Below are 72,089 nucleotides of genomic sequence, written 5' to 3' on the forward strand. Positions count from 1 at the left end.
TGTACGAGCATTTAGTTGATTGTAAAACTCTTTGGATCAGTCCTAGAGGAAACAGTTAATGAATGCATGTTAGAAGGGCAGAGTAGAGGGATGTGCTACTGTGTCAACGAGAGTATTAATTCCGTACTGGAACAGAAGTGAGTGAAAGACGAGATTCTTGTGAAATAGATTTTCTTTACTATTCTATGGTTAGCGAAGCAGACAATGGAGATGTTTATATGTTGTAACTAATAGATTTTGTAGAATTTGACACGAAGTCTACTGAGAAATTTTGTAAAGGAGGGGTAGACGAGTGACAGGAGACAGGAGTAGGAGCGACTGCAGCGACTGCTGACGTCAAACAGACCGCGCTCTGATTGGATACTAGATCAGTACAGTGCTCGCGCTGTGATTCGTGCGTTGGTGTGAGCCGCGCAAGGATTGGAAGAGGTACAGAGTGACGTAAACGCTCCAGGATTGGTGCGTTGGTGTGAGTTGCGCTGTTATTGGATGAAAAATCGTATTGTACAGTTGTAATACGGAAGGGATTAGAAAGTTTTGGTAAACGTTAAAATGTATTACCAAGAAGAGAAAAAGAAAAAATCTTTGTTCGGAAAAATAAAGCGATGGTTTGACAAGGATAAAGATGTTAAAACAAGAGAAGGTGAATTGTTACCTCCAATGAAAACGCCTGCATCATTCATGGCTGCAAGATATGGGTATCATACCTGTATATGGTTGGAGAATTGGGTAAGGTATACAAAGGAAGATGATGTCCTAGCATTTCCAGAACATGGTTCATTTAATCTGGCCGTGTTGAAAAATTTACAGGAAAAGATGTTATGTCTTGACCCAAGTCCAAGGCCGACACAGTTTTAGGCTTTAGTTGAATTGGAAGAGGAAGTACATGAGCGAGAAAAACAGAGGTCTGGAGGAAATTACAGATACATGTTTGGAAGAAGGCATGATCGTGAAACTCATCGTGATCGAATGAAGAGATGGCGAGATGCTAGTATGTCAGAGGGATTATATCCTATGAGAACAGTTGACGAGAGGGAAGAAAGGAAGGGTGTGGAAAGGGTTCCTGAGGCAGAAGTGAGAAGATATGGAGTTAATGAGTATGAGGATGAGGTCTTGAATGACATGATTTACAAGAGACCACCTCCATATAGACCAGAACCAGAGGAGAGCACACCAGTTGTTTCTCCGATAAGAGATACATTGCGTATTATTGAAACAGAAAATGTGACACCTGAGTTAAGAAGTGGTAATCCTTTCAGGGAGAGAGAGAATCGATGTGGTGACGAGAATACGAGAGAATTAGCCAGAACTACATCAGAGCTGACTGAAAAGATTAGAGAGCTGACAAAGAATCTGGAAGCTGTTACGGTGCCTGTAACCATAGGTCCGGTTATGCCTGTTTTTGATAAGCAGAGGACAGGTGAGAATGGTTTGGTGATTCCATATGTTGGGAATAAGATAACAAGTTTGGCTGGTCCCTCAGGAGATTCAGGGAAAAAGACAGAAAGTAGTGATCTGAGACAATCCAGACATGATACATGTAGTGAAGGATTAGAGGTACAATCTAATTCGAGATTGGATGCTAGTGAAGCTAGTTGTACAGGGATGCCGATTTTAGAACCGCAGAAGAAAGTGGTTCCAGAGAGAAAAACTACTGAAATAACAGCTGAAGATTTGAATGATTGGATGAAAGTCCTTCAAAAGAGGGATAAAGATTCACAGGCAATTGATGTGGCTAGGTTACGTGTAGAATTAGAGGAGCTTGTTGCAGGGACAATTCCTACAGAAATTCTAAAAAATCATCATGATGGTGAATTGTTATTTATGTGCAAAAACATCACCTGGAGAGCAAGAAATACACATGACAGGTTAAGAGCAGTAGCGAATGAGCAGGGAGTTGACATTGATAAAGTGAAAGCTTTGCAGAAGTCTTACAGGATGGATTTCACAGACAAAGACATTGAAAATCTGAATGGTGCTGGTAGAACAGGACAGATTAAGGAAATGGTCGCATTGTTGCGAAGATGGGGTGATGTAGAGAAGTGGAAGGATAGGTGGTAGAAGAAAAGAGAAGAATCAGGGGACAGGACTTATTCAGCATTTCCTGTGAGAGAAAAAGAGAAAACAGTGGATGCTTATCCTATGAGAGAAATACCTGGAGGAGGATATGTACATGTTCCATGGACCAGACAGGATATTTTATCATTTACGAATGATTTCCCTCGATTGAGAGAAAAGCCCGTCGAGTGGTATAGGCAGGTAGACAGGTTTGTGAAATTGTCAAAAGTGCTGTGGATTGACCTGAATAGTCTGTTTGATATAATTGTTCCAGCAGACTTGTGGGCTGAGTGTAAAATAGTTGTAAGTTGGCCTACTGAGGAATATCCAAGAGATCAGAGAACAGGAGCACCAGATCCAGAGGTAATGAGAAAGTATGAGCAGGTGATCGTATACCTGAAAAGTAAAGTACCTCCAAAAGAGACAGACTGGGTTAAGATAGATCGAACACATCAGGAAGCAAAAGAATCAGTTCATGCTTTTTATGAGAGGCTGATACTGGCTTTTAAACAATTCAGTGGGGATGAGCACCTGGGTGACAAAGATTTGAGTCATTTTGTATACAGATTTGTATATGGCCTGAGACCTGAGATTAGTGAGAGAATTCGTGAGCATACAGTGGATTGGCAGAGTAAGAAAATAGATGAGATTCTGAGACATGCAAAGTACTTCAGTGATGAAATTGAAGCAAAAACAGAGAAAGCTGAAAGAGAAAGCAATGTGGGCACAAGTGAAGGTTGCGGAGAGACAAGAAGCACAATTGGTGGAACAGGCAAATAATTCAGGGAATAGGCCCAGATATGCAGGGAAAGGAAAGGGGAATCTTGAGGAAGCAAAGAAGAAGTTCCCTTGTCACAACTGTGGCCAACTGGGACATTGGAGATCTGCATGTACCAATCCACCATTAGCGAATAATGAGGGTAAAACTTTAAATCAACAGGTGCAGAACGAGGGGAATAATCAACAGCAGCAACAACAGAAGGTTGTGAGACAGCAGAGTCAAGAGCCAAAACCGCCCTTGCCGCAGAATAGAGGGTCACAAAAGTACAATCAGGATTCAGGATTCTACAATGATGAGCAGGTAAACAAACAAAGGCGTTCTAACCAGGTACAGCAGTACTTGTTAAAGAATGAAGGGAGTGAGTCTGAAGGTGATTATTGACGGTGCCGAAGAGAGGAGGAAGAGTGCATACTTGGTGCAACTCTAGAAATAGACCAGGCAGGACCATTTGTAGATGGGAAAATAAATGAAGAAAGTGTTACTTTTTTAGTAGACACAGGTGCGACAAGATCAACTGTCAGGTCAACAGATATTAGAAATCTTCCTCTCTCGGATGAAGCAGTCCAAGTAGTTGGTGTAGCCAATACACAAATCAAGACACGTCTTACTGAACCAGTAAGGGTACAAATAGGGAAATTTTCAGACATGCACAGATTTATTGTCTGTGACACTAGTCCAGTGAACCTGTTAGGCAGGGATCTGTTATGTAAGATGAACTGTACAATTTTTTGTACGCCGGATGGAATAGCTTTTGAGATACCAGATGAGGATGTTTTGTACCGAATGACTCTAGGAAATAGAGAGAGTGAATTGGTTGGTGCATATGCTGTGTTTGATCCGGAGGATTTGCCTCAAGAGCTGAGAGACACAGTGAAAAGGACAGTTTGGGATTTTACTGGAGAGGATGTGGGATTGATGAATAATGTAGATCCTGTGAAAATTTCAGTGAAAGAGGGAATTACTTATCCTAACATTCCTCAGTACAAAATGACACCAGAAATAATTGAAGGAATAACTCCTATAATTGAGAAAATGATTCAGCAAGGAGTTTTGAGAGAACTACTGAGTAGCCCGTGTAACTCACCGATAATGGGGCTAAAGAAACCTAATGGGAAGTTCAGGATTGTACTGGTGGCATGTTGTCCCATTGTGCCAAATCCGTCAGTGATTTTGTATCAGATTCCACATGATGCTGAGTGGTACACAGTGATTGATTTGTCTCATGCTTTCTTTTTGATTCCATTGCATCATGACAGCCAGCCGATTTTTGCATTTAGGTTTGGCCAGTGTATTTTAGCATGGTGTCGTATCCCACAGGGGTATACAGAGAGTCCTTCGATATTCAATCAGTTATTGAAAAAATCATTGGAGAGCTTGATTATGCCTGAAAACTCAGTACTAGTGCAGTATATTGATGACCTACTCGTGGCATCAAAGACACGTGAAGCTTGTGAAGTAGATACCATAGCTTTACTAAATCATCTGGCAGATGGAGGGTTAAAGGTATCTCCAGCCAAATTGCAATTTTGCAAGAAAGAGGTGCATTATCTTGGACACAATATTGAAAAAGGTCTGAGAAAGGTGACTGATGACAGGATTAGAATCATCAGGGGAATGAAGGCCCCAACGACCCAGAGGGAAGTGAGAATGTTCCTGGGGATGGTGGGTTATTGTCGTCAGTGGATTAGTAACTTTTCTCTGATAGCAAGACCACTGATTAAGCTGACAAAAAGTGAGGAAAAAGACCCATTGGAACTAGATGGAGAACAAATGGCAGCATTTGAGGAGCTGAAGAGCAGAATGTGTGAAGCCCCTGCTTTGGGTATGCCAGATTATGAAAAGGAGTTTGAATTGTACTGCAGTGAGAGAAATGGATGTGCACTTTCAGTGTTAATTCAGAAGCATGGATTACTGAGAAGGCCTATTGCGTACTTCTCATCGACACTTGACCCTGTAGCTGTGGGTTTACCAGGTTGTCTGAAATCTGTGGCTGCAACATGCAGAAGCCTGGAACAAAGTGAGGGAATCATAATGAGATATCCTGTAAGGGTATTCGTACCTCATAATGTGGCAATTCTTTTGACAAGAAGCAGAACTCAGTATATGTCACATAGTCGGCTGACTAAATATGAGAAAGTCATTCTGGGAGCATCAAATGTGACTCTTGAGAGATGTGTGAATGCAAATCCAGCGACATTGTTGCCAGATATTGAAAATGTGGGTGTGAAGACAGAAGATGATCACAATTGTTTGGATGTGCTGGATTACTGTACAAAACCGAGACCAGACATAAGGGATCTTCCATTATTTGAGAGTGATCATGTGCTGTTTGTGGATGGATCATGTCTGAGGAATGATGATGGTGTGCTGAGTGCAGCATATGCAGTGTGCAAGGTTTCAGAAGTTATGGAAGCATCACCATTAAAAGGAGTGAAATCTGCACAAGTTGCTGAATTGGTGGCATTGACGAAAGCTTGTGAATTTGGGAAAGATCTGAGAGTGACTGTGATGACTGATAGTCAGTATGGATTTGGAGTTGTGCATGATTTTGGCCAACTTTGGCTGCAGAGAGGTTTCTTGACGTCGGGTGGGACTCTGATAAAGAATGCCGAAGTGATTGGAAAATTACTTGAGGCGATACAGCTGCCTAAAGAATTAGCAGTTGTGAAATGTGCTGCTCATGGACAAGGAGATGATTTTGTAACTGTTGGCAACAGATTTGCTAACGACATTGCACAATATTGCGCGAAAAACAATCATTCAATTAATAGGGAACGAGAAGGAGAAATGTCTTTTTGTTCTGTGATGTTTACTAATGCCCTAGAGACGTGGGATGAGGTGAAACAGTTGCAGGATGAGGCAGGAAAGGAAGAAAAGAAAGACTGGATCAAGGCAGGTTGTGCCCCAAGAGAAACAGACCATGTTTGGGTCTATAGAGATGGCAGACCAGTCATGCCTAACTCTATGCTGTCGACAATGGCAAGGATGTGTCATGGCCAGGGACATTTGGGAAGGGATGCGATGATTAGGTCTTTTAAACAAACTTGGTACAATGCAAAGTTCAGGACGATTGCAGAGAGCATCTGTCAGAGATGTTTGATTTGCCAGCAATTTAACACTGGGAAAAAGACAGTGGTGAGTCTGGGAACGATAGGCAGAGAAGGTGGTCCTTTCAAGAGAATGCAGATAGATTTTATTGAAATGCCCCAAGTGAACAGACTGAGGTATGTTCTAGTGGTAGTCTGTTTGTTCTCAAGATGGGTGGAGGCCTATCCGACTAGGAGAAATGATGGAATAACAGTGGCAAAGTTACTGTTAAGAGAGTTGATTCCTAGGTACGGGTTTCCAGTAACGATTGAGTCTGATAGAGGTGGACACTTCTATAATGAGCTCATGAGTTTGATTTGTGAAGCATTGGGCATACAGCAGAAGCTACATTGTGCATACAGGCCAGAGGCTTCTGGTGTTGTTGAGCAGATAAATGGCACGATCAAGAATAGGATTGGTAAGATGTGTTTAGCCACTGGAATGAAATGGCCTGATGTCTTGCCTCTAGTGCTAATGACTATTAGATCTACTCCAGATAGAACTACTGGTTTGAGTCCACATGAGATTTTGATGGGACGTGCAATGCGTCATGCATTTGTACCTGTCAATAAATTGATGACAATAACTGATGACATGATTTTGGATTACTGTAAAGGCCTGGCTGACGCAGTTCATTCTGTGTTTCACCAGGTTGGAGAAGAAGCTACCACACTTGAGAAGAAGCAAGCTCATGATCTGAGTCCAGGGGACTGGGTGAGGATTAAAGTACACAGAAGAAGAAATTGCTTGGTTCCAAGGTGGGGAAGGCCAAGACAAGTCATTCTGACTACGACAACTGCAGTGAAGTGTGCTGGTGTGAAAAACTGGGTACATGCAAGTCATACTCTGAGAGTTCCAAACCCTAAGGATGGGACTGGTAAGGAGTATTTTGAAGAGTCAGATTCCAGTGATGATGAAGATACAGAACCAGTGAGAAAAAATCAAACTTCAGAGAGAGAACCATTGAGAGTCTCAGAAAGGAGATCAGATTCTGTAAGAGAGCCTGAAGTTCCAACAAGCAGTGGAGGAAAAAGAAGAGAAAAGAGCAGTTCCACAGAAACTACTCCTGAATCAGAAGAGGAGGAGATTGAAGAACCACTTGAGATTATACCTGAAGAAGTAGGGTCAGAAGAAGATAGAGAGGGACAGATTGCGAAAGACCCCTGAGGAGGTGTAGGGAACATTCCTGATAAGCTAGGTGAAGGGACAAGTAGACAGCAAGAAGATTGCGTGTCGGAGACCCGAGGAGGGACAGAAATAAGGAGGTCTCAAACAGTGGTGAAAAAGACAGTGGAGCGAAAGAAAACTGCTGAAGAGCAAGAGGCATTTGAAACAGAATCGGATGAAAGTGAGAATGAAAAATCAGAAGGTCGAGTTCTGAGAAAGAGAACTTGGATTGGAGAAAGAAATAATACAGAAACAAGACCAAAAAAGGTTGTAAGAGGAGATTTTTGGCCTAACAACAGAGTAAAGAGGCTGAGATACAGACTGATAAGAGCAAATACCTCGAAAGCTGAACAAGTGAATGAGGTGTCGAGTCAAAATGAAGTAAAAAGAAAGGAGCAAAAGGAGTCAAGAGAACCCGAGGAGATAAAGAGAATTAGAAGACCCAACCAAAAGTACAGATCACCGGAATGGTCTTATGTGGCACTGTCTGAAGGAGGAGAAGAAGAAGAAATAGTGAATCGAGACAATCCGGAGGGGATCTTGAGAAAAGTGGTTGAGGAAAAGGAAAAATCTGTTGGAATCTTAAAAGTTATCTTGACTGACATTGGAGAAGAGTCGGATGCACAGGATGTTGTTGATGATCTGATACAATTTGATGTTGCGGAAGAAGGAGTGAAAAGTGATGAATATCCAAATTGAGTGAACTGAAGAAATCACTTGGAGAAAAGTGAAAAGGAGAAAGTCTGAAATGTAGCTGTCTGAAGTAATCCAGAATAAAGAGTAGTACAGTAGTGGAGTAGTAGAGGCTAAGTCGAAAGACACGGTCAAAGTAGTAAAATGGCTAACATAGAGAATAATCAAAGTAGATGTGCCTTTTTGAAAAGATGGTGTAGAATGTGCTGTTGCTGTACTGGATTATTAATGCTACTATGGGGTGTTTTAGCTTTATTAGTTACATTTAGAGTTACAATAGGTACATTTGAAATACATACTGAGAATGAGACTAATGTAGGGAAAAGTTCACAAAAAGTAGTTCCAACTAGGATTAGTAATACTTACATACATAAAGATAGGTCAATTAATGATTTTTCTAGTAATGTTTTTTCAAAATTATTGTATGAATATGTGAAGACAATGGAAGTAAGGGATTGCTACGTATGTATGCAGTTACCTGCATTGGTTTCAGAGGGTGTTACTTATCACCATTTACCAGCTATGTATGGAATTTCTTGTAGTGTGTTAAGTAGTGTTTTTTATCTGTTAGGGAAAATAGATTATGAGATGTCTAACAAAGATAACATTTTTGGGCAATTGCCTATGAACAAAAAGCTGAATCCAGCTAAAGAAGCTAACATTTTTGGTGAGATTTTTATTGAAAAAGAAGAATTAACATTAGATTACATTTTTAAGAATAATTTAACTTGCAGTCTGAAAGAAGAGGAGAAGGCTTTCCTAAATATGGTGGAGGAAAGGAGAATGAGCATGCATGAAAAGGCAGGGAAATACAAAGTGAGTGAGACAATTTGGGACATTGAGATGGGGAAAGAGTTGAAAAATGGGGCTAGTCCAACTTTAGCTCTAGATGCACCACAGAAGGGTAAACTATGCATTACAAGGAAGAAATCCCAATATGATACATATTTTGTTGGGACTAGTGAGTGTCATGATACATACTTCATTGCGACAGGATGGGGTTTCAAGGGAGGAGAGGATCCAGTTTTCCCAGGAGTGTATTATGTTTGTGGGAACAAGGCTTATTACAAGTTGCCTGACCATTGGTATGGCAAGTGTTATGTGGGCCTGGTCTTTCCAAAGATCTTTCATATAGATAGAATAGAAGATGTAGAACATATTAATTTACTAACACGTTTTAAGAGAGAAACTTGGTCTGAAATAGTGGGTGACATTTTTGGAGCTTTAATTCCAGCAGTGGGAATTTCTTTAAATGCTTATGGAATTCGGAAACTGTCAACAGTGGTGGATCGCTTATCGACAAGTACCGCTGGAGGGTTTCTTTTGGTAAATACGGAATTGATTGCCGTACGTGCCATGTCTATGCAAAATCGACTTGCCCTTGATATTCTATTGGCCAAGGAGGGTGGAGTCTGTGGAATGCTGAAAGTTCAACATTGTTGCACTTACATTCCAGACGAAAGCAAAGACCTGAAGGTCTATATCAAAAATATTACTGATTTGCATGAAGAATTAGTACCACTAGAAGCTGAGAATATCTGGACTAAATTAGCTAATAAGGTGATAGCTGTTAAGAGTTTTATTGCAAAAATAGGTAGTACTATTATAGGTAAGATATTGTTTCCTTTGACTTGTATAATTGTTGCTTTATTGATACTGAGATTGGTGTGTTTGTGTTGTAAAAACAGGGGAGGGAAAAAGAAATTAATCAAAAGAAATATTGAAAAGAGAAATAAAAGGTTGAAAAGAGAACCACAAGAAATAGAATTAGAAGAATTGAGGGAGAGTGTTTACTTGGAAACAAAGAGGGATGATGAAAGGGTGTCTGGTGTGTAGTATTGTGTAAGGAGAAAAAGACATTTCCAATTTCTCCTAAAATGGGGACTAAATTTTACAAAATTTTTTTTTGGGTTGTTTATTTGGTGATAATATCACCAAAGGGGGGATTGCTGGAGCAGAGTTTTCTGTTGAAAATCTATTGGGTTTTTAAGCTCTGGTTTGTCTATTTGTCGATAATTAAAAATATTAATTTGTAACGTTAATCATTTGTTTTGTGTAAATGTTCTGATTAACCAATACGAATTAACACGAGAAAACTACACGTGGGGATGCATTCATGTTGCTTAATAATAATGTGCATGTTTTATTAAATAAATGTTGCTGAGTGCTGTTTGTTTTAAAGCACAAAACGCTTTTGAAATGTCGTGTACTAATGCTTTTCTGTGTTGCAAAGGCTAGATAATTACATACACATAAGGGTATTAGTGGGGTTAACACTGTTTAATCACTATGCCGTGGTAACGTTGTTTTTGTCTCTTTTAATTAAGATGGTACGTTTTGGCCTATTAAAAATGGCTGCCGTTTAAAGCCTGCATTTGAGTAGTCGAACTCTGATGAGAAGGCCTTGCTGAATATGGTCGAGAGTCATCTGACCACAGTCTTCGCCTGGTTTAAAAATTTCCGTGAGGACAGCAGCTCTGGGCGAATGTCCAAATGTCCTTGGAGGACAAGGGAGCCACAATGAACTTTGTGATTGCAGCGCTGGTTCCGAGGAAATGTGAATGAAAAAGAAACATTTATAAACCTAGAGTTTCCTTCTTCCGTTTTTTTTATTTTTGTGATTTTTCTGAGCGGAGATTTTCCAAATGTAGCGATGCTACATCCTTTCCTGCTCGCTCTGCTCAGCGGCTCAACGGAAAACAAGAACATTTTATGTTGCTATTATTTTGTAATTTTCATTATAAATATACTAGTCTAGAGAGGGTCTGTGGTCGTTGCATTCGGGATTTTGAGGCCACTTCTTTCCGAACTTGCGTTGGTGAGGATCGATGCTGTAAGGACGGCGACTTGGGAGAATTCTACTGAGAGACCTGTCCTGACCCATTTTGACATTTAGCTAGAATAGGTAATTATGAGAATAATGATTTACTCTGATTGAATTTCTTTGACTAATTTTAGATAAAGTACCATAATTTTAAATACAGTGTTGGTGGTTATTTCTTGTCAATTATTGAGTACTCTATTTTGATTATTATTGTATAGATTGTTTAGATCATGACTCAGGACAGTAACAATTAGGTCTTATCGACCTCAGTGTAGATGCAGGGTGTTTAGGAGTCTTTTCTTCCACAGGTTTAGTGCTGATAGAGTATTTGAGTGTATGTTAGTAAAATGGGCCCAAGTGTATGATGAGTGTATGTGCGTGTAACTGTGAAATTACTCTATCCGTGGAAGTAGGAAGAATTTGTACACCCCAATCTGCACCACTAGCATACTAAAATAACCTTAGGGTATATCAACTAGTCTGCATACTTGTTCCATGAAATTATATTATTATCTCAATTTCATGGGTTAGATATTTATCTCAATTTTATAGGCACAAATCTCTTTCAAGATGATCTCCTTAACAGAACCTCCGAAGACCCAGAGAGCAATTTCTTTGACGGAAATTATTTTCGAACATCACTACAGCTCCCATGGGGCTTTGAGAAACAGCATCTTGAATATCTCTAGACAACCCATCCATGTCATCTTCATTATATTTGACATCAACCACTGGAGTACTTTTTGAACCAGGCACTTTGACAATCTTTCCAAAAGTCCATCAATGTTTTCCTTCTAAGCGTACTGCACTTCCACACACTCTGTCAATCTTAACAGATTCACCATACTTGACATCCCCTTTCTTTACAAAAAACAGGTTTTTTAACCCACACTATGTCCCCAACCTGAAATAGAACACATTTCTTCTGTAATCATACTTTTCCTTTTGTTTCCTTTGGTTCTCGACCATTCTCTAGCATAAGGCACTCTGGTCATAACTCTCAATTACTTTGTGCTTAAAGGACCTGTACAACCAAGATGGATACAATATTGAGGAAGGTGCATGCCCCCCCTAACAAACTGAACAGGAACCGTGTGAGGCATTCAGCGATAAAACCACAACTTGGACTTGATGGCTTCTTCTACAATATAGTTGCTGTTTTTAGCCCACTTAATGCAATCAACCACTGTCCTTTTCATCCTTTCTACCAGCCCATTGGTTTGGGGATGATAGAGGTAACAATTCAAATGTTTGGTTCCTGAAATTCTCAAACATTCCTCCATGTCAGCATTAACAAATTGTACCCCATTATCTGAGATAAGATGTTCTGGAAACTCTTCTCTAGTAAACATATCCTTCAGGAATGTAACAGCATTATTTGCAGAAGGTGTCGATAAAAAACGTATCTCAGGCCAATTACTATAATAATCCACTAGTACAAACGTATATTGTAGATAATGTGGCAAGAAACCGAAGGGTCCGACCATATCAATGACCAATTTATCCCATGGTCTGTCAGGATATAGAATGGGCTGCAATGGGGGTAGCACTAACATAAAACTCTTTTCAGATTTGCTACACACCACACATTTTTAACTTCTACATCAATATCCTTATCCATTGAAGGCCATCAATAATAAGCTGTGGCTCTTCTTTGTCCTTCATGAGACATTTTTGCAAGCTTAGAATGCAGTGTTTTGGGTAAACACACTTCTCACCTCTCACCACCATAACATCCTCCAAGGATATCTCATCAGTAATAGTACTTAAAGGCTGAATCTCTAGGCTCAGACAACTTTTTTTGGCCAACCATTGACAATATACTTGTGGACTTTTCTCAACACTACATCCATTTCGCTTGCCTGCCTCTATTCTTTTCCTGCATGCTTCATTTACAGACATAGACACGGTCGCTATAAAACCACTCTCAGGATCATCTTTTGGGTCTAACACTTCATGGTCACTCAGAAGTAATCTGGACAACATATCCCCAGTATGTGAGATTGCAAAATCATATTGTAAAAGCTTTGCAGTAAGACCAGCTATACCGGGAGTATTATATTTGCCTCTTTCACCATTATGTGTATTCACCAAAGACTTGTGGTCTGTTTGTAGATGTAATCATCTACCCCATACATAGGACCTACATTTCTCAATGGCCCAATAACAGGCTAGTAACTCTTTTGCAATCCAGAGTAATTGAGCTCAGGTTCACGAAGAACCCTCGATGCATAACTTATAGTGACTGGCTCACATTCTGTCCCCTTCTTTAGTACAGTTCCTAGGCCATATTTGCTAGCATCAACTGTAAAGGTGCATGCGTAGTTTGGATCATAAGGGTGTTAGGCCCTTGCACCAGTCATTTCCGTTTTGACCATATTGAAAGTCTCTTGACAACAGCTATCCCACTCAAATGTGACAGTTTTTCAACATATCATCCTGGAACACTGCAACCCCCTTGATATTGCCCAACAACTGATGCATAATTTTTTGGAAGACCAGCGCAGCAGATGCCAACCAAAATGGCATTTGACAAAATTGGTATTTACCCGAACGGGAACTGAATGATGTGTAGTGTCTGTATGATTCCTCCAATTAAACCGAATGGTACGCTGAAGCTAGTTCAGTTTTTGAAAACCACTCGGCCTCACCCAACATACCTAACAAATCATTAATCTTTGGCAAAGGATGGAAATCCACCCATATCTCTCTGTTGAGACTTCTTTAAATCTATGCTGACATGTACATCTCCATTGTGTTTTCTGGATACCACCAGTGGAGACAGCCAAAGACTGAACTCTATAGGTTCTGTGATCCTTGAACTTTGTACCCTGTCTTATTCTTTGCTCAAATCCTCTTGTAAGCTAAATGGAATAGATCTGAACTCTAACCAGTATGGCTTCCTGTTTTACCATAATCCTATGTTTAAAACCTGAAATCCTTCCCAACTCACTAACACAAATATCAGGAAACACTTGTTCAATAGTGTCAGATAAAGAGATGTCTCTCACTACTAACACCGGGTCCTTTGTGCCTGGCCAAAGTATCATATGCAGCAGGCCCTGACAGTACCATCCAAAAATATTGAGTCCCTTTTTAGCGACACAGACCTTATCATATCATATATTTTGCGTCCTCTGAATTCCAAACTCTCTTCCAAAAATCCTTCTAATTCTATCTTTTTTTGCCTTCATAGGATACAGGTGATCTATCTGGCAGATTTAATTTCATTTCACCCCATAGTTTGTGGTATAACTCACAAGTGATCATCGTGATTCTCACCTTTGAGTTAACTAAGAGGTGAACCACTTTGTCTCCCGCTAGCACAACAATGTAAGGATCTATACATTCCTCCAGATCTCCATCTATCACCTTATCTTTTTTTAACAGCTAAAATCATATCCTGAACATCTCTCACAATCTGCTCGAGATCTTCCCCCTGAAACTCCTCTTCCACCACACTGTCACATTTTTTCCTCCTGTATTGTTGCTGAGATACACCATGGCAAAATGTCCCACTTTTGAACATTTAGGGCATGAAACCATTTTAGCTGCACAACATCTACCATGTGGATTCTTCCCACTTCTAAACTAGATGTTGGGCCTGCCTAAAAAACTCTTATCATTTATTTTTACATCTTTCTTTATATGCTGACCTACACAGATCATATTAACCTTTTATTTTCCAGTTGTCTGGACATTTAACTCCTTTATGGAAAGCTGAGCTAATTCTATGCTCTTCACTAATTTAATCACTTTATCTAAGCAAAGATTGTCCATAGTAAGAAACTTTTGCTGAGTATCTTTGTCCAAGCAATTACCTATAACCAGAAGGGGGATGGGAGCACACTGCTTCACCTCCCAGCACGGTTCACCCTTAGCATTATGGTAAATGCAGTTCACTTTAAATGCTTACTTGAATTTTTGCTGAAGTGTTTCACCAAAGTTGGTGCAGGTTAGTGCTGTGAATCTCTAGACACATGTGATTCTGGATATTCTCCTTCATCAGTAGATATAAAAAATAAAATATCATCTGGGGTTACTGAGAAAACTGCCACAATCCTTTCAGGTCACAATACCTCTCACAGGCACATCTCCAAAAGCTTGTCAGCTCAATAGCTCAAGGGAGCCTTTTCAAACAGAAGGGGGATGGGAGCACACTGCTTCACCTCCCGGCACAGTTCACCCCTTAGCATTATGTTAAATGCAGTTCACTTCAAATGCTTACTTGAATTTTTTCTTAAGTGTTTCACCAAAGTTGGTGCAGGTTAGTGCTGTAAATCTCTAAACACATGTGTTCTGGATATTTTCCTTCATCAGTAGACATAATAAATGAAATATCATCTGGGGTTGCTGAGAAAGCTGCCACAATCCTTTCAGGTATCAGTATCTCTCACTGGTGCACAGGTGCATCTCCAAAAGCTTGTCAGTTCAATGGCTCAAGGGAGCCTTTTCGAACAGAAGGGGGATGGGAGCACTCTGCTTCACCTCCCAGCACAGTTCACCCCTTAGCATTCTGGTAAATGCAGTTCACTTCAAATGCTTACTTGAATTTCTGCTGAAGTGTTTCACCAAGAGTGGGGCAGGTTAGTGCTGCGAATCTCTAGACACATATGTTTCTGGATATTATTCTTCATCAGTACAGATAAAAAATGAAATATCATCTGGGATTGCTGAGAAAGCTGCCACAATGTTTTCAGCTCTCAGTACCTCTCACTGGTGCACAGGTGCACTTCCAAAAGCTCGTCCGCTCAATGCCTCAAGGGAGCCTTTTCAAACAGAAGGGGGCTCTAGTCAGAAGGCCTGCCACCTAGCCCTTAGAGTCACTCTGGGGTCCCTGGCTCTACTGATGCAGGCCCAGTCTTTTTCACCCAAGCAAGAGGGAAATAGGCAGCAGGCAGGGGCGTAACACAGACCCCGCAGCCCCCGCAGCACGGGGGGGCTCCAGTCTCCAGGGGGCCCCGTCAGCACACCACTTAAGCCGGAGAGCTCCTGATAGAGTCTGGAGGGGGCCCCTCCATGTACTTTGCAGTGGGGCCCCCTCAATTATCGTTACGCCACTGGCAGCAGGGCAGCACAGCAGGTCAGCAGTCTTTCTGAGCAGCAGTCCAACAGAGTGAAAGTCCTTTCACCAGTACAGCACTCCTTCTTTCTGACAGAGCAGGTTCAGATGTGTACTGAAAATGTTATGTTTGATGGCCAATATTTACACCTGGGCCTTCCATTGAAGTGCAAGAGGCTTCCTGCCTTCCCTGCCCAGGTTTCAGACTAATTACATGGGGTAAGCATCCCTTTGTGTAGAGGCAGGACACAGCCTATTCAAGTGTAAGTAGGGCTGCACCCAGCTCCACCCTTACATCCTGCTAGTGATGGCCCACTCACATCACAGTAAATTAGTTAACCATACACCTACTCACACATCTACTCACTCACCATACAGTCACTCACACAGCCGCTAAGTCACCCATATAATTTCTCACACAGCCACTCAGTTACTTATGCATATACTAATACACATACTCACTCACCTATACAGTGACTGAGAGTACCACATACTCTCCCATACAAACTCTCTCACACTCACTCACCCATACAACCAGTCAAACACCCATTCACTCAAACATACAGCCACTCCTACACCCACCCACCCACTCACCCACCATACATGCACATACACACCTTTGATGCACCGAGACAGCCACTCATGTACCCTCTCACTCGCCAATACAGACACTTATGTATCTGCTTAAACACCCATTCAGTCACTCATGTACCCTCTCATTCACCATTTACAACCATTGATAAACCAACTCAGTCAACTATACAGATACTCATACAGCTACTCACTCATGCATGAACCGACACACCCGCTCGTTCACCTATACAAAAACTCCCACTATCTCATGTGAACAACCAGTCACTCTTCATACACTACTTACACACTCATTCACTCACCTATACAGGCACTTCCACAGCGGGTTACCTTAGTATATCTGTTTAACACTTAGTAACTTTTAGAAAATACTCGCAATCACTGGATGATGTCATCAGTGATGTCACTTGTGATGTTATCAGTGATGTCACTGATCATGTCATGAGTAATGCAATATGTGATGCCATAGCAGTGCATTGCAGGGGCCTGAGTTATAGTTAGCTCAGGTAACCATAACTGCTGAATTTCCATGGTTTTGTATGAGGGAAGTGTCAGCCTAACTAAAACATCCCTGTAACCTTTGTTTTTTTCAGTGAATTTCTACGGTTTGTTTAAATTCTATTTCATAACTATAACATTCCTGTATATATTTTCTATAAGGAGATATTGAACAATACATCAGCATGGTGCACCACTTAATGTTGTATTTGTCATCGATTTATTAGAAAAGGAAATTAATCATCTTATTTCAAGATATTTTTGATTTTCACAATGATGTCGCAGTTGCAAGGACACACCGCAATTTTGAAAATTGTGCTGGTTTTTAACTTTTTTCACTATTACTACAAAAATAAAATGGAATCAAAAGAACTAAATGAAGACCTATAACTGGTCAAAGTTCTTAAACAGTAGCAGGACTCGGCAGCACATGGACATTTTTGTGATGAAGAACCACCAATTAAAAAACAAAACATAGTTTGGGATTTTTTCACTATTCCATCTGGTAAATCAAAGACCACAACTATATTGATGAGGTGCAGCATGTGTGAGAAGACATTATTTCGGGGCACAACAAAAAAATATTAATATGGTACAACTAGCATGTTGTACCACTGGAAAACATACCAGGAGAAGCAACTTAAAATTACACAGAGAAAAAAAGGAGAGGGATCATCAGTCTCCAGATATCCAGCCCATGCTCCTGAAAACAAAGTTCCAGCTGAAGTGCTGAGAAGATACAGTGAAATGTCACCAGGACTAAAGCATTTTGCTACATTCTGCATTACCTATAACACCATTGTAACAGCTGGGAAGCAATCTCTGGATGTAATTTTGCAGGATGTGAAAAACCATACGTGTTAATATTTATTCCTCTTTTATTGCAGCAGCTCAAGCACTGTGAAAAAATGTAAACAAAGAAAAATGTTTTAAGATTTCATTTTGAACATTAGGCAACCAAAACAAGATACAATAGTGAAGTGCAGAAGAGACTTCTTAGATGCAACGTCAGGCTGCTGATATTATAGTGCCTCCATTTAGTATTTATCTGTAGTAACAGAATGTAGTCCTGTGACAACGTGCTGTAGCCAATACTCCTAATAGGCCGAATAATATCTCAGAAACTCATAATTCATATACATTTCAACACAATACCACATTTTGTTATCCTAAATTATCCATAGAACTTCGGTTCTAGAAATAGCAGGTATGTTTGTTAGCTTTTTACTGAGTCTTGATTTGAATGCCATCTCTATGTCATTGCACTCTGTCCATCCACTTTGACAATCTTAAAATATTGTGTTGTGTGTCGAGGTTATTTTAACTCCTTCATGAAATATGTTTGTTATAGTTGTGAAACTTTGTTTTGAAATGGAAATTTGTCCAGCTACAAAGTTTGTAATTTTCGTTTCTAATTTACTACCATCAACTCTTCATTATTGTAGCATGACTATGGCATATTTCCCATACATTTGTAATAACAATGTACACGCAAGTTCTAATCTGCAGTTTGGACAGGTCATATCTTGATGGGCGTTTTTGGTTACATTTTCAAAGGCCACAGCTTTACAATCTGATAATATCAAGTAGAGGAATAGTTCTGAAATAATTTCAGTGCTGGAAGTGAATTCATAATGTTCGCAATTATTGTTCCATTTATAACTTTAACCAAATAATTAATTGTTATTCACATCCTCTAATAGTCCTAGCATTACCATAAAAAATTTGGTAGCATCCTGCTGAAAATTGTGTGAAAACACTACTAATCCAGTACAGTATCTTTCTGCAGCTCTGTTGGTGGTGACGTGTCTGTCTTTGGCTCCATAAGGACTATGGCCTGAAATGGATGTATACTCTGATAAGATTTGACTCAAAAACAATTAAAACCTTGAAGTGGTTCTGGAATGGGAACCAGGACTGACTTGTTATGCACAGCTCCAGCTGGCATTTTATTATCCTCTAATTTATTTTAACAGAACTTACATATAACTTGCTGTGCAGACAAGACAAAGCATTCCTCTGCAAATAAGTACACAACCAACTTTTGCAGTTAATATTTTCTTTTTGATTTTTTAAGTACCATGCAAAGGCGCTCTATTCATTTCTCCTAAACATAAAATAAGAATTTTCACATAGTACAACCTCCTAACTAAAGTTTGAGAGGTGTACAGCTAACATCCTGAAATGATGAAAGGTGCATTGTGCTAAGTGTCCCTCCAAATGTGTATGCTTTCTAACCTTGCAAGGATCCAATCCTTGTAAAGTACTTTAGGGCAGATTTACAAGAAACTGACGCATCTATATAGATGCATCAGTTTCCCTGCGCCTGCGTGAAAAACCCTCGCACCACCATAGATGCGCCGTATTTACAATACGGCGCACTATGGCGCAAGGTTTGACAGATGGGGCAGAAATACTGATGCATCTGTTGGGGAAAAGTCACGCATTGTTGGAGTCATGCCACAAGCACAACGCAACTCCAGCAATAAGTGTTGCGGCCTATTCCCAATACACTGCGTCACTTCTTATGCCTGCTTCAAGCAGGTGTAAGGTTTTGACCCAGTGGCATCCTAAAAGTCAATCAGTGGAATCTTGTAGATTTTACTGCGTCACTTTTAAAATGCTTTCCTGTGTGATATTGCCTACCCTGCATACATTATACCTGACACAGGTATAATGTCACACAGGGCTTTACAACCTGATGCATCTCTCCCTAGATGCGTCACATTATGTGTGTGACCGCTCAGCCCTCCACAGGGCTTGGTCGCCCCACTCACTGCTGCCGCTCCTGCCTGCCTTGTCGCCTCCTGCCTGCAGATTCCTTCGCTCGCTGCCCACTGCTCCTGGGAATTTCCCGCTGCTCCTGGGAATTTCCCGCTGCTTCTTGGAATTTCCCGCCGCTGCCTCCCTGCGGCCCCGCCCCCCCTGTGATTCCATTCGCCGCCCCGCTCCCGCCACCCAGCTGCTCCTCCCTCCCGGCTCCTTACTTAAGGCGACCGTAGGGGACCACAGAGTGTGACCGCTCAGCCCTCCACAGGGCTTGGTCGCCCCACTCACTGCTGCCGCTCCTGCCTGCCTTGCCGCCTCCTGCCTGCAGATTCCTTCGCTCGCTGCCCGCTGCTCCTGGGAATTTCCCGCTGCTCCTGGGAATTTCCCACTGCCCGCTGCTTCTTGGAATTTCCCGCCGCTGCCTCCCTGCAGCCCCGCCTCCCTGTGATTCCATTCGCCGCCCCGCTCCCGCCACCCAGCTGCTCCTCCCTCCCGGCTCCTTACTTAAGGGGACCACAGAGTGTGACCACTCAGCCCTCCACAGGGCTTGGTCGCCCCACTCACTGCTGCCACTCCTGCCTGCTTTGCCGCCTCCTGCCTGCAGATTCCTTCGCTCGCTGCCCGCTGCTCCTGGGAATTTCCCGCTGCTCCTGGGAATTTCCCGCTGCCCGCTGCTTCTTGGAATTTCCTGCCGCTGCCTCCCTGCGGCCCCGCCCCCCTGTGATTCCATTCGCCACCCCGCTCCCGCCACCCAGCTGCTCCTCCCTCCCGGCTCCTTACTTATGACGCCCCCAGAGCGACCGCGCAGCGGATGCGCGCAGCGGGAGCGCCGATTGAGCGCCGAAGGTGCACCAAAGGTAAGCCCGTCTGCGCCCGTCCGCGCCTGGACCGCGGCCAGTGCCAGACCCCCTGGTCCTCGCCCTCGCCAGCACACCCTGCACATCTACGACGCCAAAACCCTCCACGCACTCAACGCCGGCCGAAACACCGCCTGCTACCGAGCCACCCCGAGACGCACCCACGGACCCTTCACCGCCCCATCTCGCTCCTCCCGTTTCCTGCCAAAGTCATCGAGAAGACCGTCAACAGACAGCTAGCCGCCTTCCTCGAGACCAACAGACCACTCGCAATCCGGCTTACAAGCCAACCACAGCACGGAGACCGCCCTCATCGCAGCCACAGACGACATCAGATCCCTAATGGACAACGGGGAAACTGCGGCCCTCATCCTCCTGGACCTCTCCGCAGTGTTCAACACTGTCTGCCACAGCACCCTGGTACAGCGCCTGAACAACACCAGCATCCAGGAGAAGGCCCTGGAGTGGATCACCTCAGTCCTCGCCGGAAGAACCCAGAGAGTCCGCCTCCCCCCGTTCCGGTCAGCGGCCATCGAAGTCATCTGCGGCGTTCCACAAGGGTCATCGCTCAGCCCCACCCTCTTCAACGTCTACATGAGCCCCCTCGCAACCATCGCACGTCAACTCAACCTCAAGATCCTCACCTACGCCGACGACACCCAGCTGATCCCCTCCCTCACCAGCGACCCGGACGCCGCCAGAGCCAGCCTACAGGAAGGGATGAAAGACGTCGCCGAATGGATGAAGAACAGCCACCTGAAACTGAACTCAGACAAGACGGAGGTCCTCATCCTGGGATCATCACCCTCCGCCTGGGACGACTCCTGGTGGCCCCCCGCCCTGGGAGCCACCCCCAAGCCAACGGACCACGCACGCAACCTAGGCTTCATCCTGTACTCCTCCCTCTCGATGACCAGACAAGTCAACGCCGTCTCGTCTTCATGCTTCAACACCCTGCGCATGCTCCGAAAGATTTTCCGGTGGATCCCCACCGAGACCAGGAAGACGGTCACCCAGGCCCTCGTCACCAGTCGGCTGGACTACGGGAACGCCCTCTACGTCGGCACCGCCGCCAAACTTCAGAAGAAACTCCAACGGATCCAGAACGCCTCAGCACGACTCATCCAGGACATCCCCCGACACAGCCACATCTCCGGACACCTGAGAGACCTGCACTGGCTCCCCGTCAACAAAAGAATCACGTTCCGACTCCTCACCCACGCACACAAGGCCCTCCACGACCTGGGCCCCAAGTTTCTCAACAGCCGACTGACCTTCCACAAGCCCACCCGCCAGCTCCGCTCCGCCAGCCTCGCTCTCGCCACCGTCCCCCGCATCCGCAGAGCCACCGCCGGAGGAAGATCCTTCTCCTACCTGGCAGCCAAGACATGGAACTCCCTCCCCATCCACCTCCGGACAATGCAAGACCATCTCGCCTTCAGGAAGCAACTCAAGACCTGGCTGTTCGAGCAGTAGCGTTCCCCCCCCCAGCGCCTTGAGACCCTCCGGGTGAGCAGTGCGCTATACAAATGCCTATGATTGATTGATTGATTATAAATTTGCCACATTTTTTACGCTGCCGTTGCATCACAAAAGTGACGCAATGGCAGCGTAAAAGTGATGCAAGGGGCTTGTAAATCTGCCCCTTTGTATTTTAAACTTTGCCTTTGAAAGATATGTAGAACTTTCTTAGTATAGCAATGGATTGCTGTCAAATACCTTCCACCACAGAAACAAACGGGTCCCTCTGTTTACTAGCCCAGCCTCTTATGGGGGCCTTTCCGCACCTTATGATATAGGTCTTCCTTCACCGAGGAAAAACTCTAGCTATTCTGTATATCCGATATTATGGACCCACACAGTTGTGCGAGAACATTTACAGGAGGGCCTCACACACCCTCCAGGTGTCATGCTCCATCATTGGCCATCCCATGTTCACCAAAGAATCTTTTAATGACAAACAAGCCCATACTAAGGCTGTGGTTCAAGCATTAGCAGGAAACTGAAGAGAAAAATAAAAATAAAAGGGAAAGGGAAAGGAGTCTAGTACTAAAAATCCCTACTGCCTACGGGTTACATTTTAGCACCTTTATTCCTTGGTGGAGGAGGTATGGTTAAAAAGCAGATGATCAATAATAGCCCTGTTATAGTGCTAATTGTCTGATTATAAACAATCAGGTCTGTTTAGTCAATCAGGTCGACATGTTTCAGCCCCCGAAAGGGCCCCTACAGGGGTCCCGGGCTTTCTTCACTACCAAATTGAACCCTATATGTCCCTACAGTGCTTCCCTATTACATGCATGCTAATTTACATGCAGACAATACCCGGTTGGCCCTTAGACCACTCTGGACCCTTCTTTGCCAATAGGAAACTATCCTGTATAGCTAAATAATGGGCCTCATGGAGGGGTGTGAGAGGGTGTCCTGTAGTCACACCTTCCTGAAGGATCTCCCTAACCGAATAACCTACAGTGTATCCCTATCCTCCTCCCGATGCTACCGTCCTGTTTGTGTTTTGCCATCCAACACAAACAGGACGGCAGCATTGGGAGGGAGATCCTTGACTCGCTCCTGTCCCTTGGGCTGAGTGGTCGCTCCCCTGTGTCTCCTGCATCACTCGGTATCGTTGCTTGGCTGCCTATCTGCTAATTTGCCTTATTATTGCTGCCTGCTGTGTGCCTGGTTGCCGCGCTAAACTTTTTGCATTTCTGTAATTTAAAAGCGCCGCTTTTACAGCATTTGCGCATTTCCGCTGGGCTCCCCCCTCCGCCTCCATTTTGCCTGTGTTGTTGTTGTTGTTGTGCTCATCTCTAGCCCGCCCCGCCTCCCAGCTGAGACGCCCTCCCACTGACCAGAACAGCGCTCCAATACCGGAAAGCGCCGTGACTCGCTCCTGTCCCTTGGGCTGAGTGGTCGCTCCCCTGTGTCTCCTGCATCACTCGGTATCGTTGCTTGGCTGCCTATCTGCTAATTTGCCTTATTATTGCTGCCTGCTGTGTGCCTGGTTGCCGCGCTAAACTTTTTGCATTTCTGTAATTTAAAAGCGCCGCTTTTACAGCATTTGCGCATTTCCGCTGGGCTCCCCCCTCCGCCTCCATTTTGCCTGTGTTGTTGTTGTTGTTGTGCTCATCTCTAGCCCGCCCCGCCTCCCAGCTGAGACGCCCTCGCCCCTCCCCCTCCACTACCCATATATGACAACAGTTCCCGCGCGCAGCGTCCACGCGCAGCGTCCGCGCCCAACCCGCGCCGAAGGTGCGCCAAAGGTAAGCCCGTCTACGCCCGTCCGCGCCTGGACCGCGCCCAGCGCCAGACCCCCTGCCCCGCGCGCTGCCCAGCCCTCCCGCATTACCTACGATGCCACCACCCTCCTAGCCCTTAACCCCGGTCGCGCCCCCAACTGCGTCCAAGCCGCTCCTGGACAGACCCATGGACCTTTCTCCTGCTACTCCTGCAAATTCACCGGCACCGACAACATCTCCGCTACTACCACACCACAGATTCCCGACCCCAACCACCTACAATGCATCCTTCTCAACACCCGATCTGTCCACAGACACGCCATTGACCTATGGAATCTACTAGACACCACCTCCCCGGACGTCGCCTTCCTAACGGAAACATGGATGAACGCTTCCTCCGCCCCAGACATCACCATTGCCATCCCTGAAGACTATAAGATCACTCGCAAAGACCGTACCAGCCACACAGGAGGAGGAATCGCTATCGTCCATAAGAAATCAATCCGCATCTCAACCAGCTCTGACGCCAACCTCGCCAACTCCGAACACCTTCACTTCCAGATCCACATCGACCCCAAGACCACACTCAGAGGCACCCTCCTCTACAGACCACCAGGACCCCGCGCAAAATTCAGTGAAGACATCACGGACTTCATCACTCCACTCGCGCTCCCCTCCAAAGAATACATCCTTCTGGGAGACCTCAACTTTCACCTTGAAAAGATCAACGACCACAACACCACCACCCTCCTGGACAACCTCGCCAACCTCGGACTTAAACAACTGGTCACTTCCCCTACCCACATCGCAGGTCACACACTCGACCCCATCTTCACATCCAGCAATCATGTCTCCTTCAGCCACACTACGGATCTCCTCTGGACTGACCACAGCTGCGTTCACTTCACCTACAACAAGCCCAAACCCACCAACCACCTCCAACCGACTCTGCAAAGAAACTGGAACAAAATCACCTCCGACCAGATCTCCTCATCGCTCCTTCTAAACACCCCAGCCCACTCCTCGGACCCAAACCTAGCCGCCGCCAACTTCACCCTATGGCTATCCAACACCGCAGACACCTTAGCACCACTGAAAAAACGTCAAAGCAAACCTGGCAACAAGAAGGCCTCATGGTTCAACGATGATCTTAAGAAGTCCAAGAAACTCTGCCGCACCCTTGAAAAAGCGTGGAAAAAAGACCCAACCACCAACACCAAGGACGCCTTCAAAAACGCCACCCGCACTCACCACCAACTAATCCGAAAGGCCAAGAAAACAGCATTCAAGGACCGACTCGACAACAACGCCCACAACAGCAAGGAACTTTTCAACATCGTCAAGGAGTTTTCCAATCCCTCGGCCAACTCCAACGACATCACCCCCTCTCAAGCCCTCTGCGACTCCCTAGCCTCATTCTTCCACAACAAGATTGCAGACATCCACAACAGCTTCGACAACCAACCCGGGGCCCAACCCACCCAACCACATGCTGAACACTCTCCCCCCGCGAACACCCTTAACGACTGGAACCCAATCTCCACTGAGGACACCATCCGCCTAATGAACTCCATCCACTCAGGATCCCCCACAGACCCATGCCCTCACCACATCTTCAACAAAGCAGACTCCGTCATAGCACCGCACCTCCGAGACGTCATCAACTGCTCCTTCAACTCCGCCACCTTTCCGGAAACCTGGAAACACGCTGAACTCACCGCCCTTCTGAAAAAACCCACAGCGGACCCCACCGAACTCAAAAATTACCGCCCCATCTCGCTCCTTCCATTCCCGGCCAAAGTAATCGAGAAAGCTGTCAACAACCAGCTCTCCGCTTTCCTCGAAGCCAACAAATCCCTCGACTCCTCACAATCTGGCTTCCGAGCAAAACACAGCACTGAGACCGCCCTTATCGCAGCAACAGACGACATTCGAACCCTACTGGACAATGGAGATACAGTCGCCCTCATCCTCCTCGACCTCTCTGCTGCCTTCGACACAGTCTGCCACAGCACCCTTTTACAACGCCTCACCAACATCGGAATACATGGAAAAGCACTTGGATGGATCACCTCGTTCCTCACCGGAAGAACCCAGAGAGTCCGTCTTCCACCATTCAAGTCCGAGGCCACCGAAGTCATCTGTGGCGTACCACAAGGATCCTCTCTCAGCCCCACCCTCTTCAACGTATACATGAGCCCCCTCGCGACCATCGCCCGCCAACACAACCTCAACATCATCTCTTACGCGGATGACACTCAACTGATCCTTTCTCTCACCAAGGATCCCAGCACCGCCAAAACTAACCTACACGAAGGAATGAAAGAAGTTGCTGAATGGATGAAACATAGCCGTCTGAAACTGAACTCGGATAAAACAGAAGTCCTCATCCTAGGTACATCCCCCTCTGCATGGGACGACTCTTGGTGGCCGGTAGCCCTTGGAAAAGCACCCATCCCGACAGACCACGCACGGAACCTAGGCGTTATCCTGGATTCTTCACTTTCAATGAACAGACAAGTCAGCGCCGTATCTTCATCTTGCTTCAACATTCTTCGCATGCTCAAAAAAACATTTCGATGGATCCCCACCGAAACCAGGAAAACAGTCACCCATGCTCTAGTCACGAGCCGACTGGACTACGGAAACACCCTCTACGCAGGCACTACCGCTAAACTCCAAAAGAAACTCCAACGAATACAAAACGCCTCAGCCAGAATCATATTAGACATCCCTCGCAACGAACACATCTCTGGTCACCTGAAAGACCTCCACTGGCTACCCGTCAATAAGAGAATCACTTTCCGACTGCTAACCCACGCACACAAATCACTCTACGACATCGGACCAGAATGCCTCAACTCAAGACTGTCCTTCTACACCCCCTCCCGCCAACTACGTTCCTCCAGCCAAGCCCTCGCCACCGTGCCTCGCATCAACAAGACCACCATGGGAGGCAGATCCTTCTCTTACCTGGCTGCTAAAACATGGAACTCACTCCCCACTCACCTTCGCCTTACCCAGAACCACCTGGCTTTCAGAAAGCAACTTAAAACGTGGATTATTGACAAGTAATCCTCCCCCCCCCCCCTCCTTAGCGCCTTGAGACCCTCTGGGTATGTAGTGCGCTTTATAAATTCTCTGACTTGACTTGACTTGACTTGACGAAGGTGTGACTACAGGACTACCTCCTCCATCCCTCCATGAGGCACATGATTTAGCTATACAAGAAATTGGTCTTTTGTCTCCTCATGTACAATTGTCTTTTGTGAAGAGCTTTCATTCTATTTATAATCAAAATGAAAAGTTTCCTCTTCAAAGCAAAAACCTTATCAACTACTCCCTTAACTTGTTCTTTCTGTTTCAGCGCCTCTCTCCTTCTTTTGTACTTCATATTTCTCAGTAGATTTACAATCACTCTACTACGAAACATCCTGGCTCTGATTTCCTTAAACTGCTTCTGTCTCCTGGTTAAAGTGTGTCCATCTTTGTTACATTCTTTCCTGTTCTTGTAATATAGATTTTGTCCACTCTTATTCCTTCTCATAGTTTTTTTTCTCATTATTTTGGAATCTTTACTGGTGGCCACATATATTTTTAAGATATGACTATGTCCTCTTAACAGTAGCAGTAGCTGTTCTTCCTTTCACCACTTTTTCTGCATTTTTCCCCTTTTGTGTCTCAGTTCTGCAGATACTGTAGTTGCTTCTGTTGTTTTTTCCTCTGAACCTTTGTAGACATTCTGTCTGTAGTTATGTAGATATTGTCCTGTAAAAAAAGTATATTTAAATTTTTACTCTAGTAAAGGAACCAACTACTTTACTACTGACTTACACATAATAGAAAAAATGTTGTTATATTATGTTGCAGCTTTAAATATACAGATTAAGCAAGCTATATAACTACATGTGCTTACTTCAATATACCAAACCCAAACAAAACTTTATTTAGTAGTTGTTTTAACATTTCAGCACCCTCTCGTACAACACAGCTGCACCATATTTCAATTCTCACTTATACATGGTGTTAGAAATGGGATCTCTGGTTGGCTAAGGCTTGCGCCAAAGCCAGGCAGAGACCACCACTCTAGTCAGGGCAAGGGAGTTACACGCCAAAGATAACCCCTGCTCACTGCTTTGGTAGCTTGGCACGAGCAGTCAGGCTTATCCCGGAGGCAATGTGTAAAGCGTTTGCGCACGCACACAGCATCAACACCCCAGGCACATCACAAAAGGAACTCCACACAAGGTTATATATAAAAATAGCCTTTGTATTATAACAAACACATTAGATCATAATCACATAATATACACTGTGCCAACTGGCACTGGGCAATTTTTATAGGGGATTATATACACATGACAGGGCCACATGGACCACTGTCAGAATCATCACTTAGTAGGAATAGTTAAAGTAAGACTTATCATGAATGTAGAGCACAACCAGTAACTACTGGCAAAATTAGGAACTTCGCATGAGATCCTGTAACAGAACCCATAGAATGCACAAATCATATTACGCAGGAATCTCATCAGGCATAAACCACATGAATCACCTTAGCATGAACACAGTGTACCCCAATCGGGGGCACACACACTAAAACTGGCCCTAGGCCAACTGGCCTCTCACAGGGCTCCAACGCCCTACTTCCAACAATGTCAGAGCTGGCTGCAAAAGCAGCGAAGTAATGTGCGTAATGAACTTGCCTAAATGTGGCAGCTGCCCACTACTTGCTGCGTAGCTGTGACAAATGAGCATGGGCACTAGCGTGCCCTCTGAGCCCCTCTCTGGGTCTCTGACACTGGAATGGCCCCAAGTGTTGTAGCTGCTGCGCGCTCGCAGAGCAGCTGAAGATGGCCCGGGCACCACTGTGCCCTGTGAGTCCCCCACTGGGACCCTAGAAACAAAGGCCAACGTTGGAGCCGCCCTCTGGTTGGCGGGGCCGCTCAAGGCAGAAGCTCTGGCACCAACTGTGCCCTAAAACCACAATTGTGGTCCCCGTCATTGGAGCAGCCTGCTTCCTTTGCGGGGCTGCTCAGGCCCTGGGTCTTCACTGGCACAAACAGGCTGAGGGTGCCCAGAGATGTCCCCAAGTCACACGGGGACTTCTTGCACCAAATGCAGCCTCACCTGGGCTTCAGTGTGGTCTCCTGCGGTGGGGTCTCGCTCCTTGGTTGCGGACTGCGCGGGGCTGGTATGCAGTGTGGGCAGGCACCGACAATGTGCCTCGGGCCCCCTCCGCCTCACTCCCAGATGGCTGCGGCACGTCTCTTCTATCAGCCGCGGGGGCAGGCACCGGCACTGTGCTTCGAGCCCCCCTCCGCTTTAATCTCAAAACTCCTGCAGGCGATTTCTGGCACCGGACCTCGGAGCAGGACTGTGCAGGTGGGGTGGGATCCCGCCTGACTTCAGCACTCGCGAGGCTCTCCACAGCCTTCGGGAGCCCTGTTTGCCCTCCGCATTTCTGCCTCTCTCCCTTCCGGCCGGACACAGCTTCCGTCTCGCGGCCCGCCCCCAGAAGGGTGCCTGACTTTCGGTTCAGCCCGGGTCGCGGCGGTGAATTCCTTTTCACAGGCAATACGGGGTAGGTTCACGTTAAGCAAATAAGTCATAAGCAGGGTGGGCACCCACCAACGAGCACCGCAATTCGGGGTGGGCACCCGCTTTAAGATAAAAGCAATCCCTGAAGGCGGCAATAACGCGGGGTGGGCACCCGCTTCCACTGGCAGCTCAGAGGATTCCCCACATAGGGATTCCCTCGATAATCACCGCAGCAGCGTGCTGCACACCGCCAGCTCCTCCTTAGGTCAATTTATAATAAAGCGCTCTTCCCAATCAGCCAGGCGCTTCTCCCAAAATAAAGGCAAGTAAAGCGCTCTTCCAGGCGCTAGGTTCTGGGGGCACAAGGCTGGGCTCAGGCAGGCCAGCACACAGGACCCTCCAGCAGGGAGGCAGTCCCTTGTGGCGGTTCCTCCTGGAGCCCAGCAGCAGCAGCCCCCAGCATAAGGACAAGCACAGCAGAGAGAACATTTTCATGGGGTCACAGCCCCTTCTTTTATACACATTTTTCCTTTGTTCACACAGCACAGGACTGGGGGAAAACCAGATGCAACTGGTTTGGGGGAGCTTTGGAGCACTTTGTTTTGCTCAGATCCTCTCTCCTTTGTTAGGTGGGGGGTAAGTGCTCAGATGCACCACAGGGGGTGGAGCCAGTCCTATTCAGGTCCTAGGTGCAACTCCTCCCTCCCATCTGCATGCAGATCTCTCTATTCACCACTGGGCTGACTCACCCTGGCTCCTGGAATTCCCCACACCATCCAGCACCTGTCAATCACAAGTCAGACATGCACTCTACATCAGGCAGGCAGGAAAAATAGCACACAGAAATGCCAACTTCTAAAAGTGGCACTTCTCCACCAGTCACAATAAATCTGTGCACACCATTGTGCAGCATTTATTCTCACGAGTTCGCACATACTAAACTCGACCCTGCACTCTTCTCACACCAGGAATTACTATGGACGCACATATCCCCCATGCATTCCTATGGGAGGGCAGGCCAATCTCCTCACACACACTCAGAGCGCGCACGCACTTTATACTGGGCCACAGTGCTAAAGTGCGCAGAGGCCAAAAACCACCAACACTACACAGGGAAAAGGCTAAGAGACAGAAAAGTTTAGGGGTGAACCTGCCGAAAGGGCAAAGTCCAACACATGGTGAAAGACCAGTTTATCCCTTCTGTAGCACATTTTAAAATGAACATCAACCAAAGTGTAGAAGTACATACAGTGTCTCAACACTGTAAATCCATAAAGACAACATGAGAGCTATTTGTTTACCTCTCTACCACGGTGTCATTGGTGTATTTAGTATCTCAGTGTTTCGCTACTTGAATATATCACATTAAAACTTTGGAAAACTGTGCATATAAAAATCTGCACGTTAATCTGTATCAGAGCATATATCTCACTAATTTGTCCAAGTACATGCAAAGAATGGGCCACAGCTTGCAAATATAATTCACCAGATGGTTCTAAAAGACTACATATTCCTCACTAAAACTTGTAAATGCATGTCTTTGAATACATGACTACTCCCTGGATGATTGCATGAGTGCATAGGTGGTGCCTAGATGATTTCCCTGAGGCTACAGGTAGTGCCTGAATTATTTTCTGACTACATGAGAACTCCATGGGTCGTTCCATAACTGTATAGTCACTGCCTGCGTGTTTGCATGAGTATATCACTACTATCTGGGTGTTTGGATGAGTGCATGAGTAGAGCCTGAATGATTAGATAAGTGTATGACTAATAGCTCAATAATTCAATACATGCATAGATAGTGGTTGGATGATCAAACAAGTGCAACTCTAGCGCCTGGACGATTGCATGAGTGCATAGATAGTATATAGGTGAGTTATAGAGTGCATGGATAGTGCATACATGATTGTGTAAGTACATGCATAGCACCTAGCAGATTGGATGAGTGCATGAGTAGTGTTTCAGTGATTGAATGACTACATGGCTGCTGCCCATGTGTTTTTGGTTCAGTGAACAGGTAGTGCTTCGGTGTTTAGATAAGTACATTGGTAGTGCCTGGAATATTGAATGGGTGCATCAGTAGTGCATGGGTGATTAGATGAGTTCATGACTAGTGTCTGAGTTATTGCATGAGTCTATTGTTAAAGCTTGAGTGATTGGATGACAAAAAGTGTACTGCTGGAGTGATTGTATCAGTGCAAGAGTATTGCCTCAGTAATTTGGGGTATAGGTGCTGTATGGCTGATAAGGTCATTGCAATGGTACTCTCTGTGTATTTAGATGAGCCCGTGAGTAGTCCTGAAGTGTTTGGATGAGTGCATTGGTTGTTCCTCAGTATTTTGATGAGTGCATGGGTTGTAAGTGGGTGTTTGAATGACTGTATAGGTGCTGCCTTGGTGATAGTATAATTGACTGGTTAGTGCCTGGGTGATTGGATGAATGCATAGATAGTGTCTGAATAGTTCAATGACTACATCATTAGAGCCTGTGTGATTGCAAGAGTGCATGTGTAGTGCTTGGGTGATTGAATAAGTGTGTGAATAGTGCGTGAGGGATTAGATGACTGCCTAAGTGTAGCTGGGTGATTGGATGAGTGCCTATCTGACTGTGAAAGTACCTCCATTGCTGTTAGATACATAACAGTTTTGACTATTTCTGTGACTTACTGTTTAAGTCATTCTGTCAGTATCAAACTAACTGTTTCTATCTTTTTCTACTAAGCTATGTGGAGTGAAGTCTACATATCACACTTGAATTATAATTGCACACATGGCTGTCTAGGAGCATACATTGATCTGTTACCCCCATGTACATGCATTAGTAACTTTCTAAAACTGAAAACAACAATTCTCACTTTTTCAAAGCACAAAACCTTTCCCTAATGGCATACCTACATCCTTTCTGAAATATTTCTTGTGTCTTTAAAACATATATTCAGCATTTGTCAAAGAAAGGTTGCACACCAAGTAAAGCTAGCAAAAGAACTCTCGAGGCATTCTGCACTATTAACCCTCCTCAATTTTAAACAGAGCATGTTTAAAGAAATGTCACCCCCTCACCATACACAAGAGATTTTCAACAGCCTTGAAGAACATAGATCATCATGTAAACATATGTGATTTCATAATAGATATACAACTTCAGGCCATATTTCCAAAAATATATAGTTCTTTACATCTTTAAGTAAACTCAAGAGTGTTTTTTCAGTGTTTATATGTTTACACTGGTGAGGGCTATTTCCTTTCTGGTGGGGTTTTATCAGTTATTATAGGTTTAAACCTAAAACCGGACAGCCTATAAATAATGTAATGCTGCACTAAATGACCCACTGTGAGTATGTTCTGTACATCAATAACACTGACTATCCTGCCACTCCACAGAACTCCTCTAAACCATCACTCCACCTCTTCAAATGCAGCACTAAGTCCAAAATCTGGACTGAATGCCAATGTGCCATGAAGAGGCCATCTTGAAAAGCAGTGAACTCTGACCTAAGACCCATGACAAACCTCCTCTTCCTCACACTTGCCTTCCACTCGTGTGAATAAATGTGAGTAATTTAATGAATAATACATCTTTGTGCAGATTACAAAACTTTTAACTGGTCAGTCAGCATGCCAACTCCTTGATCCAGTTCTCTGTAGGACTACACAAACTCTTACTTTGCCTCCTCCACAAACTATAAGTCACCAACACTGTATAAGAACAAGTAAACTATTCAAAAGTGGAGGGACTTGTGCTAGAAATGTCTGGAGAAATGAGTGTTACCATATTTATGGAATGTAAGAGGTCTCATATATGACACTACACTTAGGACATCAACTAATCCATGTGTGGCACAGAGATTCGAATTGTATGAAAGATATCCTCAGTGCAGTATCACTGTGATCCAGCAATGCAAGTAAGCCATTGGACCAGAATGAGATGACCTGTCATTACGCATCCAGTGACCATCACTTTATTTGTGGTAACTAATCTGTCATGTGTATGCCACTGGCACACTCCTCATGCCTCACTGTGACCTTCCCTGACAGTCAAACTTAAAAATACCCTTCACACTTACCCCTCACCTACCACCTTCCCTGCTCGGTACCTGGGACAATCTCCGATACAGGTGCCAATCTACTCCTACAGGTTCACTGCTCCACAATGCTACACCCTGGTGTGTACCTCCAAATCTCTGAGCCCAGGTCAAGGATGTCTGATGTAATCCAGTACTCAAGGCAATTGCTAAAGACATTTATCAAAGACCACCCCAGAAGAGGTCCTACACACATGGCCATGTGCAGCAAAAGAATTAATAGGTCTGCTCCCAGTCCTCCCTGGAACAGATATATTCTCTCATGTGGCTAACTGCACAGACTGCGTGAGCAATCCAAAGCAAATTCTACATGACCAAATGACATTACCCCAAAGTGTGCTGCATCCAGACAAATCTGGCAACACTGCCATAGATTCTCCACCAGTCACTAAGGGACCATGGTGTCAGTTTGCCTCCCAAGCATTCCCTGGCACAATCCTGACAAGTGACTGCTCAAAGATACGGGGCCATAGCACAATTGGGAACTCCAATACAGCAAATAAAAAAGCCTCCAAATTGCCTTGTATGACATGCACACAAGTAATGCACAGTACCAAATAGACACCCATCTCAATGCATTTAAAGACACACACTCCTTACACACAATCTCCTGCAATAACAACATAACACACACATGCACTTGTCTGTAGAAAGAGCCAATACAGCCCAAAGACTGCATCCCTCCCTAACAACTTCATAACCTATTCACATCCTAATTACGCGTGGGTATAGTTCGCAGAGTTTTGCTACGCGGAACTCGGCGGAGTTACAAAAGAACTATGCGAAATTCCGCAAGTGGAGGAGTGCAGTGCGAACTGCAGTTTGTGCTGGTATTTTTGCCACTCGGGTAGAATTTCTACCCGACTGGCAGCTCGTGCTCGCAAACTTACCGATCGCGAGCGGGGATAAAACTCCACTGCACATCGCAAAGCTGAGTTTTCTGCACTCCGCAAGATTGCGGAGTGCAGAAAATTTCACAAACTCCGCAAATGGAGTAAAGTTCACCGCCCAGGCCTAATCCTAATACATCCCACAGCAAACTAAGCTGGACATCAGGGAGCCTCACACTTGTCAAGGATAATGCATCAGCCACTGACAGTAGTGCATGCACAGTAAGCAGTGTGTGAACCAGTGCTTAATTGTAAAATATTAAGTACCAGGGCTCTGACCAGGAGGCCACTGGAGCTTGCACCATCTATCGCTCAAGTCAACGCTGCCAAAACAACTACTAACCATCTCCCTCTTGCATGTAAATGCAACAGTTCATATTAATCCAGGTCCCTAAAACTAAAGGAATGGCTGGGGAGACAGGTATTTTTTTATGTATATTGTTTTCCTAAACAACTGTTATACTGCTCATCTTTAATTTACATGAGCAGCGCCACCTTGTGGCAGACTGCCCTAAGTGTGGTGTTGACAATTAGGTACCGGTGCCGAGCACCGGAAACCAATTAAGTGCAGGTGCTCAGCACCGGAAAGCTCTGGCTCAAATTAAGCACTGGTGTGAACACCACCACAACCAGGGACAGACATATCTGAAATCACCATCATGAAAAAAAACCACAAATCATCACAGCTCACAGATCACTCCCCACACAAGATGAGTGACAGTACCTCAGCAAACACCTAGGCACTTTCAATATCACCTACTGCTTCACAACTCTGGTAACCACATATGCATGAGATAAGACTAGAGGACTGTGTTGTAAAATCAACTGTACAATACAGGATTACCCATGACTGCAATTGAGTGGACTCCAATAGCACATACCAAATTGGGAAACAGTGCTGAGGGGCACAATGGTTTTGGACACAAATGATTCTCCCACAGTATAGTGTAACACTATGGAGTGGTGTGGAGGGTCAACACTGGCATGGTATAGAGTGGAATACTGTTGAATGAATTGCTATATACAGGAGTATTGTACAGGTGAGGAGTGCACAGAGCAATAGGACATAGTGGAGTATCTCACATTGTGTTTGCCCAAATGGTCTTCTAGTGACTGTAGTGTCATACAGTAGTGACAGGTACACTGTAACAGCACACAGTGGAGTTCTAGAGACTGGATTTGCATACATGACTGGTATGTATTGGAATACCATGTAGTGGAGTAGATATAGTGTAATGTGACATCAATGTATGGCTAATGGCACATATTAGGTATGTTTGCCAGAGTCAGTCAGCACAGCGATCTCAAAGGTAAGCAAGACCTATGTCATATCCCCAAACTCTCACCTCACACATTGGAGTGACACACTCTGCATACTCCCAAATGATGTGACCCACAAGTAGGTGTACCCTAGGACTGCAAGGTCACGTGGACACACTGCACATTGCTCCGGCAACTTCAAAATGTGCACACAACCTTTTGCATGTGTCTGAGCTTGTAAACAAAGAGGCACTCATAAACTTGACTCTACATGCGTGAAAGGGTCATGGTCAAGAGCACATTCACAATAATACATCTGCTTTTGACATGACAATCACACTGCATGAGTAGTCAAGTGCACACATGTAAATGTACCCATGTGACTATGAAGCCATACCTATCCTAGATATCTTTACACCTGCACTGATAGATCCCTCACACATGATGCACCCTGTCCACCCCTCAAGTCCTTCTGTATATCAAAATAGCTGTTATTGATGTTGAGGATTCAAATATGGCATGTGTACAAAAGCAGAGCCCAGACAAATTAATGTAGAGGACAAGAGTAGACCATCACAGATAAGCATCCTAGCCCCATTAATCCTCTGACTCAATAGCACATTACCTGCTGCAACCTCTGGGTACACCTGCAACTTCAAATTAAGTACATTATACTGTGAATGTGCACTCAGAGCATGGAACAGATGATCATATACACATACATTGTTCTGCATCATTATCAAGGCCAGCGACAAAGCTCTAAACAAAAATATGACTTCAATATACAAACTCTGTATTTGTAAGTAAAGTGCCAAACAACTAGGACAAAATATATTATTGAACAACAAAGAGGGTCCCTGACTGTTCTGGATGGGCTTTAAGAAGAAAGCAGGGAAATAATTGTTCACCCAGTCCAAAATTGAGTCCGCACTTGTGTGCATGAAAACTTGCACTACAAACGTGCACTACAGCCCACTGCCATTGAAATATCCGCACGATAGGGGCATCAAATGGGCAGATCAGGCACCGCTCGGTGAGTCTGGTTCAAAATTGGGGAGAACTGGAACTGGGAGGGGGTGACTGGGATAATGGGAGGACTAGACCTGGGAAAGGGAGAACTGGCTGACACAGTGGGATCACTGGATGTGGGAAGGTGAGGGCTGGCTGGACCAGGTTGAGTCGTGGCACAGGGAGGTGGAGAAATGCTGGGGGGAGGGTCAGTGGTTGATGTTGCATGTGGAGGGCTGGGTTTGACTTGTTTGGGTATCTGATATCCGCTAAGTGTCTTGGGCCAAGGAAGAAGTGAGGTGGCCACAACAGCCTCCTTCTTCCCAGAAAGTTGTGCAGGTGGTGGCACTTCTTTCCTGGGATATTTCTTAGATCTGGTGATAAGCTCTGGGGGAGGCCTTTACCCCTCCCTCTCCTGTTGTGGAAGGACTTTCACCTCTTTTGTCTTATGGCCATGATTCTCAGGGGGGTGGGTGGGAGAGGAAGCTCTGGAAAACTCAGCCCTCTTCACTCGGGGGACAGTAGTGGCAGGCCACAGGTCCAAGGCAGCCAGGGTAAGGGTCTTGGAGGCTTTGGGATGAGGTGTGGGGACGGGAGGTCTCTTGGAGGGTGAGGAATCTGAGGTATGCGATGTGGATACATGTTTTTTTGGCTTTATGCTTCTGAGTGTCCTTTGATGGTGTTGTTTTTGTGGTGTCATGTGTGCTTTTTGTTCGTTTTGTGGATGGTGAGTTGTGTCTGTGTCACTTTGAGTGGTGGTGTTGTGTTCTGCGTGTGGATGTCTGGGTGCCTGAGTACTCTGGTGTATGTGTGCTCTGGTCAGATGGATGCACTGGGAGTGTGGAGGTGGAAGGGACAGGAGCTGGACTGGGAGGTTGGTACTGCGGAATGGCTGCTGTCACTGTGGAGGTCAAAGACCCGACAGTTCTCTGCAGGCCACCCATGTCCGAATGAATGCCTTCCAGGAACACAACAACCTGTGACAACTCGTTGCCATGATCTTGGAGGGCATTCAGGAGGGCAGTCTGACCCACAGACAGCTGCCGCAGGATGTCTATGGCCTCCACACTGAGGGCAGCAGGGGAGACAGGGGCAAGGGGTCTGGGGGGAAGGAGCCTCAACTCTTCTTATGGCTGTGGGCCAGGATACCAGTTTGGGGAGCAGCAGAGAGGGTAAACACAGGTCGGGGTGTGGAGGACGAAGAAGCAGATGTCGAACTTTCTGAGGCCGCCAACATCGTGGAGTCACCGCTGGAGTGTGAAGATTTTGAGGTTGCTGTTTCTGCTCCAGACTCCTCCAGTGGACTCCTGTCCCCCTCCGAGGCACTGGTTCCCTCAGTGTCGCTGTACTCCCGGGGAACAGTAACGCCAGCTGCTTCCCTAATGGTGTCAGGCCCCTCTCCTTCCCTGTCCTCGGTAGATGCTGTAAGAGACAGAGACATAGGTTCAGTACAATGGCCTGCTCACAAATATGATATGAAATACAAACAGAATTAATTTGCCTCAAGACCAAAAAAATAAACTTGTACACGTACTGGCAGCATACGCCCAATCTTTTGCCTGATTACATGATGTATTGGCACATGATTTTTGCACATTCATGCATTGACACTGCCAAATTGCTGTTCATGTGTCAACATTTCAACATCACATCCAATTGTGTGTAGCTACACCTGCATGCCTTTTGTCAAGAGAGCTATACATCGAATTGCGTTGTGTTCCTCTCCCAAGAATACGTTCGCTAAACACCTCAAATACAAACTGAAACATGAAAATTGTGAAGTGACCTTCTGTCCTTCCATCCACCTACATTGGTACTGCAGCACACCTACTTGTGATCATTGAATGAGTAGATTCAGGGAGAAGAACACTCCAATTGTAAGCCCCTCCTCTAGGCGTCTCTCTTTCTTTTATATTGTAGTACAAGTCACTTGAACGGTAATTCATTGGAGTCTGTTTATGAGGCTCATGATGTTCATTATGTATTCCTGCCCTGTTCACAACCGAAGCTCAGAGGGATGGTGTGCCTTCAGAATACTTTGTCTGTATCGAAAGACTATTAGGTTCCATTTTGTTTTCACTGGAGAAATCTGTATTAAGCTTAATCATATGCTGGAAATGATCTCCATAATGTTGTTTGAAGTGCAAAATGCAAAGAAATTGGACACAATTACACCCTACCCTAATATACCTGCGCAATTGGAAGAACAGACAGATGTTAGGCCTGTTTTACTCGTTCCCCGGGGGGAGAGCAGAGAGATGTGTCTGTGCAAGCAGGAATACTTCTTTTCCGATTGTCCCCTATTGAACCTTTGTGTAGTCTTGAAAATGAAGAGCTTTGTTTAAGTTCACTTTTTGGGGAGGCGGTAGTGGGTCCCCTATTGGGAAATGTCACAGTAAAACCTTATCCTTTGTTCATTAAGGGAAAAAAGGGGGCCAGTGGAGCCATTGAGAAAGAAGAGAACATTGGGGGTTATGTTGGGTGAAAAGGCAGGGGAGAGACAGCAGGGGAGAGACAGAGGGGGAGGTCCCAAACCCATCTGCCTTACAGGCCCAACTCCCCAATTCATCAGTGAAAAGAGGATCAAAAGCAGGGAAGAGGGGAGGTCCTGCAACAAACCTCAAAGGGGAAAATATGAAAAGAAAACATAAAAAGACCAGACGACTCCCTAAACGAAAAGTGTCAAAATTGTATTTTCCACAAATCCCAGACAGCCAGAGTGAGGTCCAGACTATAATAGAGGAGGGTGGTCCCAAACCGCTAGTTGAGGAGGGTGCACCCAGGATCCCCATTACAGCGCATATGTCTCCTGTTGGGAGAGTGGGGGCAGGGCCGTTTCTACCATTAGGCAAGCCTAGGCGACCGCCTAGGGTGACAAAAGGGCTAGGGCGGCAAAAGGGGGGAAAAATTGTAGCGCCTTCTATCATTCAACATCACCTGACGTCACGTTCGGTGCCACGGGCGGGGCCGTGCGCGCCGTGTCTGTGCGGCCGCAGCGCCAGCGCCAGCATGGCTGCTCCTGCCATCAATCATGCGTGGTCAAAAGCCAGCGCTTGTTTCTCCGTGTCCTACCAAGCCTTTGTGCGTGAGACGGTCCATCTGGAAGTGTGGATGTGAAAGGTAACAGGCCAGAACCCCCTCGGCACCGGTGCTTGCTGCGCTCCATGAGATGCGTGGCTGTTTTATCCGTGTTCGTGAGGTGCGTGTAATGCCTCACGTGCTTCAGCTACGTCAAGTAGAAACAAAACTTTTGTACTAGTGAATTGGAATTTACGCAGGTTGTAAATCTGTGTGCGCAGCAAACCTTCATCTTGTGTGGCAGGAGCTTCCGACTTTACGAGTCTTCTGTATGTATATTTTATGCTCCTATCTGGACATTGTGTGATGTGAAGGGGGGTGGGGGGCCAAGGGGGTGGGGGGGGGGGGAGGCATTTGTGTTTGCACCCCCTTATGCTGTTGAGAGTGAGACCTCCTTTCTCACCACTGGTTTGGCAAAGTTGTCATGGGCTCTAATGCAAGCAAAGATAACCGTCCTCATTCCATGGTTTGGTAGTTTAAAAAACACACAGCTATGTTTGGGGTGTATTGGGCTCCTCTCGACCCTGACCTCCACCTGCCATATTACAGATTGCTACATCCCTGGCTCTCACAGGCGTAGGCAGTCTAGACCATTTACGAACCTTGCTTTTAATGCCGCTGACGGGCCCAGGATCTTATTTTGCCTACCTAAGCACTGAAACTTCTCATCTGTGTGTACATCACACAAGGGACGGGAGGGGCATACTGACACGGACCCCTAGCTCTCAGCCAAGCATTTTTACCCAACTCTTCATCCCCCCTGCCCGCCCTCTGCCCCCCGTGGAGCGGAGTCCAATATGCGCAGATAACGCGCACCTTGCAGATGGCAAAGATCGTTCACTTGCGGACTCTCCTGGGCAGTTTCACTTCTCTGTCACTTGTTTTTCAAAGCTCTTGTGCTCCGGGTGGTGGGTGCCTGGGATGCTGTTGTTGGAGGAAGCCCTTCCTAAAACTTCAGAAATCGCCCCTCCTCAAGAAAAGGGCCTGAGTTTGTATAATGTGTGTGTCCATGCCCCCTCAAGATAAGTCACAGCCCCTAGTGTTAATATATTTACATGCATGCCGCGTGTCGACTCTGAACGGGGAAAGGCCAGGGTCCTCCTGGGATGCACAGCTGTGATTCGCAAGCTAAGCCTCTCAGCATCTATCTGGGGCTATCTGGGGCTGAACACGGTACCCTGTCTTGCAGGGTAACCAAGATCTTGCTGTAGGTGGGGGATACTTGACCTGCAGATTACATCTCAGGAATTTACAATAGCCTTAAAATGATTTTTCTTGGAGTTGAATATGTCACCAGTCTCTGCAGCACGTGCATGCTCCCTTGTACCGGTCTCACTGGCACATATCTCTGCAGCAGGTACATTTACTCGACACGCTATACAATTCCAGATTATACGTGTCTGCAGCTGGTGCATTAGCCAGACAAGCAATATAACTGATCTTGAAACATATGAAGGGCTGATTAAGATTTCCCCAGCGGGGGCCCAGCCCGATGAGGTATCCTCGTGAGACCTTTAAGTGGGTTTGAAACTTATAACCTTCATTGTATCGCCTTTAAACTACTTTTTAACCTTCATTTCTTAAACTTATAGGCAAAATGAGTTGAGACTCCATGTGTACAGCCCATTGAAAGCAGATTACATTGGTGCAGTTATTAGCATTTTGTTTAGCCTATTACTCTGTTGAGAAATGCTAATTTTGTCGATCGGAAGGATACAAATCCTAGTTGATGCCCCGAAAATTGGAAACTGAGTGTGCAGGTTAAGCTCTCCGATGTGTTAACTGGACTAACTGTGCGACCACAAAGAGGGACTCCCCTGTGCAATCTGTTATACCATTTGCATTTACGTGCACGGTGAACATATCAGAACAGACACCTGTCACTGTGTAAGATCTTCAGTACGGAAGGGTATTGCGCGAATCGAGGTTAAGTGGCTCTGTGGATGGGTCAGTTGCGTTGTAGAGACTCATCCTTGAGCTGGAGTTGGGGTGCTTTCCAAGTGCGCCGGGTGTTTTGGTTCTTGGAGAGTTGGATGAAATAATTAGCATCGGTGGTGGATCCCGGTCCCAGGCACATGTGACTCGCCCAGTCTCTGTGGTCAATGGTAACTTGATGACTATATCAATGTAATAGATTAGCTTTATACCTGTAGGACAGTACCAAATAACTAGTGCATACACAGCTAAGAAAATACCTGTAATACAATACATATGAATCTGTATAACAATACTAATTAGCTATATGTCACATAATTGTAGATCATCACCTACGGAACTGTATGAGTAGATGTAGCTACGGTAACTATGGATCTTTACTGTGTAACTATACTGTCTATGTACATTATAATTAACTGTATATTGATACTAACTATGCCACTATACTCCAACTCATTATACTCTGTGTAACTGTCGAACAACACAAACAATGTAACTATATTAGTTATGTGACAACAGTAAAAAAAAAAAAAAATCAACATTGCTAGAGTAACTGTGTAAGGTAAATTACACAGGCCAAGCTGGCTTCAGTTATGGCAGTTGATGACCACTATCATGATGAAGTGTGCTGGAATATAGTTTGCAACTGCTGATGTGGCTTTTTGGATTTTTCTTTTATTCTCGGATATAGAGTGAGCCTGGTTAGGTCTGACCAAGATCAAATGATGTTAGTGAGGCAGCGACAAACAATTGTTTTTGCATTAGTCCGCTAAGGCACCTTGTTTGTCTCATTTCTTTCTCATTGTAGTGCTCTGCAGGCCACAATTCTTCTAGCCTGGATGACAGGGGGGAGAGAGTGATGGTAGTAAAAGGGAGGGGGTGGCATTTTTCAATTCTCGCCTAGGGCAGCAAAACACCTAGAAACGGCCCTGAGTGGGGGCTATTGGAACAGCAGCAACTTCATTAAGTCTACTGCTGCAGTCTCCTCAAGTACCTCATTCTCTCCAGCTTAGTGAGGTGGGCGATCCTTCGGGAAGGGGAACGCTAATGGGAGGTGGGGCTCCGATACACCAGACATGGTCCAGAGCTTTGGGGGCCAGAGCAGATGGCAATCTCGAGGTGGGGCCTCAAACGTTGGGCAACTTACAGATGGGGTCGAATAGAACACTTACAGGGTCAATAGCATTGGATAATAAAAAGTCAGAAGTCCCATCCACCTCTAATATGTTCCATCTGAAGATTAAGTCCAACGAGGAGGTACAGGCGGTCAATCGTGGTGATAGGGTGCCTCTATAGATCCCCCAAAGAGATGCTGTAAAGAAAGACAATGTGGCACATAATGCTCCTTCGCCCATTGTGGATCTCATTTGGTTATTTGAGAACGAATCCTCGCTGATAAACAGAGGATTCATTCTCAAACGTTTTTCCCAAATAGAGTCACTGAAGTTGATAGAAAGCAGGGTTATTTTAAATGTGAATATTATTCAGCATGAGAATTTCTCCTACTCCAGAGTTACCTTCTGCTCCTTGTTTGTGGCCAATTTGGCTCTACAGAACTGTGAGCACTTTTTAAAACGAGGCCTATATATAATGCCTGTATCAGATTTTGAGGAATATTCTACCATGTGTCCTACAATTCAGTATAAACAACCGCAATGGACCGCACTCCGCTAGCTCCTCCTCCGGGTCGCCCCAAGGGAAGCTGGTACATGAAGTTCTTGAGTGGTTCACCCCAGTGGGTGCAAGTAAGTACTTGTTGAACTGATGATCTCTGATGGAGTTCTTGAGTGGTTCACCCCAGTGGGTGCAAGTAAGTACTTGTTGAACTGATGATCTCTAGACCCGATACATGTCCCGGGTTTTAAAATATCGCCCGAGACATGGCTCGGGTTTCGGGATAACTTCCCTCCTCAGTAGAGAAAATAGTTAGGGGTGGAAGAGAGGGCCGCCAAACAACCGTCAAGGGCCTCAGTGCCCGCACAGGCACGCAGGTGCATCGTCCAGGAGCTCGTCAGCCCAAAGCTCGAAGGAGCCATCTTTATAAACAACCGCAATGGACCGCACTCCGCTAGCTCCTCCTCCGGGTCGCCCCAAGGGAAGCTGGTACACTGGGGTGAACCACTCAAGAACTCCATCAGAGATCATCAGTTCAACAAGTACTTACTTGCACCCACTGGGGTGAACCACTCAAGAACTTCATGTACCAGCTTCCCTTGGGGCGACCCGGAGGAGGAGCTAGCGGAGTGCGGTCCATTGCGGTTGTTTATAAAAATGGCTCCCACGAGCTTTGAGCTGACGAGCTCCTGGACGACGCACCTGCGTGCCTGTGCGGGCACTGAGGCCCTTGACGGTTGCTTGGCGGCCCTCTCTTCCACCCCTAACTATTTTCTCTACTGAGGAGGGAAGTTATCCCGAAACCCGAGCCATGTCTCGGGCGATATTTTAAAACCCGGGACATGTATCGGGTCTAGAGATCATCAGTTCAACAAGTACTTACTTGCACCCACTGGGGTGAACCACTCAAGAACTCCATCAGAGATCATCAGTTCAACAAGTACTTACTTGCACGCACTGGGGTGAACCACTCAAGAACTTCATGTACCAGCTTCCCTTGGGGCGACCCGGAGGAGGAGCTAGCGGAGTGCGGTCCATTGCGGTTGTTTATAAAAATGGCTCCCACGAGCTTTGAGCTGACGAGCTCCTGGACGACGCACCTGCGTGCCTGTGCGGGCACTGAGGCCCTTGACGGTTGCTTGGCGGCCCTCTCTTCCACCCCTAACTATTTTCTCTACTGAGGAGGGAAGTTATCCCGAAACCCGAGCCATGTCTCGGGCGATATTTTAAAACCCGGGACATGTATCGGGTCTAGAGATCATCAGTTCAACAAGTACTTACTTGCACCCACTGGGGTGAACCACTCAAGAACTCCATCAGAGATCATCAGTTCAACAAGTACTTACTTGCACCCACTGGGGTGAACCACTCAAGAACTTCATGTACCAGCTTCCCTTGGGGCGACCCGGAGGAGGAGCTAGCGGAGTGCGGTCCATTGCGGTTGCCTACAATTCAGTGTCCAAAAGATCTGAGGGCCTGTAATTCTGTGGTGTTAGACGCAATGGGTCCCGACTTTGAGTACCCCTTTGGTAATGCCAAAAATATTATGGTCTCATTAAACAAAAGGGGTCGCTTAATAAATCTGGTGCCTGATTCCATAGTTGCCTGTCAGGCCCCTAACATAGAAGATGATTTGGCCCAGTGGAGATGGGTAGCAAAGCCCTGAATACCAACTGTCCGGAGGTAGAAAGAAGCGCTCCTCTGAGGTAGCCAGGTGGGGATACTTCTGACTTGGAGTATGGCTGGCTTGGGTCATAAAGAGGAAAAATTGAATTTCTTAAAATCCTCTGATTATATGCTTACAAGAAACCTGGTCGTGCAAAGATTTTGATTGTGATGGCTTTTTTATTTTCTTCTGTCATGCTAAGCATTCCGAAAGGAGACATGCTAGCGGGTGGGTTTACATTCTGCTCAAGAGTTCGATTAATTAGAATCAGAAAGTCTTTTACCATCCATCAAATCTCTGTATTTACCTGAAGCTGGCATGTTTGGGAGAGTCTGGCAGGCCTACCTTCTTTTTGGTGGCAAATCTTTATATCTCCCTTGGGAAAGGTTTGACCATCTGCTGAGCACACTCTTTTTATATATTAATGAGATAGCTACCATGGAAGAATGCAACTTAGTGGTACTAGTGGGAGATCTAAATGCGAAAATCTCCAATTCCGCACTGTAGATTTATGCTAATCCAGATAAAGAGGAAATCTGGCATATTTCTGATTCCTTTCTACCGGATAAAATAAAAACGGATAAACTGGGATTCCTCCTGCTTGATAGCACTAGAAGTGCAGATTTGGTCATTTTAAATGGGAGGGTGCCTGTTGATAAAATAGCACAATTTACTTTTCAATACCATCATACACAAAGCCTACTGGACTATGTGGTTTTTTCCTACCAAATGTTTGGGGCCTGTGAAAACTTTGAGGTTTCTCCGTCAGTATGGAGTGATCACAGCGTAATAGGTTTGACATTGGCCTTTAATCATAGCTGCTAGCTTAGAACATATGTTATTTACATGCCCTGGACTTACTGAATTCTGGGCGAAAGTAAAGCAGGGTTTAACCCAGATACTACATCGACCAATAATTCTTAATGTGGCATATGTATTGCTTGGTATTCAGACATTAAACCGCCCACAAGAGGATCTTATAAATATTTTAATGGCATGTGCTAGACTGACCATAGCTAGAACATGGATATCAAGCAAGCCACCACACGTTATGGAGTGGTGGACACTCGCCAAGGAAACATATATTATGGAGTCATCCCTCGCTAAGATTAGAGGTGCTAAATCTCTGCAGAAGCTAGAAAGAATTTGGGGATCATCTTTTATGTGAGAATTCTCTCCCTTTCTTTTCCTTTTTCCTGTTTTTTCTTACTGTAACATGTACCTGCTATTTGTTAATAACTATAATAAGTTTACTGTTAAATTGCGAATTCTGTATTCCCACAGCCCATGATCTAATTTAAATTATGTTATTTGCTATTTATGTTGAAAGGTATTGACCTCTTGTCCTGACAATAAAAATAAAAAATAAAAAAAGACATTGGCCTTTAATCTACCTGCACTGAAACAAGGGAACTTGGGTCAGGGCTCAGTGGTCTTTAACAAAGCAAATGGACGTTCAATTTGGACGCAAAAAAATACCACTGAGGTAGGTGTGATAGTGAAGAAAACTTTTGTAGAATAGCAGGGCCATGTTTACGCTAATATTATACAGTTCTTTGAGGCCCAAATGAGGGAGATAAAAAATGTAAGCTCTGAATCCACTGTTCCCCGTAGGGCAAACCAGGTTACCCCTTCGCTGAAGGTGCTAAATCAAGAAAAGAACCATTTAGTCAGAAAACAACATCTACAATTTTCCACGGGTAAACAACAGGAAATTAATCGCCTTAAGCGAGTAAGAAGTCGTTTTAAACTCAGAGAAAAGAGAAACGAGATTGATGCTAAAAGGATTGAGTTGAGGGAAGCTGCGAGAGCCAAAGATTCAAAAAAGTATTGGCACTTGATTGCAGAATATTGTGACTCAAGACAGAGGGCTCTCACCATTCCAATCCCAGAAAGGGAGTTGGTGGACTATATTTAACTATTATATAAATTCAATAGTTCAGTGCTTTTTCAGATGCCTGTAATAGAGGCGTCTTCCTTTATTGAATATGGTCCCCCGTCAAGGGTTGAAGTAATAGGTCACATAAAGAATGCCAGAACCTCCGGTGAACAAGGACCAGATGGTATCCCGATTATGTTAATCAAAAAGGAATCGGCTGCATGGGGAGCCTTTTTGGCGCCATTGTTTAATTTTTGTTTTCGAACGATATGTATTCCCTACTCTTGGAAGGGGAGTATTATAGTTCCTTTGTTTAAAAAGGGCCCAAAAAGTTTACCTACTAGTTTCAGACAGATTGCGCTATTGGACACATCGGGCAAAGTATTTGCAAAAAGTATACTTCATCATCTACAGCAATGGGCCCATGATCAGAACATCTTACTGCCAGAACAGGCAGGTTTCAGAAAGAACCATGGAACGCTGGACAACATTGCGGCTGTCCAGACCATCGTAGAGAAATATGTCTTCTCACGAAGCATGTCAGTTTATACGACATTATGCCATTCATTGATTTCTCCACTGCGTTTGATAAAGTGGATCGTCAGATGCTGTGGACAAAGCTCTCCCATCTTGGTATGCCACACCACCTCCTGGGCCTTATAATAGAATTACATACAAACACTTGGGGGGTGATTACGATGTCGGTCTGCCCGACATTTCCCTACGCCTGTCACCCAAAGACCGAAAGACTGTCTGCCAATTTTCCGCCGGTTGACCAGTCGACCAGGCGGAAAAGGGGCTGGATATGGTGGCGGTGTCTGCTAGACACCGCCATCCATAATAGCATGGGCAGCGGTGCAGGGCTTTCCATGGCGGAGACCCGGCCATGGAAAGCCAGGCGGATTTTGCTGTTGGGTATTGGGGGGTTGGGGGTGCACATGGGGGGGTACCATACCCTCTTACAATGTCATGGACAAGGTGGCAGGCACCGCGTGGTGCCTGTCACCTTGTGCATGACCATGCACAAAGTGCATTCCCAGCATTGTGGCGGGCGGTGCTGGGAATAGAGGATGCCACCGCCAGGGTGGCGGTGGCATCCTAATTGCCGGTGTGGGAAATGGGTGGCGGGCGGAGGGAAATGTCATTAACATATGCTACAGAAGTACTGGATAGGAACTATTTGCTCACCTTTGATAAGTGAAGGCCGGTTTTTCCACCAAATTTGTAATTTGAGCTCTTTGGCTGGCCCACATGTTCTACGCTTGGAATTCAATCTAGTCTCTTCATATACTTCATCCTTGGCAGCGGTCCTGAGGTGGGGGAACTCCCTCTTTTGGGGGGATGAGGGCACCATTAGGGCCGCTTTGAGACTGGAAATCTTTATTAAACTAAAGGATAAATCCGCTTTCTTCAGATCATTTGCTTACGCAAATGATTCATTTGGGCTCAGTTTAAATTGTGATTCACCCATGCCAAAGCCTGTATTGAAGTAATTACTAAAAAAGTCCTTAAGCTAGATTAGCACGGTAAGAGACACAGTTTTAAGTCAATCTAAAGCCCGCAATAAGGTGGTCTGTGGGAGTGCCGTGGGGAGTAGACCTCAGCCCTATCTTTCATTGAATCTCCTACATGGGATTAGAAGGTTGATACTACTTTTGTGAACCAACCTGTTGCCCCTGAGAGAAGTGACTGGCATTTGGGAAAAAATTCCAAGTGGGGAGAGAATCTGTGAATTGTGTTTTTTACAAATTTAGGATCTTAATCACGTGCTATTTGTGTGTCCGGAACTTCAAAGGGCCAGGTGCATGTTTCTAAGACCTCCATTCATCAAATTTAATATTCATTCTGCTCAGGAGGCTCGATCTTTTGTCTTGTCCCCACCAAATGAAATGGTTTGGCATAGGATATTTCAATTTTTTATAACATTTCTGGCCATTTATTAGGAAATTCTTAAAGAGTTTAGTTTGTATGTTGTATCGCTGGATGTTTGGACAATGTAGAATTTTGCACTATTTACAAAGCATGTCTTTCCCTCTTTCCTTTTTTTTTAAAAATCCTTATTTATAATTTTCAGTTTTACACAAAATAAAGCTCTGCAGAAGGATGTGGCATCAGACATGCAGGTAATAACAGTAACGTATAAAAAAAAACCAAAAGACAGACATTGAGCATACAGTGTTTGCGTCAATATGCAATTTTTGCAAAGGTTGAAGAGCGCCACACCAATAAAGCCATAGGGATACCCCCCTTACACATGTGCCAGCCTCCAGCGGTACAGATCACAAATATCATACTCCTATGCAGTATTTTAATGGGGAACAAGTGCATATCAACGGGATCAGTATATAACTTTTGTAAGATCCATTATTCACGGTGTCTCCACCGCATGGTCACGTGCTCCCCAGGGCCGGGCAAACCATATAGTGTTCCTAATCGTCCTCCCACATCCTATCCCGTAGTGTGTGGATCCCCGTCCCCCTCAATAGGGCCAGCTGCATCTGTCGGGGCATTCACTGCAAATAATCCGTAAGGGGTCCCCATATGTCGCTAGGTCGGGAAGCGCACGGGAGCATCTCCGCATAAATCGACAATTGCTCCTGACAGTAAACCATGTCATGTAACCACTCCTTGAATTTAGGGGCATGTCCCCTCCGCCACCTGCAGGCCACTCTGCGTTTTGCCAGTAAAAAATAGATGGTAATGTAGCGGCGATACGTTTTGGGGATATGTTTAGTATACCCGAGGAGCGCCAGCAAGGGATCACACTCCAGCGACATAGACGTCATACCAGACATTGCAGCAACAACCTGTGTCCAATACTCTCGTACCTGCGGACATTCCCAGGCTAGATGTAAGAACCCCGCCCCATGGGCAACACATCTATCACAGTGATCCGAGTCTCGGAGACCAAATCAAAACATCTTGGCCGGGTTATAGTACATGCGTTGCAAACATTTGTAATGGATTATGCGTAAGCGACAGCTAGCAGATATGTGTGCAGTTTGTGCGCAGCAATAGTGCCATTGTTCGTCCGTTACGTCAACACCAAGGTCAGTGGACCATTGCGTCCGGGCAGCACTCTGAGGTGGCGTGCGCTCGGTTCGAATCGTCCTATATAAGGTGGATACTAAATGTTTGGGATCGGCCATTTGTACCATCTGATGAAGTGGCTTGAAATTCGTGGGCTCTTGTGGGAAATGCGGGAGTATAGCATGCATGCCCTGTCGAAGTCATACAAACAGAAAACAGTCTAAGGCTGTGGGATTAATATCTCCAAAAAACTGTTCTGCCGTACAAAAAACACCACCACGAAACAGATCTCCCCAATTCCCAACGTGCACTCGCCTGCATAGTTGGCGAAATCCCGCCTCCTGCAGCAGGGATAGCTGTGGGTGGTACGACAAAGGTAGTAGCGAGGAGTATAAAGGTGGGTCCCCCAAAGCCCGGAATATATAGTGCCACGCATCCACCATGCCCGTGACTGTGGTAGGATCAGTGTTGCGCGAGCGAGGTGGGGCGTGTATCAATCCGTCCAGTGGGATAGGATCTGCTAGCCAGTGTTCCGCCACGACCTGCGGCATGCACTCCGGCGGGTGTACCCAGAAATATACATAGTGGGCCTGGGCACAAGCATGATATAGTTCAAAGTCCGGGATATCAAATCCACCGTGCTCATAAGGTCGAGTAAGTGTTGCCCATTGCACTCGGGGCTGCTTACCTCCCCAAAATAACCGTATCAATTCCGTCCGAAGCAGTTTGAAAAAATTACGCCCTAGGTTGTAAGGGAGGTTCAGGAAAAGATACAAGAACTGTGGAAGGATCACCATCTTGATCAAAGATGCTCTCCCCGCCATAGACAGGGGAAGGGATATCCACCTCGTTATGTGCGTGGCAAGCCGGTCCAAAGCCGTTCCGTAGTTGAGGCGGATCATTTCGTCCCTGTCCCCGGACACCTGGATCCCCAGATACCGCAGGTCAGCATCACACCACTCCAACGGATAGTCCAAGGGAAACCTGGACACTGCTGTCGTCAGCGGCAGCAGCTGCGATTTCGCCCAATTAATGTGAATTCCGGAAAGCTTGCCATATACAATAAACTCCCGCAGTATAGGATTGAGATTGTGTTGGGGGTCCCGGATATACAACGTCAGCTCGTCCGCATATAGAGAGATCAGTATTTGTCGGAGGGGGCACCGAAGCGCTCTATCCCTGTGATGTTGGCGTAATCTACACGCCAGGGACTCGATCGCGAGGGCAAACAATAAGGGGGATAGCGGGCATCCCTGTCTAGTCCCTCTAGTAATGTGAATCGGCGACGAGCGACGACCATTGATGAGTACCCTGGCAGTGGTTTGTTGATACAGCAATTGTATCCAAGACACAAATAAGTGGGGGAATCCCATACAGAGCAATATGCCAAATAGGTAATCCCACTCTACCGAATCGAACGCTTTGGTAGCATCCAAAAAAATAGCAGCCAGCGGGAGTTCCGGGGATACGTTCTGCACGATGGAGAACAGCGTTCGAAGGTTGTGAGAAGTCGCTCGTCCCGGAATGAAACCGGCTTGGTCTGGTAAGACCAACTTTCCCATCAGGAGAAGCACCCGATTAGCGACGAGCTTCGCTAGGATTTTGGTGTCACAGTTGAGGAGTGACAACGGTCTATAAGAGTCACAGGAGGAGGCTGCTTTGCCCGGCTTCAGGAGGGAGGTTATCAGAGCTTCCCTCATGGAGGGGGGAAGCACCCCACACTCCAAGGATTCCTGATATAGCTCCTTCAATATAGGGGCTAAAGTATCTATATAGGATTTATAAAATTCAGCGGGAATGCCGTCCGACCCCGGCGCCCCACCGGACTTCTGCTGCATGATCGCCTTGCGTACCTCATCTAACTCAAATGGTGCACAGAGGAACTCCCTGTGATGGTCCTCCAACCAGCCCAATGCAACCTCCCCCAGGAAAGTATCAAATTCAAGATGATCCATGCGTTGCGATGCGTACAGTGTGGAATAGTGTGATGTGAACGCTGCCAGAATCCCCTCCGTGTCCCTATGCGTCCCTCCTTGTGGGTCAACTATCTCTAAGATGTAGCCGGAGTACCGGGGCTTCCATATGACCTCCGCTAGTGCCTTCCCAGGGCGCTCCCCCTCACCATATCTCCGAGCCTTCCAATATTTTCCCATAAATTTGGATTCCCGGAGCGCCGTTTCGGTATATTCCGATAATTTAGATCTAAATTCCGAGTGTGTCTGCCCCCCCTCTCCTCCAGCCATGCGGAGTTCCAACACTCGAAGGTCTCTCTCCAACCTATGGAGAGTACCGCGAATATCTCGCAATACACCAAAGCTCTTGGACATACAGATGCCCCTAACCGTCACCTTGAACGCTTCCCATATAGTCTCCACCGAGTCAACAGACCCCTTATTCCGTGGAAAAAATTCCTGAATCTCCTCTAACAATTCAGCATGGAACACCGCGTCCAACAGGGCAGTAGGTTGCAGTCTCCAACCGACTCGAGGTGTCTCCCATCCGGGCACCATCACCGTCATCCGCACGGGTGAGTGATCTGAGTACGTACGAGGCAGGTGGGTGACTCCCAAAAGTGCAGGCCCCAGTCCCCGTGACACCCGGCAGTAGTCTATGCGGGCCCAAGATGCAGCCCGAGATACATAGTGTGTACCCTCTCTAGCGGTGGGGTGCATGTGTCGCCAAGTATCAATGAGACCCCCCTCCTCTACTATCCTCTGGAGCGCAGTCTGTGACCTGTTATAGTGATGTGGCGCTGTGTTGGATCTGTCGTGCAGGGGGTTGAGGGCCACATTGAAGTCCCCGCACCAGATCACGTGTGCGGCACCGACATCCATTATCTTCCCCCAGAGCACCGTGAAGAAATCCGGTGCGTCAATGTTCGGGCCATAGCAGCTCACCAATGCAATCGAGTCCCCACCCAATCTGCCCCACAATATAGCGCATCTACCCTGCGGGTCGACAACCTCCCCCTGAGGGACAAACGGGGTGCGCCTCTTGATAAGGATAGCTACACCCCATGCGTAGGAGGAATAGGAGGAAAACAGCCTGTGCTCCGCCCACTTACCCGCAAAGAGTATGCGGCCCTGAAGGTTAAAGTGTGTTTCTTGTAGGAATGCTATATGAACATTATGGCGATCCAGATAGGTGAGTATCTGCCTACGCTTCCTGGGGTCTCCCAGCCCTCTCACATTCCAGGATAGAACACTTAAACTAGCTTTAGGGGTCGAATCCACCATGAACCCTGTCAATATCAACCTGTGAGATCTGCAATGTCATGTCACGCACGATAATCATTAATACAACACTACACTGCATGTCTGTGAAGAAACAATGCCATACTAAACTCTGAACTTTACCCTCCCCGACCTCCCCCACCCACTGCAGCATCCCAATCATGCCATAAAGAAGTTCCCTACCCCCCTCCCCAACCCAACTGCCCAACATTACTAGGGCCATGAAACCCCTGTCAGGGTAAATTCAAAACCAATAGAGAGGGTTCTCCCAAGTGGTAACGTTATCTAGGTGGCCCACGAGTAGCACCCACTCCCCCTGGGACCAGAAGAAGAACACCGCCGGCCCCATCAGGGAAGCAAGGGTGCCCAGTGAAACAGTACCTTTCCTCTCCGCCGCCAGTCCTGGAATAGAGAGGTAGTCCTCCTAGAGACTTGTGATAAAGTACAGCCACGGCTCCCGGTTCCATTCCGCAAAAGATAGTCTCGGCCGTCCCGGGCACGCCATCCGCCAGTGACGAGGCTAGTCAATATCAGAGGTGGCACGTGCCGAAGAGTCCTCTGGAGAGCGGGACGGTTTATTCCGCCTTTTCAATTGCTGCAAGAAATCATCAGCCTGCTGGGGCCTCGTGCAGAAAGTTTGTTTGCCTTGATAAGTGATGCGGAGTCGGGCGGGGTATAGTAGGGCATAATCTATTTGGGCCTGCCGTAGCTTCTGCTTGATCGGAAGGAATTTGCGCCTATCTTCCTGCACCGCAGCAGTGAAGTCGGGAAAGATAGTAAACTGCACCCCCTCATAGGTCAGCTGCTTGTGCTCCCGCGCCGCCCGAAGGGCCACATCGCGGTCTCTGTAGTTGAGGAGGCGTGCTATGATAGGACGCGGAGGGCCCCCCACAGGGGGTCTGGGGCCCAGCGAGCGGTGCGCCCGCTCCACCACGAATTGAGAGGAAAGGGCCTCCGCCCCCAACACCGCTAGAAGAAGCTTCTCAACGTATAGTTCTAGTCTCCCAGTATTGGTGGTTTCCGGAATACCCAAGAGTCTTATATTTTTCCGGCGGCTTCTCGCTTCGATATCCTCATTTTTGGCGGCTATGACCTTCAAGAGCCTATCCATCTGGGCCACCGTACTCTGCATGCGCGTGGTGGTGTCCTCCGCATCCGATATGCGGCGCTCAGTTTCTTTAATTCGTTCCTCATGGCCATCAAGTTTGTGTACTATGCTGTCCATGCGGGCATTCATCCCATCCATCTTGTCGGCCAGCGCTGCAATACCCTGCCGGACCTCAAGCAGTATATTTTTCATGTCCGCCTCCGGTGTAGTGGGGGATTCCCTATTGGACCCCGTCGCGCCAGCCTCGTCCCCCTCCGGGGTAGTCTTAGTATTTTTTTGGGCTTCGAAATGAATGCGGGGCTGTCGGGCATCCGGTTTCCCCAGCGGCCTTGCGTAGGACGCACCCGCCGGGTCCTAGCACCAGGCGAACCAGGCTTCGTGTCGGTCGGATCTTTCACGGCCGCCTCCCGTCTCTGTTGGACACCGACTCGGCTGTAACTTTCACCGAGTCGGCTCCTAAGTGGCAGGTATCGAATGCCGCCACCCACGGGCGGCTGCAGGCAGGAGGAGAGGATATATTGCCGGATTATAACACCGGGCGACGGGAGCTTCACGCCATGGAGGCCATTCCGGACGTGCGCCACCTAGCGCCCCGTCTTTCCCTCTTTCCACTTTTTTTATGTACTGGAGTATTTTTTAAAAAAAAGTTCCGTAACAAATAAAAATTGAAATTGAATTGATCATTGAAATAAGATTTGTAGACGCATCACTGACATGAAAGTGGACACCACAAATATCTCAATGCACTCTAACATGATGCTCACTGCTGTTCACTTCCAGTTGATGTCTTTGAGACTTACACCTCTGTGTGCTTCACATGGACACAATTTTAGGGATAAACTGCTACAGAGCACCATGTACAAGTGTTGACAAAACGACATTGCACATTTGCATGTTGTGACATGTCACATACCAACAATATTTCAATGTCAGGACAATCCTTCAATGATCCAAGGCATCAGAGTGGCCTTTATAGGTGAAGCTTTGAGTGGCCTCCATAAGGACAGGGAATGTGTCCCAAAAGCTAGTGTCCGGCATCTAACATCCCTACGTTGTGCTGACTGTTGACACCAAGGACAGATCAATGTCATAAGAGATCACTCACTGATGTAAACCAGTAGCCACAACTTGCCCATGCACTGATACATATGTACACCCCTCCTTAATGCACACACAGTAAGTAGTGCCACTCAGAGTGACATTGATGTTTTTATCATAAGTTACAGTACAACACTTCAAATACATCACAAATTGCCATACATACTGATCACATACAATCATGTAAAGTCCTAGTGCAAACACAATCTCCCAATAGTCACATTTTGCTTCATAGCTTCAACCTTCCACTCTCTAACCATCACAAAGACATGTTGCCATGGGCACAATGAGCAAATGCAGATCATCCAATGCATCACTATACTCATCACTATCGGATCCATCAGTGCATGTGTGCAGTTGCTGTCATTGTGGCAGGGAATTAAATAGTGTGATGCCATGCTGCTGATATTCGTCAAAATATTTCGCTGTGATGCTGCCATCTGTATCATTTGGCTCAACCCATGGGACAAGTGTAACCTCTGTTAACTCACTACACCCTGAGTCCTCATTTGTCCATGTCTCAATCCACTTGCACGTCATCACAGGAGTCACAATTCTCTGGGAACCACACAGCACACACAAAGCTGACAACTGTACTGTGCTGGACAATTCACACAACTTCTTTTCCTGCGTAGGAATGGCTCAGTTCAGATACCATTTTCCAAATGGAACATGCAACAATATCAAGATGATTTGCACTGGCACTGGTCATGTATTTCATACATGAGAATCCAAATGTTGTACACTTCCGGAACTTCATGCCACTGCCACTGAGGCAACTTTGTACCGATTGCATCACACCTGAGACATCTCTGAGGCACCTGGTTTGCTAATGGCTGGAATTAAGGCAGTTAGTCATGCACAAAGTCCCACTTAGCCCAATACTCACCCCCAACTTGCTGCTGTTTGGCCCTCAAATGGATGGACCTTGAGCTGTAGGCATGGTAGACAGGAAAAACTAGTTGTGACCAATCTGTAGCGGTCCAATGTGTGCAAGTCCACATGGAATTCTACACATATCACTCAAATGGACAGCAGAGTCTGAGAGACCATGTCACATACTACTCTCTGACCAAGCTTGATAAGTACAATGTCAACATCTATGAGTATGGACCAACTACCTGTGCTTCTGATACACATGCAGAGGGTGTGCACTAACATCATCGTGAAACAGGGCCTCATCTGTGATGCATGATGTGAGTGAGCCTGACAGACAATACACTGTAATTGATACCAAGTGAAAATTCTTACTGCATCTGACACTACACTCCCCTTAACATCCAGGACCATTGCATAGCAACACCTGTTATGGAGGTCACGGTAAGGTACCTGACACTACGTTCTCTCACTCATGTGACAAGGTGTAGGCCTGTCTTGTGTACTCTTCATACCTCAATATGCTTCTTTAAAAATAGGAGGGTGCACTACTCGTATGTATTGCCAAGTAATTTGTGAGATGTGGCCTTTATACATTGTGCATTCACAGGACAGGCCTTTAGGGTATTTTCAGATGCAAAATGTGGTCCATCACAAGTTTCACATGCATGTGGAATGAGAATGATGACACAGTACATACACTTGTGAGACTCAACACATTATGGAACCAAAACAAGGATGACATGTCCAATGTACATGTTGTAGATGTGTAAGAGGTGAGTTTCCACTAATCTAGACAGATGCAGGCCTTGAACTCTTGGGAAGACTAGACTCATCTCCATACTGTCCCTGTCAACTCATTTCATCCACTTATTGTACCCTCTGGACAATGAACAGGTACCATCTCCCTAATGTTTAGAAGTTAACTTACTGATGTAACTATTTTCATGACATCTCACTGGGAACAGGTGCACAACGTGACAATTGTTCCAGTCATCAGTATCACTGTACAATTGCTAAACATCGTTATGTACAAACTGTCATTGCATGCAGTCAGGGATCAGGGCTAATAAGGTTTATCACACCATTACCGTGAAGTCATTTTGCTAGCCTGAGTCTCACACATTAATATTGTCCACACAAAAAACAATATCTGTGATGAAAGTGTCAAAGGGAGCTGCACCAGAGACAATGGTGCCATCCTCCCCACATACTCAAGTGCAACAACTTGTACGTCATGTGTGGGCCATGCAGAGGTCCAAATCTAAAGGCAGCTATATTGGCTTGCACTCTGAGGTACATACTAGTGTCCAGTTACATAGGGTGAGCATTCTAATCACTCCAAAGAAGTTATACATTCACTTACCAGTACTTCAGGAGCACCTGTTAGCCGCCTGTACTGGCCAAGGACCCCATCCACCAGGAGCTCCAGCTCTTCTGTGGTGAAGGGACGGGCCCTGAATTTCTCAGTACAAGCCATGAGTGGTCCCAGATATGAATTACAGAAACAGTTAATGGGGAGGAGTAGCAGTCAGCAGTGTCTGTGGGCAAGTGACAAGTATGGCCATTTCGCACACATATATAGGTCCCTAAGGTGGTTTCAGGGTTATTCTGCTAATGCAATTGGTCCGCCTTGGTTGTATTTTCCAATTTTGTCCAATGGCTGTGACCGCAGTGGCTGAGCACGCCTACCGCGATGTTCAAAAATGAAAAGCTGTACCGTGATGGCAGTTTCCATTGGCTGCCATGTTATTCGCATATGCGGTGTCACACCGCGGGGACAGAATGTCTCCACCGCTACCCTCCATTTTTCAATTGGGGACAACGGCTGTGACTGCAGTGGCTGAGCACGCCTACCACAATGTTAAAAAATGAAAAGCTTTACTGCGATGGCAGTTCCCATTTGCTGCGATGTTCGCATAGGAGTGTCACACTGCGGGGGTCAGAATGTCTACACCGCTACCCTGCATGTTTTCTATAGGGGCTAATGGCTGCAACCGCAGTGGCTGACACCTACCACGTGGGTAAACACATTGTGTGTTTGCATACTGAAATTGAAAATTGCATCAGTAATCCCAACACAATTTTTAAAATGAAGTGCACCTTGTAAAGGGATTGGAGAGAGTGACATTTACCTTTTGTCTTCCCACACATGTAATGGAATTTCACATGGGATCCAAAACATTGGTTTGTCTGTCCTCACAGGTCATTGTCATCCATGTGGGCATGTAGACACATTTCCAGTGGATTTGTGTTTCATTGTTGGGAATATGGAAATGTGTGTAATGCAGACTCCTCTGCAGGCATGATGGTCTGCCCAAGTAATTTGCATATGTTTTTATACACAGTACTGTGGATTAATTAAGTCTTGTCCAGCTTCCATTCACTGGCAGCATTTTGGTATGATATTGTGCTTTTTAGGACTCAAGGTGGATTTTGTGAAGTGACAGCAGCTATATACAACTCTGAGTTTATGCTGTTTGCCACCTGCGATGTGTCATCTACCCACAGGGCTGGGCACACATCATTTGGCAATGTACCATATGCCTGACACATAGGCTAATTTTGAATTCACAGTAGTTAGTATGTACACCCTAGCTACCTAAATGACTTCAGGGGTTCAAGGTGTGCATGCATGTCCATTGTGCATTACACTGATTCAACAGTTCTGTCAATGTTGTGCTTGTGTGAGTCATTGTGTATGCTGTTACCAACATCTCATCTTTGGCTTTGTCCATACATGTGTCCCCTACCAAATTGCGAAGGAGAAGACCACCTGTCTATCGGCCTTTACCAGACCTGTTGACAATGGAGGATAGAGACGTCATAAAGAAATTCCGTCTCAATCGCCTTACCCTTCAAGAGGTATGTGCTCAGTTCAAGTCCCATTTACGGCCTCACCGAACCTATCCAACAGCTTTGACAACAACAGTGAAGGTGATGGTCGCCTTGCATTCCTTCGCCACAGGTTCTTTTCAGTACACAGTGGCCATCGCAGGTGGGATGTCTCAACCTATGTTCAGCATGTTGTTGCGTGATGTCCTGTCTGCATTGTTAACATACAAGGACAGCTACATCCAGTTTCCAAAGAGACGTGAATTGGTGAAATGTTAAGGGAGAATTTTATGACCTTGGTTACATTCCACATGTTGTTGAAGCTATTGATGGCACACACATTGGCCTTGTTCCACCTCAGGCAGGGGAGCACATTTACCGAAACAGGAAGCATTACAATTCTATAAACGTGCAAGTGGTATGCCTAGCCGATCTGATAATATCCCACGTGTGTGACAAATTTCCTGGGTCTGCATATGACTCTTACATAATGCGAACAGCATCATTCCACAGTTGATGGCAAATATTCATCCCGAGAAGGCCTGGCTTGTTGGTTAGTGAGATGTGTCAATATTTGTGGTGTATGTGTGACATGCTGGCATTCTCCTCTTCAAATACTTCAATTACATTGTGCCTCTGTGTTTCTCACAACTAGGTGACTCAGCGTATCCCAACCGGCCTTGGTTGCTGAGCCCACTGAGGAATCCAAGGACCCCAGGGGCAGTCTGCTTCAATGATGCCCATGGGAGGACACATCGGGTATTGGAGCAGGTTTTGGACTCCGGAAGGCAAGATTCAGGTGTCTGGACAAGAGAGGTGAGGCACTCCTCTACTACCCCAAGAAGGTATGTCCTATCATAGTCGCATTCTGCATGCTCCACATCCTGGCCTTGCGCAAGGAGATCCCCCTGATTCAGGACAATGATGAGCAGCAGGAGCCCCCAGCTGAAAATCCGAACATGCCCAGTGACCATGATAGTGGCAATGAGGAAGATCTTGACCTGCGTCAACATCTCATTAACAACTACTTTCCTTGAGTGTAAGTTTGCATTGAGATAATATGACAGTGACAGTTTGCTTTGCTGTTAGGGCAGAAGCATTGATGATGTGTTGGTATGCTGGCTATTGTTAGCACACTGCCGTGGGGTACTTTGTGCATCGCTGTGTTTGTATTTCCAGTTACCTGATGTCTATGTTGATGCTGTTGGGCAGTGTAGCTGATATGATACTTGTACAGTGTTGCCCAGTAGTGCATTGTTGCTGTAGTACCATCATATGACGATGAAAATGTTATCTTCTTGTTGTGTCGTCCTATGTGCCTCTGCCCTATTAATGGATTGTCATAATCTCAACTGGCGGTACATTTAAATTTGAGTTTACATTGTATTTACTCTGATAAACATACACCATACATGAAGGCTTGGGTGATATTGTGTTTATTTTCATGCATATGGTGTTTCTTGAAAAAGTGGGCGAGGTATTAATTGTGCATACAGAGTGGTTCAGTTGTCAGTGATGGTATCAGAGAAAAATAGAGTAGTCACCACAATAGGGGAATTCCACATTCCAACAGACTCCTGCCGTCAACATGGCAATGTGGGACAGGATGGTCAACAAAGTCAATGTTCTGTGTAACACTGGTGACATTATGGCTGGCTCAGCTTCCTGCTTGACTTGGTGCTTTGCCACTACATCCTCCTGTGGTGTTTCTCAGGCATCCCCACCCATGTTTGTTAGGGGGGGTTCTACTGAAGGCTCAGAGGTGTCTGAGGAGACATCGTCTTGCAGCTCATCCCTCCCTGGCTGCTGAAGAGGTGGTGGGAGTATCAGCAGGCTGGCCACTGGAGGGGGGGAGGCGTTACTGAGCTGCATGTATGTCCCTCAGAACACCCACGAGCTGGCCCATGAGATCTATCAATTGTCCCAAACGGGTGTCCATGGATCTCTACAGCAGGCGCAGCTCATACAGTTCATCTACAACCTGGCCCATCTGTCCCTGGTTCTGCTGGTACGCCCCAAAAACTCTTGTGATTGTGGCCAGGGCTTCAGTCTGGGTGTCCTCCTGTGATTGGCCTGAATAGCCCTCCTACCTGCCCTGCACACCCGGACCTGTGGCCTTGGCTGTACATGTACCCACACACTTTCCCCAGCATCCCCGGTGAGGGTGGTGGTGTTGTTCACCTCTGAGACAGGGACAGTGGTGCAGGCAGCGGTGGTGGTGGTGTTTGCAGGGCTCAGCATTGTTGTTGTAGCTGCTGTGGTGGGAGTTGCGATGGGGCCAAGGAGGCCCTCAGACTGAGTACGCCCTGGCAGGCCTGAAGGGCCAGGTTGATGCTCCTCATCCGAGAATAGGAGAGAATCTGCATCTGAGAGTTCTTGCTCCGGGGAGAGACTGGCTCTACTGGTTGTTGGTGGTCTCATCAGCTGTTGATTGTGATTCGCCTGTTGGACAGAGGTTACATTGTCAGGATGTTAAGTGCAACATTGGTGACAGATTTTCATGTTTTAGTGGAGAAGTCCAAAGTTTTTGCATTGAAAATAGTAGTAATTTGTAACAGTTTTTCTGCAGTATGACATGACCTTGAGGTACATCCATTACTTGTTTGCAAGGTGACATGGAAATGACAAACATTTAACATGTGGAGAGTGTCTGTTTCCTAGGACATGTGATCAGCTACTAACTTGATGCTCATCCACTTCAGTTTAGGCAGGGATATTATTGTATTTGCCAAAAATGTTTTACCTATGCAGAAATTTCCTAATTATTGTAGGGCATTTTGCATTGAAAGCATGTGGGTTGTATTCTTTGAATGAGTGTCCATGCATGTACTGTGGGCATATGAGCCTTCATGCTTTACTAAACTAGGACTTACATATAGCATTTTGCACATATCGTGATTGGTCTCTGCATTCCTTAACATGGGCCTTTGTGATTGGAAGTGTGAGTTATGTGAGATATACGCGAGCATAGCTCTGTGCGCAGTGGATGTGAAATATGGAGCATTGAAGAGTTGGCTAACAAGTGAGAGATGTGGAGGGCAGATTGCTCCATACTGTTCAGGGGTGATGCAAGTGAGCATGAGATGGCTACCTACCTGTAAGGTGACGCAGAGGAGGGAGATGGCTACCACATGGCTCTGGGGTGGGGGGAATGCTCCATCCTGTTTGGAGGTGAGACCAGAGGGCCTTGAGGGAGCTGTAGTGTTGTTCTTATGCTCCAACAACCCCCTCCATAGTAAGATGGCTACTTACCTGTAAGGAGATACTGAGGAGTGAAATGGCTGCCACATGGCTCTGGGGTGGGGGAGTGCTCTATGCTGTTCAGGGTTGAGGCAAGAGAGCATACAATGGTTACCTGCCTATAAGGTGAAGCAAAGGAGGAAGATGGCTACCACATTGCTTTGGGGTGGGGGGGTGTTTCATCCTGTTTATCTGTGAGGCAAGAGGGCTTGGTGGGAGTTGGAGTGCTCGCTGCCTGTACCCATATACCATGGAAAGATGGCTAACTACTTGTATGGAGAGGTGGAGGAGTGAAATGGCTGACACATGGCTCTGGGGTGGGAGGGGTGTTCCATCCTGCTCAGCTGTGAGGCAAGAGTGCCTGGTGTTGGAGTGCTGGCTGCCTGGTCCCAAACACCCATGGAAAGATGGCTACCTACCTGCAAGTTGAAACACAGGAAGGAAATGGTAGACATATGAGACATGTGGTTGAAAGAGTGTGTTGCACACACGTTAATTTTGGTCTGGAAAGTGTAGCTCAATGGTTGTTCACGACAGTACAAGACAGTGTGATGGGATACATTTGTTGGTACTTACCAGTCTCCACTCCCCTAGCTATTCCTGTGAGACTGTCTGAATGCATGATGGTAAGCTCCTTCTCCTCCCATTCAGGGAATGTTAGTGGGGAATGGAATGGCTACTGCCAGTCTTATGAGCCACCTCATGGTTCCTGTTGGTACGGTATTTCACCTGGCTCTTGAGGTCATGCCACCTCTTTTTAATGTCACGCAGTGTGCGCTGGGTAGTACCGACTGCATTGACTTTGTTGACAATCCTTTCCCACATTTGATTTTTTCTAACAAGTGGGGTCTGTTGGACCATGGCTCCAGAAAAATGTGATTCTACTCTAATTATCTCATCTACCATCACGGACAACTCATTGTCGGTGAATTTGGGCATTTTTTTCTGTGACATGGTGTATGCTGTGCAAATATGAAACAAGTGCAAAGAGAAAGGTGGTGGTGGAGGTGTGAAAATTATGTCAGGTGTGTGGGTGAAAAGGCTTGGTGCATGGAGATAGGTGAGTGTGATGGTGTGCTGTGTTTCCTCTCCTAATAGATGTGGTGTCTGGCCCTTCAATGCTTTGGTTTTGCAAAGGATGCTGGTCAGGGAAGGGATTGGTTTTTATACCCTGCTATGTGGGAGTGTCCACCTGAGAAATGCCCATCAGGTGTATTTTTCCGTTATGGCATTGCATTCGACCATTTTTTAGATTGCCTTCGCGCGACCGAGGTGGTCATAACGCAATGCTCGTTACGACAGTTCCACAATCACATTCTAATTTGCCTTGCGTTCATGCCACAGGTAAATCTGATATTTTATTCCCGAAAACTGCTTTTCCATCCACCGAGGTTAGATTTTCAGGATTCCCGACCATGGCAGACAGAGTTTTGACCAATTCCACTGCTGCGGTCAGATTTTTCGACCATTGCAGGTCTTCTCCGTTTGCCATCGTAATTAAGGGTGGGGGTCACATTCCGTTTCGCTCGCGAAAATTGTGATATTTTGACATTTTCGCGTTCCGCGGAGAGCGCGAAAATGCAAAAATGTCCGCAATTCGCAGCGTTGCGGAGATTTTTTTAATGTTCGCGCTTTGAAAATGCGTTCTTGCCCACGCGATCGCCTTATCGGTATCCCCACGTTCACCGACGAGTTTTCCAATCCGTTCGCGTACTCCACGAGATGTTGATAGCCGGTCGCGCTATCCCGCGAGAGCTCAAAATCACGTCATTCGCCTCGCCATCAGACAAGGCGAGAGTCTGAGATCGCGAACACGTCATTTTCCACCGCGAGGGAGAGCGTGAGGTCACAAACACGTCAATCTTCACTGCGACAGAGAGCATGAGATCGCGAACACGTAATTTTAGACATGCCATCAACATCCGGCGGAAGTGTGGTGAAGCTCGCGATCGCGAACGCGCCAAATTTTCAATCTGGAGAAGAATATTATCTCTAGAAGCATTAAACCTTCTGTAAATGATGATTTGGATGAAAAATACTCCTCCAATTGACATTTGGCTGTCTTTTCTTGTGCAAGAAGTCCTTTTTATAAAAAAAAATTTCTTTTTGGGGGGAGAGGGAGGGAGTGCCACAGAGTCTCCAACTTCCTGTTCCTGTCCAGCAGGTTCCTCCCAGTGCTTTGTCCATCTCCTGTTCATTCTGCCTTTGGATTTTGAGCTGGAAGGATCATTCTTTGTGTCTGCTGCATCAGTATCATTGTATTTGAGGACTTTTGAATTTGATATTTTACAAGTAAGTTGGTGTTGTCTGTTTGATTGAGGGCATTGCAGTTGCTGAAACTACAATTTTGGTACTTATCATTTTTTTTTTTTAATTGTTCGGGTAGCCAGTAGGCCGAGAGCTAGTCATGGGTGGGTGCATGATGAAGCAACTGTTCCTTTGGTGTGTGTTGAATGTTTTTCAAACATCATTTAGGGCATGGATGGCATTGGATTGAGTTGGAAAATGTGTTTTTTTGGGGGTATTTCTGTTTTTGGGTGTGTGTTAATGAAATGCCTTTGTTGTGTGTGCCTGGTGTGTTGGTGTGCGCCCCGCAGACCTTGTTTTGCCCTGTGGATATTCGTTTTTGCATTTTATTGCATTAAAAAGGCAAAGCAGTGTGGTTTAGCATGCATCTTTTGCCTGGCTTCTTTTATAGGCCTTTTGTCAGTTCATTGTTTCCCAGGCCTCCTGCTTGTTGCTTGTGATTTGTGAGTGTCCATGTGGCTGGTGGCCTTTTCTGGTGGGAGTTATTAGTGTGCTACTTTTGCCATATAACGGCCTGCACGGTATTCCTTTGTGGCCTAGGCTTCTTTTTGTGGGCCTGGCCATGCGGCTGATGGCCATTTTGAAGGCAGGCAGTGTGCTTTTTGCAATAGGCCTGCATTGTCTGTCTTCTGTTTCTTGTAGTTGGGTGGGCCTGGCCATGTGGCTGGTGGCCATTTTGAAGCCTAGGCCTGCAAGCTTGTGTGGCCTTGTCTGCCTGCTTTCATCCAGTAGGCTCAGAGCAGGTAGCCACAGGTGCATTAAACAATTGTTTGTGTGTTCTGTTGAATTTAAACATTTAGGGCATGAATGGCATTGAATTGAGTTGAAAAAAATTGTTTTTTTGGGGGGTATTTCTGCTTTTGGGTGTGTGTTAAAGAAATGCCATTGTTGTGTGTGTTGGTGTGCACCCTGCAGACCTTGTTTTGCCATGTGGAATTTTGTTTTTGCATTTTATTGCATTAAAAAGGCAAAGCAGTGTGGTTTAGCATGCATCTTTTGCCTGGCTTCTTTTATAGGCTTTTTGTCAGTTCGTTGTTTCCCAGGCCTCCTGCTTGTTGCTTTTGATTTGTGAGTGTCCATGTGGCTGGTGGCCTTTTCTGGTGGGAGTTATTAGTGTGCTGCTTTTGCCATATAGGCCTGCATGGTTTTCCTATTTGCTTACTGCTTCCATTCATACCCTTTGCCAGCAGCAGCTCCCTTCCATTACATTTGTATTTTGGTTGTTGTTCTTATTCTTTCCTATCCTTCCTGAGAGTGTAGTGTGCACACTGTACACAGTAAGTAGTATACCATAGCCCTTGTTGCCAAAGTCTCACAAATGGCTGCACTATATCTTTTATTTGTTTGTTTGTACGAGTATTAATTGAACCACAACAACACATGCAACATTTCACTGATGTTCTTCTCCTGGCTTATTTGCTTTTAGGTGCACAAAAAGACAGAGGAGGAGGTAGCTATCAACATCATCCGTTGTACTGCCAGACAGAAGTCCTGCTACGCACCACATCACGTCCACGTGTGACCACAGACTTCTCAGCAACGTGTGCACCTGCGTCCTGTCTGACATCTGAAGAAGATGGCCCCAAAGAAAGGTACCGGGTCCTCCAGTACCAAGAAAGTTGCCGGTGAGAAGAAGGAACAGAAAAAGGAAGAGCCACTAACCACGACTGGTGTGCCGGCAAATGTGTTTTTTGGAACCAAAAAAATTACGCCTACAGCAGCGTTGTCCAGGAACCAAGCTGGGAGCAGCACCTCCGCACCAGCGGGCCAACCCCACCAACCTAGGCCCAAGCCTATGAGTGTCGCAGAGGTAGCCAGTCTACTAACGAGCAGCGATGTTGAAATGCCATTATCGCAAAGTAGTAAACAATCGACGCAGACAGAAACTCAGCAGATAAATGTGCAGCAGCAGCCGCAAGAACAGCAGCAGTCGCAAGAACAGCAGAAGCCGCAAGAACAGCAGAATCCGCAAGAACAGCAGCAGCCGCAACTCTATCGACAACAGCAATAAGTGGATCATTAGGCCCAGTAAAATTGTTACACGGTTGGTATTTACAGCAAGGCATTGGTAAGTCAAGTGCTGATGCAACGAGAAAAGAGCCCGAAAAAAGTTTAGCACCCCTGAACATTGAGCGGATGGTCGAGGCCTATCTGGATGGCCCAACAGAGGTGTACATTGATCAAAACCCATTGCGGTATTGGTATGGGAAAAGGGGCCAATGGCCACCGCTCAGCAGGCTGGAGATAAACTATCTGGCTTGCCCTGTCGCAAGTGTCTCTTCTGAACGTGTGTTCAGTGCTGCTGGTTCCATTGTCACAGTGAGGAGGACCAGTCTCTCGCCCAAAAACGTGGAGAGGTTTCATGATCAAAATGAATCAGCACTTTATACCACCGAATTACACAATACATGAATCAAGGGAGGAAGATGAGGACAGCGGCTCAGGTGACGGAAGTGGTGTGTTAGATGATGATTACCTACTTCTGGTTGAACCCCCAGAGTTTGAGGACGAGCTATACTTCCCTGACAATTAGGCTTGCACTTCTTACTGTCTTCCTCCCTTATTTTCTTTTATTTGTGTGTCTGTCTTTCTGGTTAGAAACTTCGAATCACAACAAATCCATCACCACCGTCTTCTACTCGTTTTATTGCCATATACGAGTTCCAGCTGTCTGCATTTCACAGTACACTCCTCCGAATCCTGCTCCTCCATCCTTCTGAATCTCCCTAAATCCATTGCCCTCAAGAAGACCGATGATGATTGGATGATGCAAAATAGAAGAAAAAAGAAAATCTTTCCTAGTCCCTCCAAAAGAAGTGGAACATGATTGATGATGACTAGTATAGCTATCCTCCTTTCTGATCCGAGAGAGACTGCCCATTAACTGAAGATGAGAAGGAACATGTAATGAATGATGCCATGCATTGGACGCGGACTGAGTGATTTTGCTGTTATTTGTTGTGCATGAAGTTACTTCATTGTGTACTTTATGTAATAATCTACACACTAAAATTAACTCAAGTCACTTTTTCCCTCCTTGTATTTATAATAACAAATTTGTACTTCTACTGCAGGCCGATACATTGCATTTTGAATATAGGAAGGGGACTCAATCTGTACACTGCACACTGAGTAGGACAACACCATGATGATGATGGCGAGAGAGACAGCCCCTTCACTTAAGATGAGAAGGAAGAGGTAATGAATGGCATGCATTGGACACCAACTCTGAGTGATTGGTGTTTGTGTTTTTGTTGTTTGTTGTGCATGAAGTGAAGTCAAAGTGTACTAGTATTTACTCTACACACTAACAGTGACTCAAGTCAATATTTCCACTCTTGCTGTTTAATAACAAAATTGTACTTCTACTGCAGGCTGGTCCATTGCATTTTTGAATATGGAATCTGGACTCACTCGGTACACTGCAGACTGAATTGAACAACGCCATCATGATGACCACAGTGACATAGTATCTTCACAGTCACTCAGTACAAGGATCGGAGATGATTGATGGAATAAGTCAGGGTGTTTCATGAGTGGCATAAAAGGTAAAAAAGAAAACAACAACCACAGCAGACCTAAATGTCTGTGTAGCGGTGGAGTCAAGTGTAGCAGTGGTGACTGAGGTGCATTGATTTAGTCACTTAAATTGTAAAATGCTATGTTGCTGGATATGTGCTTTGTCCAACTCTTTCAAAAAATGTACGCTAAATGGAGGATGTGCAAAGGGTGCCGTCACCGTGGGCCTGCTCTGTCCTGTTGGTGTTGTAGATTAATGCTGGAAACAAACTAGAGTAGAGCTGATGCACCCATGCCGCCTCGGAAAGTGTTCTTGTTGCACTACACCATAACTTGTGCATTTTTTTCAACTTGGTTTCTCAATATTCCTTTTATTTTTCCATCTACAATTACAGGCCGGGCCTTACCCTGTGCTATACTTGGGAAAACAATGCACACTTACCTTACCAATGAATCTACATCTGCCAGGCAGGCAGTGGCGTCACCAAGATTGATGGACGGAGCATCCATGGAATGGAGGACCAAGAGGAATGCCGAGATTCAACTCCCCATTTGACCAGGATAACACAGTAACAGTATCAACTTTCATCATCTTTTAAATAATTTGATTCATTTTGTTGTCTACAATCATTACAACAGTGTGTTCTTGTTATTATCATTAGGTTTGCTCTCTGTTTATAATTGATCGCTGCAGATATTTAAACATTTTCTTTGCTATCTGTAAAAGTAAGCCCGGTAACACTGAACACAAACTGTATGTAATCCGGGTCTCCTTATCATCCTCATGCATGCATTTTCTTTTTCTCCCTTAACATATTGATATGAATATGGTAGTCTACAAAGATTCTGTCGTTTGTTGTTTGTCCATGCGTACTGTTTTTCTTTCTCAAACCTTTCCCCAAACCCCCCTTCCCAACCATTCGACAAACCCTAACCCTCTTCCCCCGGGCTGTGTGACTTATTGAGGTGTGACTAAATTAAATGTGCACCAATAATTTGTCACATGCTTGCTGGGGCGGATGTGGCAAGAGCAACAGTACTTCAATTTCAAGGCAGGGCGGGGATCTTCTTCTGCTTGCCCACCCATGAGCAGTATATTTGTGAGATAATTTTTTATCAAAGGAACCTAATACATCAGCATTAATTGCCGGCATCGATTGGATTAATGGATTTGTTGTCATCCTTCTACACAGCACTAACAGTTACGCTTGTGTCCAGTGTACTGTAGGCCTAGTCAAGTGACTCGACACAACTAGAGTTTATAACTCTGTGTACTACAAGGCTATCCCCACCACCATTATGTTTTGTTGTATTTTTGTATATTATTGTTTGGCAGTAAGTTCTGTACTGTACTTCATTCTACTACTCCTTGAAGAGTCTCTCTCAGGCTACTGACTGTCTCATTTTCTTTTTTTGCAAATGCTGCTGCCAGTGTCTACTACTACTACTACTACTACTACCACCACAACCATGGCACGTTAGGAAAGAAAACCATCATCACCATTCAGCCATCGCTGTGCCTAAGTTAAACATCAAGCAAAGGTAAAAGAAGTTTGGGGGAGGCATAATTAATAATGGACATGTTTTCATTAATTCAATTTCACACACCCCTTTGAGTCCACTTGCAGAATGCATAGAGTAGAAGAGACTGACAGTACTAGTAGGACAAGTCACTCAGTGAGGGGTGCCGCATCTATCTGTTTGTGTCTTACAAAGTCGGCCAATTATTAAAATCAAACACTGGCTGTGGGCGGCCCTGCACCATGCAAGGAAACAGTGTGTTGTAAAACAGTAACCCCCACCCAGAAAACATTAACAACATAGTATGTAATGTAGAAATATAATATTTAATACCCTAACAAAAATAAACTATGTAAATAAATCCCACAACACCTGACCCACCCCTCTCCCTAACCCCAACCAATGTTCGTAAAGAAAAAGTCCAACATAATGTCCAAATGTCCAATTGTCCAAGGAAAAGAGAAAACCCAACGCCCAATTCCCATCCACCAAAAGAATAAATAAAAAAGGGGCAATGAACAGGTCTTATGTTCGGCGGGCTCGACTCTGAAGGACACGGACTTGCTCCTCTAGGCGGGCAACATGGCGCTTCAATGCACGGCTGTTGCATCCACGGGGGGGCAGCAGTGATGTTAAATGAGGGGCGTCGTACCACTGGAGGGCGGTGGCTGGGGCCCGGGGCATTGGAGGAGCCAGAACCAGAACCACCAGCCGGCGGTATTCACGCTGTATGGCCTCCAGCTTCCGGCGCCGGGCCTTGGCTGTCAACTCCTTCCTGTCAGGTTTCCCCTTGGAAGGAGTAGCTATATCAAGAAGAAAAAACAAGACTATTGTAAAATATACTCTTAGCAAAGCAGTAAGACAAATTAATTCTACACATAGTGGCACGGTAGCACTAGCAAGCACAGTACATAACATTTGTGATATGTATCTATCCTCCCACTTTCTTGGACTTTAACATTTGTGGGACTCTCAGACATTCAACCAACCATGCATCTGATTCCTATCAGCCACCTAGGCATGCATGCATCCCACGTATCCTTCTCTGCCAGTCATAAATATTAAATCTCGCACGTCCTTCTTCCTTCCACTCTTCTTTCCCTTTTCGTTCAACCCATTCATCAAGGTCATCTGATCTGACTTTAGTCTTCTCCATAAAACTTTCACAGCTGAGCTGAAATCAGATAGAAGAGGCCATTGGTTACTCAACACTTCCACCGCTAATGCTTTTACTAATGCTAAGTAAAGGGTGTCTTCAGCCATTCACGACAACTTCTTACTTAGTAAGTCTCAACTCTACTGTATATAGTACACCCTTGCAGTGAGTGTAATGTCAATAAGTAAGGATTAGGAATCTAACTTAACACCGTCCGCCACTGCTGCTGGCTCACCCCTGCAGCTCCTCCTGCAACTGCTGCATCCTCTCCTCCGTCAGTAGCCGCGTCGCCTTCGACCGCTGGCCCCGGCACTGGTGGTTGGTAGTGCGCCTTGAAAAAACATTACACATTTTTTAGGTGTCATATACATATTTTTCACTAGCAAGATTGAAAAATTAGTTAATAGTAATACATACATATACAACGTACATCACTAGTACAAATCAGGTAGTAGTAGAGTAGACACTAGTAGTTATATGGTCCCTAGGGTCACTAGTCTTTGCTTAGTTAGCCCGAGCCATGCAACCATTTTACCTTTGTGTCTTTTATTTTTGCACATGCGTCGTTACCTCGTAGCTTGCGTACAAGGTCAAGCAAAACAATCCACTTTGTTATGGAGTTCTGGTGTTAGTCCATATTGCTTATCCATACAAATGCTACACTTTTTCGCATTACTGAGAAATGCTTGCAATATACTAACGCGCACCATTTTTCTCATAACAGACAAAAGATTCCCTTCTACGAACCAGAGTTTTGAAGAGCTTATGATGTAACCAGTACTAGGTTCTTCTAAGGTGAGGGGTACTTACCTGAAATCATCCGTATGCTGCATTTTACAACCCCCCCACCCTGCCCCTCCCCCACCCCACGTCAATGCCCGTTGGCACATCCTATACGGGCTGTGGCTGAATACTAACTAAGCCTAAGTAGCACGTACCACCTGACCTACTCCAGGCGTGCCAATTGTACATTAAGTAAGCATTTCCACTTCTTTTAGTCCTCAAAAATGCATAAATGGAGGACACATGCCTACATTTTTGCATACACCAAATTGTTGGTTGGTTGATACTGATGTTCTGCTAGTGCTAATCCTATTACCACTCACTGAACAAACTACAAAAGGTTCTACTAAGGACTGGGGTAAGCACTAGCAGCACTCAGCAGCACGTGACATAACAGAGGGGGCGTCACGCAGACCACTAAAAAATTACAAACTCATAATAAGTAACTAAACCTAAGTATCAATCCACCCCTATCTCTTAGTGAGAGAACAAAGGAAGGACTAGAGACACTCTAGCATTACCTAACTTAAGTTTTCTAAAAAAAACCCTTACATAATCACGCAAAACGAGCGCAAACGCAAAGTTGCAAATAACAAGATTCGTAGCGCAGAGCACCTGTGTCATAACAATCACAGAAGACTTTTACACTTAATTTACCAGTAATGTAAGCAGCAGCATTCTAGCTGGTCAGAAACAGGCACAAAGTAGTAATAATTAAATAGCTACTCACCAAGATCCGGGACCTCCACTCCTAGCAAGTCCAGCAGGTCCTGCTCCCGGTCCAGGATATCGGACCACTAGT

This window comes from Triturus cristatus, chromosome 4_1 (genome assembly GCF_964204655.1).
Source record: "Triturus cristatus chromosome 4_1, aTriCri1.1, whole genome shotgun sequence".
NCBI lineage: Eukaryota > Metazoa > Chordata > Amphibia > Caudata > Salamandridae > Triturus > Triturus cristatus.